The sequence below is a fragment of the Archocentrus centrarchus genome, chromosome 21 (genome assembly GCF_007364275.1).
Source record: "Archocentrus centrarchus isolate MPI-CPG fArcCen1 chromosome 21, fArcCen1, whole genome shotgun sequence".
Lineage (NCBI taxonomy): Eukaryota > Metazoa > Chordata > Actinopteri > Cichliformes > Cichlidae > Archocentrus > Archocentrus centrarchus.
In genome coordinates this window covers 30,261,973-30,332,879 of record NC_044366.1, presented here as the reverse complement: position 1 = coordinate 30,332,879, position 70,907 = coordinate 30,261,973, and the positions used below count along the sequence as shown (strand labels likewise).

The window sequence follows — 70,907 nt, the reverse complement described above, 5'->3', positions numbered from 1 at the left end:
CCACCCAGAGAGTAATACAGAGAAAACTGAAAGAGACAAGCAGAATATGACATGATCGGTCTTTCAGATAAAAAGTCGATCAAAAGCTTTGGGTAAATAACAGTGCTCAACATAACAGAGTTTAATAATAAAGCTGCAATGAAAATATACATAGGCTCATGAAAGCTTTTCTTAACCACGATGAGGAATACAATGGTGGAATTACAGCAGAGAATTAGAATATATACAGTAAACATGATCACAAAATAAAGATATCTGTATTTGTACACTTGCACAAAACCATCAAGAGTTATATAAGTTACATTTAATTCAAGCTCCATTAAGACTGTCAAAATGTTAGCAACATATTAAAGAATAAAAAGGGATATGACATAACAAGGAAATGAGAGAAAACAGAAGGTGAACACCAACCTTATCCTGACCTGCACATAAATGGAATTCAGAGAGTGAATGATTTGACTTCTTGGACTCTGTACATAAAACTGCTTCACCCTCTGTGGACTTCATCTCTAACTTCACCCTAACTCTCCACCAAGAGCAATACGTAAGCTAAAACTCTAGAGTACAGTCCTGTGCTGAACTGTTTCCTTAATACCACCCACACTGTTTCTTTTCTGATTATTAGAATGTTATTTATTCTATTTGCACTCACACAATGACCTTCTATTTATTTAGTGAGAATTTTCTCATTCACCTGATAAACCACTTCATTTTCCTTTGTAGTAGTAAATGTTGACACATCATTGTCACTTCCAAAGGAATAATGAGAGTAAGCAGGCAGCTGCTACAACTTGATTAGTTGATCATCAGCAAGTGTGACCATCTGTATAAAAGCAGACGTTCTGGCAGTTTGCTGGTCAGAAGCCTTCATTGTGCTAACACAATGTTATAATCGTCCCAGGAGTGGATATCCTCGCAAATGCACCCCAACATCAGACTCTGTAATTTTCAGAGAAACTGCAAAAAAACCTAAGTGCTCAGAGTCTACAGGCATTGGTTATCATGTTAAATGTTAAAGTTCATGACATTACAATTAAAAAAAGACTGAACATCTATAAGTTGTTTGGAAAGGTTACCAGGATTCAGCTTCTTCTCTTTTAAAAGAACATGGCTTAGGTTTAGAAAGTTTCATTTAAACAGACCGCAAGACTTGTGGAACAATGTCCTTTGGACAGACAGGTGTGGAGATGTTTGCCAATAATGTACAGTGCCATGTTTGGCAAAAAAACAAAGATAGAATATCAGCACAAGCGCGTCATATCAACTATCAATCACAGTGGTAGAGAGGTGATGATGTGGGGATGTTTTGCATCCACAGGACCTTTGCACTGATGGAGTTGACCATGAACTCCTCTGTATACCAGAGGATTTTAGAGTCAAATGTGATGGCATCTGTTCAGCAGCTAAAGCTTGGCAAAACTGGGTAATGTAACAGAACTGATCCCAAGCCATACATTCATTTTCTTCTGCTTATTCCAGCCGGATCGTGGGGGCAGCAGCCTTAGCAGAGAAGCCCAGACCTCCTTCTCCCCAGCCACCTCCTCAAGCTCATCTGGGGGGACCCCAAGGTGTTCCCAGGCCAACAGAGAGACATAATGTCTCCAGCGTGTCCTGGGTCTGCCCCGGGGCCTCCTCCTGGTAGGACATGCCGAGAAGACCTCGCCTAAGAGGTATCCTAGTCAGCTACCCGAACCACCTCAACTGGCTCCTTTCGATGTGGAGAAGCAATGGGTCTACTTTGAGCCCCTCCCAAATGGCTGCATTTCTCACCCTATCTCTAAGGGAGAGGCCAGCCGCCCTTCAGCGGAAGCTCATTTCTGCCACTTGTATTCATGATCTTATTCTTTCGGTCACTACCCAAAGCTTGCAACCATAGATGAGGGTAGGAACGTAGATTGACCGGTAAATTGACAGCTTGGCCTCAGACTTAGAGGTGCTGATTCTCATGCCAGCTCCTTCACACTTGGCTGTGAAGTAGAAATTCTGTCCATAAAAATTATGAATAGAATCAGTGACAAAAGTCAGCTCTGGCAAAGTCCAACACCCACAGGAAATGAGTGCGACCTATTTCTGGTAATTTGGACCAAGCTCTTGCTGCAGTTGTACAGGGACTGAATGGTCCGCAACAACAGGCCAGCTACCCCATACTTCCACAGAATACCACGAGGTTGACATGGTCAAATGCTTTCCCCAACTCCACCAAACACATGAAAACTGGATGAGCAAACTCGCCACACAGTTGAATATTCTTGAGAGGATGAAGAGCTGGTCAAGCGTTCTGTGACCAGGACAAAAACTGCCTTGTTCCTCTTGAATCTGAGGTTTGACTAGTGGACGGACCCTCCTTTCCAGCAACCTGGTATAGACCTTCCCAGGGAGGTTGATGAGTGTGATCCCCCAATAGTTGGAACACACCCTCTGGTCCCCTTTCTTAAACATGGGAACCACATGCCCAGTCTGCCAATCCAGGGGAACCACCCCAGATCTTGGCGCTGGTAATGGCAACAGGCAGCAGTAGTTGAGCGTGTTGTGTGCTTTTTGTGTATGTGTATTTTATACTATTTGTTATTTTATTTATTTTTGTTATAGGGCAAATGTTAGAAAAGCAACAATCATGATGACTTACGCTTGCTTAGTGCACTTTATCGTTTTGACACTTTTGTGTCACTTTTTGGGCAGACTCTGTGTGAACCAAGAACGTCAGCAGTATAGCCGGGATTTCCTCCTCTTCCTGTGGGACTCAGGTGTGGGCTTTGTGGAACCCTCTGCAGTTTTTCCCACGGATATTCTCTGGATTGGAAACTCCACGGAGGATCGACGTTGGGAGCACAGGTTGTCTGGGGTCAGAAAACGGGGGAGACGCGGTGGTGTGCGTCAGAGGCTGAAGTGGCAGGGCCACCGTTGGATGCCACTTTCCACTATCATGTTGGCAAATGTCCAGTCACTCCGTGGGAAAATTGAGGAGCTTCAGGCAAATGTCAGGTATCTGGCAGAACACAAAAGTGCTTGTGTCTTGGCACTGACAGAAACATGGCTAAAGGACCATGACTTGCAGTCGGACTTAGAGATTGAGGGGTTCGGAGAGCCCATTCGGTTGGACAGAGACTCCACGGCGACAGGTAAATCACTCGGTGGAGGCTTGTGCCTTTATGTGAATAAAAAATGGTGCAACACAATTGTCATCAGGGAGACGCACTGTACTCCCGATATTGAACTTCTTGCTGTGTCATTGCGCCCTTTTTATCTGCCCAGGGAATTTCCACAGCTTTTTATTACTCTTGTTTACATTCATCCTAAGGCCAATGTCGATTTAGCTTCCCAGGCTATTGGGAAGACCGTGCATCGCCTTGAGGGTATTTCCCCAGACGCTCCGAACTTTATTATGGGGGATTTTAATTATTGCAGGCTCAGGAAGTCACTCTGCAACTTTTATCAGTATGTGACGTGCCCCACTCGACTTACGAAGTCCTTGGATTTGTGTTATGGGATGGTGAAAGACGCTTATAAATCCTTAAGCAGAGCCCTGCTCAGCTCATCGGACCACAGTGTTGTTTATTTGGTTCCGTCCTACAAACCTGCCCTGAACAAACACAAGCCGGAGCGACGTTTGGTTCCGGTGTGGTCGGAGGAGTCTATCCGCTGTCTTCAGGACTGTTTCAGCTGCACTGACTGGGAAATGTTTAAAAGTGCATGCACTGATCTTGATGAGCTCACAGACACTGTCTCATCTTATGTCTCCTTCTGCGAAGAATCAGTCATCCCCAGGAAATCCATCACTATATTTCCTAATAATAAACCATGGATTTCCAAATCAGTAAAAATTTTAATTAACTTGCGAAATATAAGTTTTAATAATGGGGATGTGGCTCGATATCAGTTACTCAAAAAACAAGTGAGGAAGGAACTGAAAATAGCCAGGGTGAATTATAAGGAGAGGGTGGAGAATATGTTTAGGTCCAATAATTCTCGATTGGCTCGCGCGGGCCCATCGCGTATAGGTGTAACGCAGTAACAGCCAATCAAATCGCAGCTTTTTTGTCCAATGAAAAAATCGCTTGATTATTTACGTTATTGTCTGAGCGCAGGTTCGAGTCCTGCTGTGGGCAAAGCTTGTGTTACATTATCAATGAATAAACACCAGTTTTTCTATAGGAAATGTGGATAATGTTCATTTTGAACATTGCTTTTTTTCTTCTTATACACTGTTACAGACCGAGAGCTATTTTTCTGCAGTGTGTACCTATAGTTTCACTAAGTACATAATGAAGAATAAAAGGTATCATAACATTTTTGAGATACACATACCAGAGATATTAAAGTCCTCTTTTTTCCCATCAGTTTATTTTTGTCATCTAGATAACCCAGTTTAAATACAAAGACTGAAGCTGTAACAGATTTATTGTTCTGTAATCACTAATCTGCCTGCTTATCTATTCTTTATATCACCTGCATTTTCCAGTGCTGTTAAACTCAATACTGACATAATTACTGTTGTTCAATCATTTTCTTGCCTGCCTTCTCTAAGCCAATTAACCTCATTCTGAATGCTTTAAATCTCATTGCTTTTCTTCCATTCTGTCTTTCAGACTCATTTTTACAACCCATCTCCTCCTTATTGTGATCACTCAGGGCCCCATCCAAGCTTCCATCTTCAGCTTCACCACTATCAGCTTCTAAACTCTGGAGGGGTCCTGTCCTAACTCCTGCCACCTCTGGGATTCTTTTTGCTATGATGGATTATTGGAGTCTAATTGCAGAATCACTTAAATTATTTCTGTAACTTCTGATTTCAATAAATCATCAAAATTTTCCATGTGATCTCCCCTTATTGAACTGTTTTTGTAGACAGAGCCAGAAAGCAATAACCAAACCAAAGATAGAACACATCAGACTTGGATTATCTCCTACGCAGTCATATTTATTATAACATAAATAGAACAGAAAGGTTAGAAAGATAAAAGCTGTAACTCCTATACAAAAAGCATGGACTGTATTCATTATGTGAAGTGTTTTAGGAATAACAAGATTCAAGGCCAGCAGCTTATGGTAAGCATTCACAAATAAAGATACAGCTGAGCTCAAAGTGAACACCGTGTTGATGTTCTTGTAAAAAATAACTTATTTACATTTATATATTTACATTTGTAGAAAAAAAAAAACAACATTCACAGCAATTAACCCTCTGAATTATGTACAATGTCAACTATTTATTCCTCATTTTTTTCGTTCTTCTACCCATCTATGTCTCTCTGCCTCATAGAAAGGAGACTCCTGAAACTGCTTCCAGGTCATCTCCTTGGCCATGCCCTTATCTCTGTATCGAGAGTACACTTTAGAAGGGCAGTAAATGTATTTCCCTGCCACTCCTGGGAACCCTGTATGTATGTGTGGGCTGTTTGGTCCCTGTTTCAGGTCCATGTGGCAAAACCTGCAGAGGCGGCCTGCTTGTTGGGACTCTGGCCGTTTCCTCTTTTTTGCCATCCTCTCCTCCGCCCGCTTCTTCGTAGCTTGCAGTTCCCGCTGGAAGAATTCTGTTTGGGCAAATTCTTCAAAGGGCATTTTGGGGTTACAAATGCCCTCAGCAGCATAACTCTGATGGACCTTCCTTGAACAATAGAAATAGCGCACAGGCCCTTGCTGATAAAAAAAGTGGACAGAAGATCCGTCAGTCTCAAACTGGGACTTGGGCTGTCCACAGGCAAGACAGGTCTTTGTCTGCCTTTTTTTTTGCTCAGGCTGCTGCTGTTGTTGTTTTTGTTGTTGTTGCTGCTGCTGCTTCTCTAAAATGCCTTCCACAATTTTTTCTATTGAGTCTTGTGTGAGAGGTGTAGACAAGGGAGGAGGTGGTGGGTTGAAGACAGCTGGCTTGATGGTGACCACAGGAACACTAACTGTCTCACTCCCTTCTGGTAAAGCATGCCAGAGCTGCTGCGTCTGAACAAGCTTTTCAGGGCTTGTGTTCAACGAAGAACTTGTGTTCAGTAGTTTGCCCAAGTGCTTCACGTAGCGGGATATGTGCAACTTGGATGTGGGGTGCAGCAAGCTGTTGGGGTCCATAGCAGAACGGTGGACCATGCTTGCATAATCTTGATCTACAAGCTTCAGGAGGTCCTTCTTCCCATGGTGCTTTTGCAACAAGTCATCAATTGCCTTTTTTATGGGTGATGTCCAGCGTGTGTGGTCCAGCACAAAAACCCGTCCGCCTGTTTTTATAGGTCCAGTGCGTGCACTCCTTGGTGAGGCCCGCACGGGCAGAGGAAGGGCATCAGAGATTTCTGAGAAACAATAAGACAATAATAGTTCACCATGATCATTTATAATGTAATGCATTAATAATGATAATAATATGGATTATCCAGAATTGTTTGACATAACCATTAAGTTAACTTACCCATAACTGCTGTAGGTTCCTGGATGTCTTCTGATGGTGTCTCCTGCTTTAAAAGTACACCAGCAGAGAGTGGGTCAGTGACAGGTGGTGCTGATCCAGGGGGTGCCATGCCTGACACTGCCGAGCTGGAGGAGGAACTTGAAGGAGGACAAACTTGAAGTCGGGCAGACACAGCTTTTTGTAGAGAGGATGGAGGCGGACGGGCGGCTGGTTCATCTGTCTTCAGGGTTTTGTGTTTGTCCCAGTTCAGAGGGATTGGGCGGCAGCCTGGCTCTCTGTATTCAAGCCCAAATCTCTCTCCAGTGTCTCTGTCAGAGAGGTGAAGTGCAGGGTACTTCTCTTGCCCGGTCACTCTCCTGGAGACTGCGTTCAACTCCGCCACTAGAGCTGGATCAAAAACAGCAGGGAGAATGACACCTGGCTGCTTAAGGTCCACCAGCCGTTGGTAGTTCCATCGTGCCACCCCTGTCATGCCCTGGGCCTGGAACAGTTCAGTGGATACGTGAGTCCCAGTGATCCACTGCGCCTGGTGGAAATGGTAACCCTCCTGCTGCGAAGTGCCTCGGACAGGAATCCAGATGGGGACTTTAGCGCCTTCACCGGGGACGTGGTTTAGCTGAAGAGTCCCACCATACCGAAACATTACGCCCTCTGAAAGTTCAGGGTCACTGAGGCAGCCACGCAGTATGTGCACTCTCTGTACGCGCCACACTTTCAGCATGGATGGCTTGAAGAGTGGGATATTGTTGGGGTCTGTTGTCTGGTGGAAATGTTTCAGGACTTTTTCCACTCTGTTCAGCAGCTCTGTGGGTTGTGGTATTTTAATCCTGCAGTGCTCTCTTATGTGCTGCTTAGTGGGATTAGCTGGATTGATACCACAGAATTCATAGGCATCCTGAAGCCTCTTCAGGTCCTCCTGATCAACCACAGAGAAAGCAGCAGAGAGAAGCTGGCAGAACGTGCTGAACAGAGGGTGATGCTCAGAGGTGCATTCTCGTGAAAATCGCCTCAGGCAGTGGAACAAGTCCAGTTTAACAACAATGTTTGGATTATAATTTGTTCGAGAGGCACAAGAGTTTGCCAGTGGTCCAGATGTGGCTGCAGCAATAATAGCAGGAGTGGTTTTCCAGGCATCCCAGTCTAGATTTTCACCAGGGATGCAGTCCGGGATCTTAAACGGTGCACAGCAATCCCTAAATGCAAGAAACACAAATATATTTAAACGTGTATATTATTAGTTGTTTATTAAATTGATCTTGAAAAAAACAACTCTATTTGTTCAGACAATTAATAGTTTGAATGACAATGAACAAAAAAAAAGATGACTGTTCTGACCTGTCCACCCAGTGGTATCCTGCCTTTTCCACTCCATCTTCATTGCTGTCTTCAAAAGTGAGAACTTTGCGCACAGATGTGCAAGCAACACTTGTGCTGGGCCCTGTGCGCCGCCTGCAGGTAGTCCAGAATGCGGCAGCTCGTCTTTTAACCGGTTTAAAAAAGCATGAACACATTACCCCAGTCCTGTCATCCCTTCACTGGCTCCCTGTCTGTTTTAGAATCGATTTTAAGATTTTATTGCTTACTTTTAAAGCCTTAAACGGACTGGCACCTTTGTATCTGTCTGAGCTGCTTCACTGTCACACCCCTGTAAGAGCTCTGAGGTCATCGAACCAGCTGCTCTTACAGAGGCCTAAAACTAGACTAAAACAGAGAGGTGATCGAGCTTTTGCAGCAGCAGCACCAAAGCTATGGAACGATCTACCTCTCCATATCCGCACAGCTCAGACGATACACACATTTAAATCTCTATTAAAAACACATTTCTTTTCCTTGGCATTTGGCTGCAGTGCTACCTCCTTTTAGATGATTGTTTTATGGTATTTTTATGGTACTTGTTTTAAACGTTTTAATTTTTAATTTTCTTATGTTATTTATTGTTCTTAATGTTTTTATTTATTTATTTTTATTTTATTATTTTATTTATTTATTTATATATTTTTATTTTTATTTAGTATAGTCCTTGGGGTTACAGATCTTGTACAGCACTTTGGTCAACGTCGTTGTTTTAAATGTGCTTTATAAATAAACTTGACTTGACTTGACTTGAAAAGGAAAGTAGGCTTTCTGTCATTCAGTTGTGCAGGTTTTGCACAAGATGACATTATGACAAAGTGTAAAGTGGTTGTGAATATTATACTGGCATCAGTGATCTATGCATTAAGCCGAAGTTTAATTGAAAACCAATCCTAAATTAAAATGGAGACGTACCTGGATTTGACTCAGGCCCTTGTGTTTGATCTGTGGTCTCCTTCAGTAGAAACGACAGCTCCTTTGGTACAGGCACAGGAACCTTGCTCTTCTCATCTTTTGAGGCTGCACCTACAAGGTACAGGAAAAAAAAACAAAAAAAACAACCTTTTTTATCTAGACACAATAAACAAAACCTTTAATCAGATGAAAAACACTATAGTTGTTTGTTACCATCAGCTGATGATGCTTGAAGTTCAGTAGTTGTGTCGGAAGGGGGTATGGACAGTGCCGCAGAGGGAGCTACAACGGAAAAACGTGTTAGTCACTTCATAATTTACAATGTATGTGAGTGTTGGTGTTAGTAGGAACTCAAACATTCATACTCTTACTTCTCCTGTTTCTCATTGTTAAACAAATGTAAAATATCTAATTGCAACAGAAACTAAACAAATTTATTCTTCTAACCTCTACTTGTTGAAGCAGGAGGAGCAATATGAGTCAATGAACAACCATTCATTCAGGTGTTAGTGCCTAGTGCTACTTGATCGCTTTTAATACAACACCCATAAAGGACAAAAGTGCATACTCACCCCTTGTGGTTGGTATCAATTCATGAAGGCAGGTATCAATTCATAGTCCTTACAGCAGTTAATATCATGCCAGCACACAACTGAACTATCGGAGGAATGTGGCCGGAACACGGCCAGAACACAAACACAAGAACAACATGATATAACAGTTTAAGTTAAGGTTCAGTTTTGGAGGGCAATTCGTCGTGTAAAACAATTGTACTCCAGTTCTGAAACCTTTCATTAAAAACCTGTCTTTGCTCCTGAAGGCACTCTGGGTGTGGGTACTTCTGCTGCTGCTGCTGCTGCTGCTGGCACAGTAACTACTTATGCAGAGACAGAGGAGAGGGGAGATATCAGACAGAAAATAGCCACGGTCAGTTCTGACCTTTAGTCAAGGTGATGATGGTTTACTTACAGCTGTTGGCTTCAAGTTTTTCAGGTGAGACACTCAGCATTGCCTCCTCCAACTCTTTGTCATCATCCATTCCTGTGATTCAGGCAAGAATTAAATAAATAATTAACTTAGTTTCACATCAAAATGTTATTAAAATATTAATAAAATTATCTACCAATGGGTTTGGTGGAGGTCCTTGTGCTAGCTGAGGCAGACTGATGCTTCTTGCGCAAGTACTGCTGCAGCTTATACATCCGTGTTCCTTGAATGCAGCTCTTTTCCATGATAAAGGCCACGTAGCCATCACCTCTGCCATCCCAAATCTCCTTCCGTGTGCTCTTAGATGGTAAGCCAAAGCCAACAAGCTGATCATCTTCACAGGAGACTTCTGCTGCAGCACTCACTCTGCTGGCCTCATAATCCTGAAGAGACTTTATCTCCGTAAAACTGAGGGCATACTGTACAAATGACTGCAGGCTATCCTTACTATGCCTTTCAGCCATGGCGATCCCTGCAGCCTCTTCCTTCTGGAGACTTTTGATCAGATACATGGTGTACCCAACATCATTTTCCAGAAGCCACCGGAAAGATTTTCCTTTATATTTTCCAAACTGCAGGATGTACTCTCCTTGCACCTCACGCCTGTCGGAGGCATCCCCTCCTCTGTGACGGACCACAGTCAGAGCATTCTGATGTACCAGGTCCTCCCTCATTGCTACAGACTTGTTCTGAAGTTTGGTGTTGTCTTTTATCCGCCGAGCTTCATCTGACGGGTCTTGGAGGAGGTATCCGAGTGGCCCCTTGCGGAACACCACACAGGTTTTACCTGGGTACAATACAACTTTCTTGTGCATCTTGACATAGAAAAAAAGTAATAAATAAACATAATTTGATTTTAAAAATATCATTTTGACACAAATACAGAGCTTTCAGGTCATAATCACATGACCTTTGACCCCACAAAAAAAGGACAAATTTATCAAAAGAAATAAATTAAAAATAATGCTGCACATTGTGGTAGGGTTTAGACAGCAAGCTCCAGGAGAAAGGTGAGGAGACAGAACAAGTGTTTTAAAGAGCACTGACAGGAGAATACATTTATTAAACTGTGGCCAGGGTTCAGCTGACTTAGTGAAAGCTTACTCTAGCTTACAATAGTTGTGATAAAAATGTATTTTATCCAGGCATTGCAAACTATTCTGTCTGTAAATAAAAATCATTCATGGTTGAGTGATTATTTGTTTATTCACAATTATTTATGTCAGTTGCAGTAGTCAAGCTTAACCTAAAACTGGTAGCTATAGTGTCATAGCACCTAAGTATTGCTGGCAGATTTTCAGCATATGCCTATCATGTTTATTCATTAGCGAGCATCGCTCACGTTAGTGAGATATCGCCCACTGATTCCTTGCTATTACAACACAATCACTGTACACATGAATGAAAAATAGCAGCAGGTTCATTCATAATTTAGCGTGTCATCTCACTACGAGCCATTAATACGCTGTTTAATTACACTACACTAGTAACCTTTGTGTCACAGCGGCCTCTTAGTGTTGGCAAAATATGTACATAACTTTGTCAGAAACCCACCGAGCTTTTTTAACAGTACAATCTGTTAATAACACACACGAAAAAATAAAACATCATGTTCATTCATATTTAGCATGTCATTTCACCACAGCTAATGAACTCTGATCATGGTAGCCAAGCGACGGAAGGACGCTAGTTTACGTGACTGCACCAGTAAATGAATTCACAACGAACACTTGTGATCCTGGACCTGCATATTCATTGTGTAGATTTACTCTTATTTCGAGCATCCTTTCTTACCTTTAATAAATGAATACGGGCCACTGATTGCTGTAGCGAGCAGTGGGTTAACTGTCCTGTCTCGGCTAAAGTTTCAAAGTGGAAATTTTTAGAAGTACCGCATCGCAAACGCACAACAGCGCCACAAGGGTCATAGTGGCCAAAAATATATTACATCCGTAGTGGTTTAGCACTACCATAGAGAATGAATGGGAAACGGTTTAGGCCGTTTAGCTAAACAATTCTCGGCTTCCGCGCGGGTTAAATCTATGATGGGGATGCCAACCAAAAGGACTTGGATTAATTTTAATTCTTTGCCTGCTTTTAAGTTGTCTAATGATTTTAATAGTTTTTACAATCGTTTTAATATTTATGATTTTACCGAGGAGCTTTCTGGTTTTAAGAGTGTGCCCTCAGATGTCACAAACACAGTACACATTGATAGTGGAACTGTTTTTAATCTCTTTCGGAAGACTAAGGAGAGAAAAAGCTCAGGTCCTGATGGCATTGGAGGCCGTATTCTTAAAAACTGTGCCCTGCAGCTGGCAGATATCTTTAGTTTTCTTTTTAACATGTCTCTTAATACTCACAGGGTCCCTCAGCTTTGGAAAGCCTCAACCATTGTTCCTGTTCCCAAAAGTAAGGACACTCGGTCCTTGAGTGATTTTAGGCCTGTTGCCCTCACCTCATTAGCAATGAAGACATCTGAAAAGATTATTAAGGGAATTCTTTTATCTAGAGTTAGAGAACATCTGGACCCACTTCAGTTTGCTTACAGGTCAGGCAGGGGAGTGGAGGATGCAACGGGAACCCTTTTAAACATGATTTTAAGACATCTGGAGGGCACAAAAACCCTTGCAAGGTTGCTTTTTGTTGATTTCTCATCTGCTTTTAACTGTATCCAACCACACATTTTGGCTAAGAAATTACAGTGTTTTTATGGTATTGATTCTGTCCTCATATGTTGGTTGATTGACTTTTTAACTGTATGTTCTCAGAGGGTGAGGGTCAACGGCGTTCTTTCCGATGTCCTCTTTTCTTCTACTGGGTCTCCTCAAGGCTGTGTTCTTTCACCCCTTTTATTTATTTTATATACTAATGATTGTCACAGCCAGTATCCACAGCGCCACATTTTAAAATTTGCTGATGAGTCTGTGATCCTGTCCCTCCTCAGCAGTGATGACCCAGATCACGGACCAGTGGTCAGGGACTTCACTGACTGGTGTGAGTCTTCCTTTTTAAAGATAAATGTCTCTAAAACAAAGGAGATGGTCATTGATTTTAGAAAACACAGTGCAGTCATTGTGCCTGTGGCTATTTCTGGGGAAAATGTTGAGGTCGTGAACCAGTATAAATATCTGGGAACGATCCTTGACAACAGGCTGACTTTTGAAGCCCACGTAGACTCACTTTGTAAAAAGGCCCATCAGAGGATGTATTTTTATCGGAAGCTCCGTGGTTTTAATGGGGATTCAACTTTTATGAAAATGTTTTATTCTTGTTTTATTGAGTCAGTTATCACTTGTAATCTCATCTGCTGGTTTGTTTTTTTTTAAATATTAAGAATAGAAATAAACTGCTAGGAGTTGTAAAGGTGTGCGGAAAAATTGCTGGCACAGCCCTAAGCAACCTCATTGACCTACAAAAGGTGAGGTCAGTGAAAAAGGCATGACTTAGCCTAGCAGATTTAGACCATCCACTGCACCAGGAGTTCAAGTTGCTTTGTTGGGGAATTAATCTTACACCGTCTTTTCCCCCTCCCGGGTTCGTGATGAAAGAGCAGAGATCGGACTTTCAGTTTCATTTTTAACAATTTATTAATCACACACATAATACATGAGGCCAAAAATAATGCAGATTTTAAAACAAGCATGCTTGGAGATTGCAAAATAATATCCCTTACCGCATTCCTGCTGTTATCTCCCCCTAAGCACCCTGCAATCTGACTGTCTGTGCGCGCCCCCGTTCTTTATGGTTTGGGGCCATAAAACCCATATAAGGATATATGTTTCCCTCTCAGGCCAGCTCTCCTCTCTCAGTTATGCGACCCCCCCACTCCTACTCTCCTGTCTGCACCTCTCCAACTTCTTAAGATAAACACAGTGTGCTCCCCAATAAGCCTTACATTCCTTAAATCTGCAATAATTAATTCCCTCAATTCCCCCTTTTGAGCTCTTCAAGAGCTCACAATCAGTTGTAGTTGCTTCTGGGAGCTCCCACTCCAGTCCTCTGAATCCACTCTCAGCAACGGCATCTAATATGCCTGTGGTGGACCCTTACCCCTCCTTTAATAGTTCTGGTAATACACCGAATACAGAGGAACTGAATGCAGGGCACCCAACAGCATCCACAAGTGACCAAAATCCTGCAAAAGTCAAACAATTCCTATGCTAAGTGCCCCAAGCATAGTTATCAATTTCCAGTTATCACACCTTTTGCCAAAGATAATGAGTTATGTGTGGTGAAATTCATCTGTTATTCTGGTATTATTTGCAATTATCTTTACGTTGATCTTCTATCTTCTGTCTTCAGATCCCTCCTGTCGGAGGAGATCACGTTGCTGACTGAGGGTGGACTACCTCAGCCAGAGGCTCTCCCTGGGGATTATTCTGCCCCGTGATTGAAAGAGCCTTGTTGGGGTCGCCAGCAGATGACCCTTTCAATGCGCTCTGAATTTACTGAACCTTTTTTCTGGTTTTTCTGCTGGAGCCCACTGGCTCCAGTGGTACCAGGTGTCTCCTTTCCCTTATAGGCGCACGCATGCGACGTTCTCTCGACCACCTGGTGGGGTCCTGTCCACCTGGGCTCTGACCATCTCCTCTTAATGACCTTCAGAAGGACCAACCCTGCTGTGTGTGGGTCCCCCTTTTGGCCTCCCGTCACTCCATCGTGCACCTGTGAGACAAAAACTGACAACAAAGCTTTGAGTCCATCAAAATCTGATTTATACTGAAAATTGGTTATATGTTGCCCTTTCCCAGGGATAGCTGCTGTGGGCCCTGGGAACTGTCTACCTGTCAATAGTTCAAATAGTGTAAACCCCGTCATCTTATTTAGTGAGCTCCTTACCTGCAACAATGCCACTGGAAGAGCTGTAACCCAATAAATTTTGGTCTGTGCACAGATTTTAGCCAATTTGATTTTTAGATTCCAGTTCATGCACTCACCTTTACCCTGAGATTCTGGATGATACACCGTACCAAATTTGTGCTTTAAGCCTAAGGCCAATTCCACAGCCTGTAGGTCTCTGTTTTTGAAATGCCTTTGTTGTCAGATCTCACCCTTCTCAGAAACCCCTCTTGGAGTATGTAATGATTTATCAGACATTTAATCACTGTTTTACTGTCTTGATTTTTCTTTTGTGGGGTACGCTTCGGGCCATCCTGCGATCGATTCGACCATCACCAGGAGGTAGCGATACCCTCGAACTCTGTCAATCATGTCAGTGTAATCAATCACAATCTGTTCCCCTGGTCTTACCTGCAATGGAAACGCTCCCATGTGGGGTTTCACCGTTGGCTTTGGGTTATACTGCCCACAAATCTTACAGTCTCTTACCCATCTCTTTGCCATGTCAGCCAGGTAGGGGTGCCACCAGTGGCTCAAATCTCTCATAATTTGTTGTGCCCCCACATGTCCCGGCCCGTGGGCTTCTTCTATTAGACTTGGTGTCAATTCTGGGGGAAGAATGGGTCGACCATCTGGTCCTCTCCACACACCTTCAGTTTCAGTGCCTCCTCGTTGTTTCCAAACTGTCTTCTCCTGAGGTGATGCTCTCTTTTGACACTCTTTGATCATATCCATGTCAATCCTCGGGAGTAGATCACTTACCTGTGGGTGGCTCCACATCATTTAATATCTAGGGGTGTATCCTGCTGCTTCTTTGGCTCGCTGATCAGCCTCCTCATTTCCTTTTGCCACCCTACTCCCTTCTCTGTCATGTCCTTTACATTTTATGACTGCCACTCTGGTTGGTCCCTGAATGGCATGAGCCAAGATCACCATTTCTTCTGCATGTTTTACAGGGGTCATGTTGGCCGTTCGATATCCTGCTCTTTCCCATTGCTTGAGTTCCACATGCACGGCTCCTGCCACATAGGCTGAGTCAGTGTAGATGTTCACTTCTTTGTCCTTTGCATGTTGCAGTGCTGTGATCATTGCAAGAAGCTCTGCTCTCTGAGCTGATGGTCTTTCTGTTAACTTCTCTGCTCTCACAACCTGGTAACCTGCCTCTGTCTCCCTAACTACTGCATACCCTGCTTGGAGGTCTCCCTGTTTGTCTTTGTAACAACATCCATCTGTGAACCAGTTTTCAGCGCCCTCTATCGGTTTGCTGACTAAGTCTGGTCTGATTTTTAGGTCTTCCAAGACCTTCTCTTGGCAGTCATGTGGTTCCCCACCTGAGATCTGGTCAGCCACATTGATCCCTTGGTGTGTAAACACCAGGTTCGGGGCCTCCAAGATCTTACTCAATCTCCCTTGTCTCAGCATAGCCAGTGTGAAAATCTGTGAGTTCACAAATGCTACTACGCTGTGTGTTATCAGGACCACCAACTGGTGTCCCATCACTATGTGTGCTGTTTTTTTTTGAATGAGTTTTGCTATTCCTGCTGCGTGTTGTGTACAGACCGGGTGCCTTCTTTCTAATGGGTCCAGCATCACGCTTAGATACATTAGAATACACCTTCTCCCCCTTTGTTTCTGATACAGGACACCGTTGACCACGTTGTCCTGTACAGAAACACCCAAGAAAAAAGGGAAGTGCGTAATCTGGGCAAGCCAGATCCGCTGCTCCTGCTAAAGATTGTTTCAGTTTTGTGAATGCCTCTTCTGCTGGAACTGTCCACTGTAGTGGGGTTATGAGATTTCTCATGCCCTTTTCTCTCACCATTTCTCGGAGGTGATTAGTCAATCCCACAAACTCTGGTACATAGCTTCTACTGAACCCTGCAAGACCCAAAAATGATAACATTTGTTTCACTGTGGCGGGATTTGGATGTTGCAAAATGGTTTGCCTGTGATTTGGAGACATGCCGGCTCCCTGTCTGTTAATGAGGTGCCCCAAAAATTTGACAGTGGGACGGGCTATCTGTAGTTTGTCTTTGCTAGCCTTAAAGCCGCGGGCATGTAACCACCAGAGCACATCACATGTGGCCTGGAGACAATCTGCCGCTGTTGTGGCTGCGATAAGAATGTCATCCACGTACTGAATCAGTGTACAGTCAGGTGGAAATTTGCAGCCCGATAAGGCTTCTTTCAGGGCCTGATTGAAGTGTCCCGGTGACAAAATGAATCCCTGTGGGACCCATGTGTACCGGAGTTGTCGCCCCTGGAAAGTAAAGGAGAACATGTCTCTACAACTGTCTGCCAGAGGAAGGCAGAAGAATGCATTTGCCAGGTCTATACAAGAAAACCATTTTTGTGTAGGAAGAAGCGATGAAAGAGTGGTGTAGGGATTTAGCACCGGTAGGGTGGGAGTTAACACAATTTTATTTCTGGCCCGCAAATCATGAGCCATTCGGTACTTACTGGTCCCCGCCTTCTCCACAGGGAGAATTGGGGTGTTCCAATTGAACTGTGAAAGTTCAAAGACTCCCATCTTCAAGAGTCCATGTGAATGGTATCCGTGATACCAGCTTCAACCACAGGTTTGTGAGGGTACTGGGGAATCCAAATGGGATGGACCTTCTGAACTTGGAATGTAATATGAAGTAACCACTGACAATGTCCCGCATCCGCTGGTCCGATTGACCACAGAGTATGAGGTAGCCGGGCAATTATAACTTCTGCCTGCTCGTGATCGGAGTGTTCTCGGCCGTGTTCTCGGCCGTGTTCTCGGCCGTGTTCTCGGTCGAGCGTGACGTGTTCCAAATTATCCTGATTGTTTGCCCGCGCATAAATTTGATACATTTTGGTACTTGGAGAGTACATGAGTCCGGGGATCTGTGTTGGGACCCAATCTGTCAGGCCCCCTGCGCGTTTGATCATGGGCCCTAATTCTTTGGCCACGTGCCCTGAATGTAATGCTAGCGAGACATGTGGAACAGATGTCTCCGCCATCATATTCCAATTTTGCTGATCAGAGGTGAGAATAATCGCCGTTGCGACTCCCTCCGGAGCCACATACAAATCAGAAACTGCTACCTCCCATTGTTGACCCTCCAGCTCGGCAAAAACATCTTTATACCAATCTGTGTCATCTCGGTCATAAAACAACGTGACATGGGGAGAATCAGGCGGAGAGACATATGGTCCCAATCCAGCAATCCAAGGTTCCCACCTACAAAACAAAGTCAATATGCCTGTCTATGTTGGCATTTCTGGTTTCAGTGTGTATCTGTGTGGCCAGGGGTTGCATCAATAGTTGGTGCTTCCAACTGGAGGGCTGATAATCACACGTCCTTGTTTGCCCATCAGTTAGGGTAATTGTCAGTCCATATAATTGTCTTATTGTGGAATGGGTTGCTCCTGCGTCAACCAAAAATGGCATCATCTTGTCTGCCACCATCACTGGGAGAAGTGGTTCTGCCGTTCCCTCTTCTCAGTGGCCTCCCTGTGGGGTGTGTCAATACTGTCCTGGATCCAAACCCCAGGTGTCCTCCCACAGGGGGTACTGGCCCCCTGAAGCCTGGTACTGCACTCCTGGTGCAAACTGATGATCGGGTGCGGCCTGTGTATTAGGCGCTGTTCACCCTCCTGGGCGTTGTAATGCTGCCCATGTGTTTGGGCGAGGGTTGCCACACGCGCTCCCACGGCTTGCTGGTCCTTGTCTGTTCCTAGGGCAGTTCTTGGCCCAGTGATCCATCTGACCACACAGAAAACAGGCTAATGTACGAGGTGGTCCCCCTGGTCCGCCAAACGGTCTCAGCCGTCTCCCCCTCTGAGACCCCCACCCACGCTGTGGGTTCCTCTGTGGAAATGGTAACCGATGACCGGCAGGATCCGAATCCGGACCCAAATCCGGCCAATTAGGTTCCTCTGGGTTTGTGATGCAAACCACCATTTATTTTGTGGTTTGTTTACTATTTTTCTTCACCTCAGTCGCTTCCTGTCTTGCTTTGCCGAGTTGGAGTTTCAACAATTGGGCCTGTAAATCCTTCACCTTACTGGATTCTTCATCTTTTGTATCTTTGTGTCGCTGCATATGATGTACTAAGTGTCTTTCCCATTTGGTGTCCTCACACCCTGGTATATCAGAATTGTTTTGCATCAGTGTCGTAATTTCCCCTGGCATTCCCTCCAGTACCGCCTTCCTGAACCACTCTTTGTTCGCTCCTTCTTTATAAGGATGAACACCTGTGTCTTGGAGGCAGGTGTCTTTAACCTTATCCAGATAAACTCTAGGGGGCTCAGATGAGTCCCACATGAGTTTAGGAATGGCTGGAGCTACATTCCTAGGGAAAACTTCCCTCCTAGGTGCACCCAAGGCAACTCCTCTGTGGTGCAGGGGAGTATCGTCTGGGTCAGTCTCCATTTGGGCCAATTCTTGGACCTCTTTAAGGTCCCTTCTTGACATCCGTTGTGCTGCCACAGCCCTGAAATCACCCACTGCGACTACGTAGCCTTGTGTAAGGCAATCTAGCGCATGTAGAAATTTAGCTCCTCCTTCAGGTGGGGGAGGTAGCTGATCTGCCAATGTTTGAATGTCACCTAAACCAAAGGGTTTGTACTGCAGGGGACCTCCTTTTATTCTAGCTAATAATGGCATTTGTGTGGGCAACGTTTTTCTTCAAGTCCCACTGGACGGTTGATTTGCCTTTTACCCCTTTCCCTCTCTGGGTCCTTTAGTTTCTCTGTTTCCTTTTTCTTACCTTTCTTTCTCCGTTTCCGCTCCATCGGAGACTCTCCCTCTGTTAAGTGGGCTCTTCCAAACAGGAACCGGTCATCTTCCATCTCCTTTTCCTTAGGAGAGCTGTCAAAATCCTCTGCTGGTGGTGCCGATGGTTCTGGAGTTCCATTCCCCATCTCTTTTGGATCTTTATTTTCAATTTCTCTCTCCATTCCTTTTTCCCAGAGAGTGAGCCCCTCTTTCTCTTCTGGGCTGCATGTTGTTTTTAATCTCTCACAGCGACGATTCAACTCGTCACTTATCACCTCCTTGAAGGGGGCGCCTCTCACTACCACTGACGCCTTCTGTTTTTGAGGGGTATACCTACCTGTTCCCTCACTCGTTTTTCAACCCTCATTTTGTCCCTTGTGGTCTCTTTCTATTTTTTCACCACCGTTACCAATTCCTCAATTTGCTCATGGACCATTTTCCACTCTTTCTCCATGTTATCCTGCTTTCCTTCTTGGTCCTTAATTTATTTTCAATTACTCTAATGTAAGTTTTATTTATTATTTTATTTATTTGTTTATTTTATATATTGTTTTTATTTTATTCTATTTTATTTTATTTATTTATTTTTATTTTTACTTTATTTTATTTGACTGCTTATTTTATATTCCTCTGCTTTTCTGAGTTCTCCACCAGTGCTTGTGTATGTGTGTGTGGATGAGTGTGTGTGTGTGTGTGTGTGTGTGTAAGTCCCCTTCGTGACTCCTCCTTCAGCACCCACCCTCAGAGACTTCCGCCTCTGAGAATCACTTTACTTTGTCTGTTGAGGAGTTCACTTCCTGTTTTGAGCGGCTGACCGCGCCCAAGTCCGCTGGTTCTCCTTTGTTCTTCGCACAGTTAAAAATTTTACTCTCGACGTCTTCTCCTACGTTTTTCCTTTTTTTTCTCTTTTCTCTTTTTAACGCATCTGGCTCCCGAGACGTCTTTCAACAGGCAAAGATCGCCCTTTCGCTGCGATCTTGCTGTTGATTCCACGCTCGTGCACCAGCATTCACACACGATTGCGCGCATTCACTCTTTCCAATATCTTTTATAACAAACAATTTTCCCTCAAATATTTTACTTCTATGATACTTGAGGTGCTTTTATCAATTAAACCTCGGGGCTTCCACCCTTCTTTTACTGTTAAGAATTTTTTATTAATAATCATTCCGAAATGCACTATTATTTTAATATGCTGAGAATGATTATCGATAATTTTCTAGGACTTTCACCCTTATTTTTACTATTCGGAGCCGCTTCAATCTCTCCAGGAATTAAACACCTAGTGCTAACCGGTTTTCAAATCGCGTTAGACCGAACGTTATTTAGCTCGGTTGGCGAACACCACTCGCTAAGCAAAAACTATTTCTTATTTTAATCTTCGGGAATGCCTCAATTTTCCCAGGAATTTCACCTAGTCATCCCACCGGTCCAACCGCGTGGACCGAATCCACGTCTGGAAATCGGTTGGCCTGACCAATCGCTAGGCAAAACTATTTCTTCTTATTATTTCACTTTTTCCTTTATACTATAACCATTCGTTAAATAACACAATATTTCCCCCGAACTTTCTGCATTATTAATGTCCTATTTAATTTAGAAACACGGGAGTTAAACGTAATCTGACCACTTTTTTACAATACTCAATCAGCAGAAATTCGATCAATCAGGTTTTATGCCTACCTTTAATTTTTTCCGCGCGGGGTCAGATCAGCTGTTTTCCCGGTTCGTCTGAATCAAACAGACCTATCCAATTCTGTCATATCTCTCCCTCTTTCATCCCGGACCAGCACCCCAAATTTGTTGGGGAATTAATCTTACACCGTCTTTTCCCCCTCCCGGGTTCGTGATGAAAGAGCAGAGATCGGACTTTCAGTTTCATTTTTAACAATTTATTAATCACACACATAATACAAGAGGCCAAAAATAACGCAGATTTTAAAACAAGCATGCTTGGAGATTGCAAAATAATATCCCTTACCGCATTCCTGCTGTTATCTCCCCCTAAGCGCCCTGCAATCTGACTGTCTGTGCGCACCCCCGTTCTTTATGGTTTGGGGCCATAAAACCCATATAAGGATATATGTTTCCCTCTCAGGCCAGCTCTCCTCTCTCAGTTATGCGACCCCCCACTCCTACTCTCCTGTCTGCACCTCTCCAACTTCTTAAGATAAACACAGTGTGCTCCCCAATAAGCCTTACATTCCTTAAATCTGCAATAATTAATTCCCTCAGCTTCCTTCTGGACGCAGATACTGGGTACCAGGTTGTAGGACAAATAGATTCTTTTGTCCCAACAACAATTAGGTTTTTAAATGATTTGTTGTGATTCAATGTTTGTTTTATGTATGTTTTTATGGTATAACTGTTTTTTAGATTACTGTACTACTGCTGTGGGAACAATTGCCCTAAGGGGATAATAAAGATCTTTGTATTGTATATTGTATTGTATAACACAATTTGTGACATATGGGACATGTGGGACTTTATTACAGACCAAAGAGATCATACACACACCATTTCTTACTAAATCACAAATCCAGCTAAAAATTGAAGGAAATACCATATATTTCAATTCATCAGCTGAAAGTCAGCCAATGCATATTCAATATAAATATGCATTTCATGTGGTCTTATTGCTGATATTGTGTGAATTACAGACTAACTGCTGTTTAGGCTTTTTCAGGTCTGTGGAAAATAAAACATTTTGCATAATTTGTAAAAATTCTGAAAATCTCTCATGTGATCTGGGGTAGATTCAAGCCATAAACTTGTTGACGAATGAGGAATGAGTGAAAGCAATGACAAAGGGATTGACATCATCAGCCTTAAAACAGCTCAATGAAAGTTCACAGAATACAGAGAAAAGAGTTCAGAAATGTGACTCTGGGCCAGTTTGCAAAGCTTTCCCTCTGAATTCAGCTTCCTGCAGACAGGAACAATATGGCAGTAGATTAGACACAAAAACAGCGATAAAGATGGTCATTTTAGTAAGAACTTGACCTGCTATGTTGTTCAGAGTTGTGTCCACACGAGAGCTGACGCAGAGGCCAGTTGGAACAGAAAAGCCTGTGCGGTTTATTCCCTCACAAAGCCAAACAGCTGGTGGCTGAAGTAAATGTACACTGGTTGATGCAAAGACTTCCACAGAATGCAAACAGTGTTAGCAGAAAATAATAAGAATTCAGGCTACGCAGCTGCAAAGAAGTGAGAGTGATGGAGGAAGCAGGAGGCAGGAAGACTGATTTTAACAACATTCAAATTGAATTGTCTTCATTATTGCAGAGTAAGCTGCAATAATGATTAGTTGACAGTGTTGATAAATTAGTTCATTTTTACAGTGCAGAACAATCTCTTGAGGTGTTTAAAAATTTCTTTCATTTTTAGTCCATATATGATTGGATTAAAAAGGGGATTATATGTCACTATTTGTAAAGTCATTATTAAACGCACAGTTTTTGGAACATTAGACTCCAGGCCTGATATGACATCACACGCACACAAACACGAATAGCTGATCAGAACTATCAAGTGGGGTAAACAGGTCTGTGCAGCTTTTCTCCTGACTTCTTTACAACTTCGATAGGATATTACAAGTATCCTGGCGTATGTAAAAAATATGAAAGTCACAGGGAGAATTGCAACATTAAACATTATAACCATATCATGTACAATTATTGATTCCAATTGCTCACACAGAAGTTTGTAAATTGTGTTAGTGCAAAAAAGTCCATCAAAAGTAAAGCTACAGATTTCTTTTTGGGACATTAATGTAGCTATCACTGCAACCTGAGAAGAGGGCACAATCCAAGCTAATGCCAACAAAATACTAATAGTGGTTTGTCTCATGATAACTGGATACTGCAAAGGTTTGCATATAGACACATATCTATCATAGGCCATGGCTAACAACAGTAAAAATTCTGACCCACCCAGAGAGTAATACAGAGAAAACTGAAAGAGACAAGCAGAATATGACATGATCGGTCTTTCAGATAAAAAGTCGATCAAAAGCTTTGGGTAAATAACAGTGCTCAACATAACAGAGTTTAATAATAAAGCTGCAATGAAAATGTACATAGGCTCATGAAGGCTTTTCTTAACCACGATGAGGAATACAATGGTGGAATTACAGCAGAGAATTAGAATATATACAGTAAACATGATCACAAAATAAAGATATCTGTATTTGTACACTTGCACAAAACCATCAAGAGTTATATAAGTTACATTTAATTCAAGCTCCATTAAGATTGTCAAAATGTTAGCAACATATTAAAGAATAAAAAGGGATTTGTCATAACAAGGAAATGAGAGAAAACAGAAGGTGAACACCAACCTTATCCTGACCTGCACATAAATGGAATTCAGAGAGTGAATGATTTGACTTCTTGGACTCTGTACATAAAACTGCTTCACCCTCTGTGGACTTCATCTCTAACTTCACCCTAACTCTCCACCAAGAGCAATACGTAAGCTAAAACTCTAGAGTACAGTCCTGTGCTGAACTGTTTCCTTAATACCACCCACACTGTTTCTTTTCTAATCATTAGAACATTATTTATTCTATTTGCACTCACACAATGACCTTCTATTTATTTAGTGAGAATTTTCTCATTCACCTGATAAAAGATGTCAATCTTATGCAGGGAATGATTTGTGGTGGGTGCAGCTTTTTAATTGGGAAAGTTAAAGACAAAAAGTGAAAAGGGATTAACTATCCATGTAATTACTATTATTATTGTGATGGCGCATCCCTGTAACTGACTGTGGGTAGCGGACATGGATGCTCACCCATACACAGTTGAATTGAATTGAATTGAATTGAACTGAATTCATTTAATTTCAATTTTACATAGCACCAAATCACAACAGTCACCTGAAGGTGCTTTTATTGTAAGGTCTTTTATTGTAAGGTCAGGAACCCTCCAGCAGCCTAGGCCTATTGCAGCATAACTAAGGGATGGTTCAAATTCACCTGATCCAGCCCTAACTATGAGCTTTAACATAAAGGAAAGTTTTAAGCCTAATCTTAAAAATAGAGGGAGAAATATGCTCTCTCTTTCTAGTCCCTGTCAGTACTCTAGCTGCAGCATTTTGGATCACCTGAACGCTTTTCATGGAGTTTTTAGGACAGCCTGATAATAACGAATTACAATAGTCCACCCTAGAAGTAATAAATGCATGATTTAGCTTTTCAGCATCACTCTGAGAAAGAATGTTTCTAATTTTAGAAATATTGTGCAAATGCAAAAAAGCGGTCCTACATATTTGTTTAATATGTGCATTGAAGGACATATCCTGGTCAAAAATGACTCCAAGATTTCTCACAGTGTTATTGGAGGCCAAAGTAATGCCATCCAGAGTAAATATCTGGTTTGATACCATGTTTCTAAGATTTGTGGGGCCGAGTACAAGAATTTCAGTTTTATCTGAATTTAGAAGAAGGAAATTAGAGGTCATCCAGGCCTTAATGTCTTTAAGACATTCCTGCAGTTTAACTAATTAACTAATCCTGTGGCTTCATTGATAGGTAAAGCTGAGTATCATCTGCATAACAATGAAAATTGATGCAATGCTTTCTAATAATACTGCCTAAGGGAAGCATGTATAATGTAAATAAAATTGGTCCTAGCACAGAACCCTGTGGAACTCCATAATTAACCTTAGTGTGTGAAGAAGACTCCCCATTTACATGAACAAATTGGAGTCTATGAGATAAATATGATTCAAACCACTGCAGTGCAGTATCTTTAATACCTATGGCATGTTCTAATCTCTGTAATAAAATGTTATGGTCAGCAGTATCAAAAGCTGCACTGAGGTCCAACAGGACAAGAACAGAGATGAGTCCACTGTCAGAGGCTCTAAGAAGATCATTTGTAACCTTCACTAATGCTGTTTCTGTACTGTGATGAATTCTGAAACCTGACTGAAACTCTTCAAATAAACCGTTCCTCTGCAGATGATCAGTTAGCTGTTTTACAACTACTCTTTCAAGAATCTAAGACAGCTGGGTCAAGTGATGACTTTTTAAATAGTGGTTTAATTACAGCCACCTTGAAGGTCTGTGGTATATAGCCAACTAATAAAGACAGATTAATCATTTTTAAGATTGAAGCATCAATAATTGGAAAGACTTCTTTGAACAGTCTAGTAAGAATGGGATCTAATAAACATGTTGCTGGTTTGGAGGAAGTAACTATTGAAGTTAACTCTGAAAGATCAATTGGAGCAAAAGAGTGTAAACAAATACCAGCAGTGCTAATAGCAGCCGAACATGAAGAATAATCTTTGAGATGGTTATGAATAATTTTTTTCTAATGTCTAAAATTTTATTTGTAAAGAAATCCATGAAGTCACTACTAGTTAAAGTGAAAGGAATACTCGGCTCTACAGAGCTCTGAGTCTTTGATGATAGTAAGGAGCTGGCTGTGGACTGCAGCAATAAGCAGTAATGCTATCAGCCTTTTCAGATCATTGAAGCCCCAGTAGAAGTAGAATAGATAGCTTCAAGCACCTTGGAGAACACTGTGCAGGATCTGTTCTGGTTTTGCTGCATCAGCTTTACAGCAAAGAAAGCTAACCAGCATCTCTACCACTTCAGATGTCTAAGAGACTGTGTTTCTCAATTCTTGCATCCATTGAACTTGTGAGTTTTTGGAGAGTTTCTGCTTGAATTTCTTTGCAGGATGTCAGAATAGGCTCCCAGAGCTGCTGTTCTGATATAAATTGCATCCCACCCTCATAGATCTTTTGCTTGAGGATATTAAATAATGGAACTAAATAACCAAACAACCCTCCTACTCCCTACCTAGCACAACTCATAGGAATATGCAGTGTGCAATATGTGATGTCTTGCTGTTCTAATCATTTGTGCTTTTAATATAGATATGTGTAAATGTGTGAGTGCTTCAGTGTGGTTGCAGTGAATGTGTGGATGTGAGCAGTGATCTTTTAGTAGCTGCACAAGCTAATTTCACTGTGTGTACTGTATCAACCGCATAATGACAATAAATCTATCTACTTCAAAGGTTCTCAATAGGGTTGAGGTCAGGGGAGGATGGTGACCACACCATGAGTTTCTCTCCTTTTATGCCCATAGCAGCCAGTGACACAGAAGTATTCATTGCAGCATGAGATCAGGGGTGTGGTGGCCATCGGGAGGTTCGGGAGTTTTCCCAAAATGTCTTTAGGAATTAAATAAATAAATAAATTAGGAAAACATCCAATCAGAACTGATTTAATTTTGTGACAGGGCGGGACAAGTTAGGAAAACATCCAATCAAACGCACAGTTGCGCAAATTTGCTCTAAACCCTGGAAGACCAAACTAGCCTGTGATTTGTCTTTATTCCAACAGAACTAAGTTATGCCTTTCCTAATCTTAGTCCTGAACACTGCCCTGTACCTTTCAGAGCGTGTCCTGCTGTAAAACGCTCGTATTATCTCAGTAAGGTGGTGTTAATGTTCAGGTGCGTGGGAAGCAGGTGAAATGCTAATATTAATATTATTAATAATATTCCATAACTTTCAATAAATGTTTAATTTTGTCTAAGTGTGTAATGACTGATTCAAGGGAACTGAAGAAAAAGCATTTACAATTTAAAACCTTTATATTTTAGTCGACTAAATTGACTGTAGATTTAGTCGACTGTATTCTTAGGATAATTCGTCGACTAAAACTAGACTAAAACTAAAACTATTCAGATGACTAAATTATGACTAAAACTAAATTACATTTTTGTCAAAAGACTATGACTAAAACTAAATCAAAATTTGCTGTCAAAATTAATGCTGCAGCCCAGCCAGCACACCATTAGGAGAGGTGAAGGGCGAGACACCAGCTAAGGGGGGGTTGACGATCTTTTTTCCCCCTTTTGCTGCTTCATTGTACAATCGAATAAAAGACCTCGACAACACCAAGCTCCTGGGCTGAATTTCAACCCCAGCCCGCCCCTGCACAAGATGGTGCATTGTCATGCATGAAGACCATTTTGCTATGCAAGGCACAGTTCTTCTTTTTGTACCATGGAAGAAAGTGATCAGTCATAAAGTCTATATATTTTGCCAAGGTCATTTTCACACCTTTTGAAATCCTAAAGGGGCCTACCAGCTCCCCATGATTCCCACTCAAAACACGATTCAGCCCTGGATAAGCGGAAGAAAATGAATGGATGGACGCTTTCACAGGCTGTAGAGTGTTCTGTGTGTGTGTGTGTGTGTGTGTGTGTTTAATGGATGTAAATCTGTTATGTTAAATTCTCACAAAGCTACAATTAATTTCCATATAATTGTGATGCTTTCAATAACTGTGGGCCTCTGGGGAGTGTATACAGTTGATACCATCGGTTTGTCTAAAACAAGGATAACAAAAAACACACAATGACACCAACACAAGTCTGTAGAATTGCTAACAATCTAACAACAACCTTCTAATAGAGTGCAGGTACTAAAAGATAATTTTGATAATGTAAAAACCATAGAAGTGACAAAATTATGTTACATGATATATGAGCTCTGGTACATTAAGATGCGTGCCTTTATAATATAGCAGTATAGTTGTATTTACCTTAATTCAACGAGCTGTCAGATGCAGTAAAACCACCAGCACAAACTGGAGCAGCCAGGTTACATAAAAAGTAAATAAACACCTTGAGTTGCCTTGATGATGGTGACCAATCCATTTCTCAATATATTTTTTTACATTGAAAAAAATGAATGTCCAAACAGTACACAGACCGCTGAGCAAGGGGCATTTTAAAAATAAAAAGCTATACAGCCTTTCTGCCATTTGGCTTTTTTTTTCTTCTTTCTTTAAGTCAAACCCAGACAACACACATGAAACCTCTTTCTTTTAGCAATATCTAGAATAAAATAATCAATGTTGATATTTGTCTTAGAAAGCTTTTTCTTTAAATTAAAAGAAGTACTTGAGCATACACAGAGTGAAATTAACCTAATTAACTATTCAAATTCATTTTTCACCAATATGCAACAGCAAAGGGATTAATAACGGTGAAACATTTATTATGACAACATATTTTCAAGTCCACATAGACAGTTTTATTTGCAATTAGCACTACCATGTTAATAAAATGAAACAGTTTAATCTGAGCCCATACAAGCACTTCAATGTGAAGCATCAGAAACTGTAGCAAAAGAAAAAAACGAGTAAACCTGAAACACCTGTTTGTGTGTGTGTGTGTGTGTGTGTGTGTGTAGTAGTAGTAGTAGTAGTAGTAGTAGTATGGCATAGTAATATTCTCATGTCCATTTTTAACATTCTTTTAAATATAAAAATCTGTGATGATGTATCATTTCTTTTTTCTAAACAACATTTTGAGGTGTTTAGAAATTTCTTTCATTTTCAGTCCATATATGATTGGATTGCACAGAGGATTATATGTTATCATTTGCAGTGTCATTACAAAGCGTGCAGTTTTTGGAAAATCTGAGTCCAGCTTAACAATGACGACATCATAAGTAATTAAAACAGAATAGTTAATCAAAACTAGCAGGTGAGGTAAACAGGTCTGTGTGGCTTTTCTCCTGACAGCTCCACAACTCTGATAAGCAATTATTATTATCTTTGTGTAGGTAAAAAGTATGAAAAGCATAGGGAAAAGTCCAAGATTAAACAGATTAATTACACCATATATTGATATTCCTTGTGGTGTAACACAGAAAAGCTTCATGACTGAATTGTTACAAAAAATTCCTTTTAAATTAGAGCTACAGAGTTCAGTATTAATAATTAGTACAACTGGCACTGCAATGTGACAAGCAGGTACCAGCCAAGCAGAAACCAGCAACAAAATGACTTTTTTTCCCCCCATGATGGTTGGATATTGCAGAGGTTTACAAATAGACACATATCTGTCATAAGACATAGCTGACAACAGCAAGAATTCGGAGGCACTTAAAGAGTAAAACATAAAAACTTGAAAGAGACAAGCTTGATAAGATATGATCTGTTTCTCAGATAAAAAGTCAATCAAAAGCTTTGGGTAGATATTAGTGATGAAAAGAAGAGAGTTCAGTAACAAAGCTGCAATGAAAACATACATGGGCTCATGGAGGTTTTTGTGTATAACAATAAGGCATATGATAGAGACATTAAAGCAGATTATGAGAATAAATGCTGTAAACATGATCAAAAAATAAAGATATTTGTATCTGTGCACTTCCACATGCCCATTAAGTGTCAGACATGTCATATTTGAATCAGCATTCATTAAAATGGTCAAAAGTAGATACAACCACTCAAAAGATGAAATGCGCTGAAAAGACTATTTCACAAACTGCCTTGATACCGAGCTGCCAAAAATACCATCTACACTTAAATATAAATATAATAAATATAATACGTAAATATAATCATTGCATTTCTCTTTACAGGATGTTCTAATATGGAGCCTGTTATTTCTTTGGTTGCAGAAAGCATTCAGGAACTTATGTTGGTCTTCAGAATTCAGAAAATGGACTATTCAAAGGTATGCTTTTATCAGACATGGGCACCCTCTATGGAACTCATTAACCTCTTCATGAAACAATTACATCATCATTGTCAAACTCTGGAGACCTAAAGTCAGAGGCAGGTTTGCTTGCGTAAACCTCTATGAGTGTTACAGTGGGCCCAAAACTCTACTCAGGCTCTGAAAAATGGCAAGAAATATATTTGTGTACAACCCCAAAACAGCTACTTTTAGTAAATCAAACTCCTTTCATGTCATGTAACGGCTGTGTGGCAGGTAGGAAGGAGGACCCCAATGCAGGATACGCCAGGCAGAGATTAGACTTAAAATCCACTTTATTCATGGGACCAGAAAAAAAGGCCGGACTAGACAGGGCTAGTGGCAATAAACACTGGACAGAAATAAACTTCAATAGATTTCAGGGAAACAGAGTCAACAAACAGGGAGCACACAGCGAGAAGATGAAGACGACGATAACGACAGGCACTGGAAACACAGGAATTAAGTACACAGGAGGGCCAATGAGGGAGGTGGAAACAGGTGGTAACACAGGTGACGCTAATAACACTGAAAAAAAACAAAACCCGGGAGACCAAACAGAAAATCAAAAATAGTTCAGGGGGTCTGCTGGGGAAGTGACAAAGTCCAAAACAAAACAAAAATACAGGGTGAATCAAAAATCAGCGGCACAAAACCAGAAACAAAAGCCCAACAAACAGTTCAGGAGATGAGGACGAAGAGGGCCGAAGCTGTCCAGGGAGGGCCAAGGTCTGAACTGAAAACAAAAACACCAGGCCCAAACAAAAAAACGCACAAGGCCAGAAAAACTGTTCAGATCGTTCAGTGGTAGGGTTTAATATTTTTCCCGAAAATGACATGAATCAAATCCTGGGAAACAACGAGCCATTTCCCGGGAATCCCGGGAAAAAGTTTTTTTTTAAATTTTATTTTAATTAGGCCTTCTGTAGCCTGTGTTGGGCTTAACTTATTTTGATATTGTAGAGGTAGCTTTCCAGCTATGTCCTGTTATGCCCAGTAGGGGGCAACGTTGGCTTGATTGATACAATAAAACATCTCGGCATTTGAGTGCTCGAGCTATGCGGTGTTGTAACACTCCCTTAACAAATATAATTCGAATATTCCTACATTGTACATGGAATTATACCAAGATATTTTACAACTGCTGGTGCAAAACAATACTATTCATCTCCACACAGCATTGATAAAGGCTCAGCCACTTGCGCTGTCCACAATGCACACGTTCCACCAGTGGAACGCTGTAATAGTCATTGAAAAGTTAACTACCGTACTACACTATAAGTCTAAGGGTTAAAGTAGGTTCGTTGTGAATCGTCTTTTGAAAAACTGGCCAATCCTTATAGCCTAAAAAATATCCATTTTACCCAACTCCATTTTAAAAGCGAAATATGTTAAAGTAATCTATTTCATGATACTTTCTTCACACATTAGGCCCGTATCCTAATTCATGATTGTTAGTAAGCGGCTGCAAACGAGGAAAAGAAACACTCGAAGTTAAACAGATATTTCTTTATTGTTCAGGGCAGGCATATTTTATAGGCTATATAATGCAATATAACAATATATAATAATATAAAATTATATAATACAAAATACCTTAGGCTAAACACATTGCCTACGATTTCAACAAATTAAAGAGGAAAAAAGTGCAACTGTGTAATACCTCTATTAAAACGCTTGAGATGAAGGCTGAAGCCAGCCTTAAACGGAGGCTGAACGTGCCTGAAATGAAGAGTAATGCTTTTCGCATTAAACAAACCCTTCTCTCAATATTTCCTTAAATTTAACATTCTGAAGCTTTCTTTTCTTTTCTTTTCTTTCGGGAAAGAAACGAAAAAGTCGGGAAAAAGTCGGTTTTTTCCCGGTTTCCCGTCTTAACGTTTCCCGGGAAATGGGAAATGGTTCTGATCTCATATCCCGGGTCCCGGGATTAAACCCTATTCAGTGGGCCACCCAGGCCAAAGGGCAGGACTCATAGGCCAGGGACCACAAGGTTCATCAGGAGGCGGACAGCACTCCCAGCTGCGCTGGCAAGACGAGACAGGAGGCCCAGTGGTGGCGGTGGCGAGGGCCATCAGGCAACTTGGCCGGGAACCAAGTTGGTGGTGGCGGCGTCGTGGGCCATCAGGCAACTTGGCCGGGAACCAAGTTGGTGGTGGCGGCGTCGTGGGCCATCAGGTGACTTGGCAGAGACCCTCAGGCGGTGGTGGCGAAGCAGGTCAGGAGGCCCTCCGTGCTCCCAGCAGCAGCGGTAAAGCAGGTCAGGAGGCCGACTGCGCTCCCAGTGGAGGCGGAGACTCTCCAGAGCCTTGGCTGGCCTTGGAACACTTGGAAGACTCGGGATGCTCGGGCTCTGGTTTGGGACATTCTGGCTCAGGCTGAGCGGGACCCCCTGGCAGCTCGGGCTGAGCAGGCCAAGGCTGCTGCGAAGCTGCAGCTGGTGTGAATGGAGAATCTCTCTGTGGCCCAGGGTGTACAGTGGTGTCCTCAGATGGCTGGGGCAGCTCCGGGGATTGTTTTGGTGTATTTGGTGGTGAGGATGAGGGTGACTGGGGCTCTGACTGGGAAACTAAGGGGACCAAAACTACAGAGGGAGCAGGAGCTGAGGACACTGGGACCAAAACTGAGAGGACTGAGACAGGAACTGGAAGTGAGGGGACCGAAACTAAGGGGACCGAGACCGAAACTGAAGGGACTGAAACTGAACTGACCGGAGGGACCAAGGCGGTTAAGGAGCTAACTGAAGCGGACACTGGGGGAACTGAAGCTAAAGCAGAGGGAGCTGACTGAGAGGGAACTGAAACAGCTGACACTGTGGACGGAGGGAGAGCTGCTGGAGCTGACTGAGACTGAGGGAGAGGTGCTGGAGCTGGCTGAGGGTGTGACCGGGGCTCTAACTGAAGCTCTTTGAAGGCCAGGGCAGCTGAATGTGGAACTCACAGTGACTGAGGCTGGAGGGAGGCTGGAGCCACAGCTGACAGAGACTGAGACTGGAGGGAGGCTGGAGCCACAGCTGACAGAGACTGAGACTGGGGGAGAGCTGGAGCCACAGCTGACAGAGACAGGATAGAGGCTGATGAAGCTGCTGCAGTTGCGGAGGACGGGGACACAGTGGAGTGTGGCTGTGGCTTGGGGGCTGCAGCTGCAGGCGGCTTGGAGCGTGGCTGTGGCTTGGGGCCTGCTGCAGCTGCAGGCGGCTTGGAGCGTGGCTGAAGAGGTGCTGCAGGCGATGTTGAAAACTGTGATTGCTTGGAGACTGCTGTAGCGGGCTGCGGCAGCAGGGGCTTGGAGACTGCTGCAGTGGGCTGAGGCAGCAGGGGCTCTGCTGAAGCTGACAGAGACAGAGGCTGCTGGGTAACTGCTGCAGCAGGAGTGGACAGCTGAAGGTGAAGGGTGGTGATCAAAAAGTCTTTCACTAACCCATGTAAGGAATCCAGCAGCCATGGAAAGCTAGCAACCAGCCCTTGAAGCTTGGAAGCTAGCTTCCTGTTCTTCCTCACACGGGTCAGCCAACAGTTCAAAATACAGAGTGTCCACTCTCTGAATGATAGTTTTCTTTTTCTCCTCTTCTTCCTCTCTCTGTCCATTTTCTTTTTCTTATGCCTGCCATAATTATCAAAATAAATACATAAAAAATAGAGGCTAATGACATATCATAAGAATACCGGGTAACAGATCAACCTGTACCTGGCGGTACATATGATATCTCAACTTGCTACCTGGTCCACATGTAGGAGTGAGACACACCTGTCAATACATTCCTGAGGCACCCAAAGGTAAAAAAGGGACAAGAGTCAGGACCTGTTCCCTAGCCTTACAGTGCAGGTAAGCAATCCTCTTGTCTGATGTACAGGGAGCAAGCTGTAGGAACACCAGGCTATCCACCCAGTCCGCTGCCTCTCACTTAGGGCAACTCCAGTCCATCTCCAGTAGAGTGGTTCCAGACCCTGGGCAAAAGACGCATACCAACTTGCCTGGCTGTTCCTCCCTATGACACCTCTCCAGGTAACATTTTCATTGCTCATGTGAGTGTTGAAACTTCTCAGTAGGACAACTGAGTCCTTCTGGAAGGCAGGGAAACAACTATCTATCATGGGTGGAAGCCCCCAACCTACAGGGAGAGAACTGTGGGGCTAGAAGCATACACCCCTCATTGTCAAACTCTGGAGGCCTGAACTCACAGGCAGGAGCAATTATGAATGTTTCAATGGGTCCCAAACTCTACTGAGGCTCTTAAAAATGGCAAGAAATCTTTTTTTACACTCCCAAAACTCATTTTCGTAGATCAAAATTTTTCCAGGTGCCCATGCTGCTTAATTACTGGATTTTTTTTCTTTGGCTTTAAGATCTGTTGTGATGGACAAAAGTTACATTCTGTACTAAAATGGCAAAATAAATTGTGACAAAACTGACAAACATCCATTTGTTCTACTCTGCTCACCTGTCCTCTGTCCTTTATCCTAAACCAAAAGAAGCATCTTCCTTCCTTCCATTTCCTTCCTTCCTTGCTCTCTTATTTTAAAACATAACTTATCAGAATGTAACACTTTTTCAAGAAAAACACTTGTGGAGCACAATGAAATTTCTGATTTTATTAACTTTGGAGCTTACTCTCAGTGACATTAATGTAACACATGGCACTGTGTACTGCAGAGACTGATTCTTTAACACAGTTTTAGTTGTACTGCACAGAGGCGGAAGTCATTGAGGACATCATTTAATTCTGAGCTTGGCTATGGTTACATATGCATAGGTTTACTCTGGGTACTCTACCTTTTTCCCACAGTCCCAAAGTCTGAAATGACCTGGCCTGGATGCTTCTTTGTTATCCAATTTTAGACCGATTTCAAAGCTTCCTGTTGTGTCAAAAATCTTGGAAAATCATGGAAAAAGTAGTGGCCTCACAGTTGCAATCTTTCTTAAATACTCACACTATTTTTGAAACATTTCAGTCAGGATTTAAAGCATTTCATAGCACAGAATCTGCACTCTTGAGAGTTTTAAATAATATTTTAATAACTGCTGACTCAGGAGACTCAGTCACACTTGTGCTTCTAGATCTAACAGCGGCTTTTGACACAGTAGCTCATGATATTTTAATTTCTCGCCTAAAACATTACGTTGGCATTAGGGATACTGCCCTGGAGTGGTTCAAGTCTTATCTGTCCAGTCGCCTTTTTCAAGCTCCAGAGATTATCTGACGGACAGAAGTTTCTCAGTCGCTGTCGGTAAATTTTGTTCATCATCTGCTGCTCTGTCATGTGGTGTTCCCCAAGGTTCCATCCTTGGGCCCCTTCTTTTTAGCATTTATTTACTTCCCCTTGGCTCCATTATCAGAAAACATAAGGTGTCATTTCATTTTTATGCAGATGATTGTCAGATGTACTTACCACTCAAGCGTAAAGACCCTAACTCTTTTAGACCTTTGTTAGAATGTCTTAAAGATATCAAAGCGTGGCTGGCTCTGAACTTCTTGGATTGTAATGATAAGAAAACAGAGGTCATTATAATTGGGCCAAGTGGCCCAGGTGTTCCTCCATCTGACCTGGGTCTGCTTACATCCTGTGTAAAAACACTTGTGACCAGTCTTGGGGTAAAAATCGATATAGCTTTTAAAATGGACAAACAGATAAATGCAGTGGTGAGAAACAGCTTTTTTTCAGCTGAGACAGCTTTCCAAAATTAAGTCTCTTATATCTTTTCGAGACTTAGAGAGGGTTTTACATGCTTTTGTGACCACCCGTCTTGATTATTGTAATGCACTGGTATTGGTATTGACCAGGCTTCACTGTCGCGCTTACAAATGGTCCAAAATGCTGCTGCTCGTCTATTGACAGGGACACGTAAATGCGAGCACATCACCCCTGTTCTTGCTTCTCTACACTGGCTGCCTGTCTATTTTAGAATTCATTTTAAAATTTTATTGTTTGCTTTTAAAGTCTTAAGTGGCGTGGCCCCCACATACCTAACAGACCTCTTACACACATACACCCCACAAAGGTCCCTCAGGTCGGCTGACCAGCTACTTCTTACTGTCCCCAAGTCGAGACTGAAACACCGAGGTGACCGAGCTTTTTCTGTGGTGGTGCCTAAACTATGGAATGGGTTGCCTCTCTATGTTAGGCTGGCCCCAACACTAGAGGTCTTTAAATCTCGATTAAAAACACACCTTTTCTCTGAGGCATTTCAAAATAATAGTCTCTAGTTAGTTTTGAGTCATTTTGGGAACTGTTATTTTCTTTTTTTTAAGTACTCCTTTTATGGTTTATCCTTTTAAATTATTATTATTATTATTATTTTATGGTTTTTTTTTTGGTGCTGTATTGTATTGCTGTCTTTTATCTGGAAAGTGCTTTGTTCAACTTTGTTGTCTTTTAAAGCGCTCTATAAATAAAGTTGGATTGGATTGGATTGGATTGGAAAGTCCTCTATTTTAGGTTAGGTTTAACTGGTGATTCTAAAATAGACATGAATGTGAGGTAGATAAAGGGCTTTAAGTATATGTATAATAAGTGCTCTGATGACTTGTGGCTAAAAGTGCTTTGAATGGTCAGTATGACTCGTACTATATAAATGCACGTACATTACATTATAATGCGGATAAGAATGGAATGCAGCAGTCACACAAATAAACTGTTGGGCTAAAAAGTGCACTGCTAAAGCATGGTACAATGTACCATTAAGATGTCACTGGGTGAAGTGCACTCCACTGATGAGACCTGTTTTTAGAAAGGCAAAATCACGACACCCCTTTATGACACTTTTATTCTTTAATGATACTAGTAACAAACCCTGACAGCAAGGAGAGATTCACAATTTGCATAAAAGAAAAAAGTGAATAAAGCATAAAATCATTATGTTCACAAGGTTAAAGAGAGATGTGCCTGTTATAGAATTATCATCATAATACCTAAAATTTGTGAATCACTGAAACAGAACAAAATTTTAAAAAATGTGATCACAGTTGTCAAGTGTGTAATATTCATTATTTGAATTCTATTTGAGTATGATTAAGGAAATATGAAGAGCATAGTTGTACAGTATATAGGACACACAACATAGAAAAATGACATCACAGAGTAATTAAATACCACTATATTGTAAAATATTTAGAATATTTATATTTGTTATATTTGCAATATATTATGATACAATGATTAAAGCATAAATCCTAATAATATTAGTCAGAAATAAAAGTAAAATAAGGTTATAAAACACAATCATAGTATGGACAACTTTAATCTAAAATTATCTCACATTATCAAATTGGCTAATGACACTCAGCTGCACCAAGAAATTTCTACACTGGAAGGATGTCCGGCCTTTTAACTTGTATCACAACAGAAATGACGACTCTTTCAACATCTGTTCTGATGCACAAAATAAATTTGCCTTGACAAAACAACCTCCTGAGGTGTTGAGAAATTTCTTTCATTTTCAGTCCATATACAATTGGATTAAAGAGAGGATGATACAAAATCACTTGTAAAGTCAATATAAAACGTGCAGTTTGGGGTAAATTGATTTCCAATCGAACTATAATTATATCATATGAACACAAACATGTGAAGCTGATCAAAACGAGCAGGTGGGGTAAACAGGTCTGTGCAGCTTTTTTCCTGACTTCTCTACAGCTTCGATAGCATATTATAAATATCTTTGAGTATGTAAAAAGTATGAAAAGCAAAGGAAGAAATACAGTGTTAATTAGAATAAACAAACCATATATTAAATATGGTGATTTTGGGATTGCACAGTAAAGCCTGGAGATTGCATTATTACAGAAGATTCCATTCAAAGTAAAGCTACAAATTTGTGAAGTGTTACTGAATACAGCTGATGGCATAAGCTGACAAGCAGGCAGAAGCCAAGCTAAAACCAGCAAAATTTTAACATTTTTTCTTCTCATAATAGTATGATATTGCAGGGGTTTACATATAGACACATACCTGTCATAGGACATGGCTGCCAAGAGGAAAAACTCTGAACCAGTTAAAGTGTAATAAATAATCCCCTGAAAATTGCAAAATGAATGCGTTGTGATCTGTTTCTCAGACAAAAAGTCTATCAAAAGTTTGGGGTAGATATTTGTGCTGAACATAACAGAGTTGAACAATAATCCTGCAATGAAAATATACATAGGCTCATGGAGACTTTTTTTAATCCAGATGAGGCAAAAAATGGTTGAATTGCTGCAGAGTATTAGAATATAAGCAATAAACATGACAGCAAAATACAAAAATTTGTATTTTTCTAATTCTACATGCCCACCAAAAGTTATAAATGTCAGATTCAATTCATCATTCATTCGGTCCATGGAGCTGAATGTTAAATTAAGCAGACTGTTTAAAGAAACAGGCTGATAAAGAAGTCTAAGTGTGAGCTCTACACCAAAATACAATGAAAGGTCAATGAAAGGTTTTCATGTCAATTGTTTACCCACCATGGATCGTTTTGAACTTCCATTCAGTAATAGAATAAAAAACAAAAATCCCCCAAATCAAAACGGATGTTATTGAATACAACCAGACTGCATCACAGGCATAGAAAATAAAGATGAGATCAGGAATTCATACAAATACAAATAAAGACACTAGACTATGAGATCCACTATCATCTCAATGTGTGAGAAAATGAAGTTAGAATAAATGGAATGACCTTATGAATCTTTTTTTTCTCTCTGTGGATCTCACTAAGTTAATTGAGCAGCTATCTCAGCTGCATCTGTAATGATGTGGACAACGCGTCATGAGACGTTTGTGTGGCAATCAGGATTTGTACCCACAAGCAGGAGTCAGGAGGCAGGAATGAACTTAAAATTGGCTTTAATGCTGGTAAGTCACAAGGGGAAAAAAAACCCCAGAAAGTACAAAACACGCAGAGAAGGGAATCAGACCAGCAGAAATCTCTTGGGTAAACAAGCTGAGACAGAACCCAAAAACAAAAAAGCAGGGAGCAGAAAGTAGGGAAAACTCAAGTGGTTGACCCAGCCAAGTAGTAAAGTGATAACATGGGACCTACTGGCTCAGGTAACTGGGGCAGTGGGATAGAGTAAGAGGCTTGGAAGAGATGAAGTCCTTGAGGAAGGTTAAGTGCATCAACCTTGGTATTGTGTTTTGGCATTGATAACATGTGGATGTATTTCCATATTCTCCTTTCTTCAACTCCTCAGAAACTGAAATCAAGTCTGTGGAGTCCTTGTTTTGATCGCATCCTTCTGTCATGAAATGGCTGTGTGTCTGGCAGGATTGGCTCTACAGTAGATACAGGACCCAAAAGTAAGGGAATAACTCAGAATTAGGTTTAATATTGGTAATTCACAAGACAGCAAACAGAAAGTACAAAACAAAATCGAGGCAGGGAATCAGAACAGCAGGAATCTCTACATACATACACTCAAAAAACTTATCATAGCTTCTGTTTTTATAAGTTGATAATTTGTTTTCTATGTTATATTGTTGTCCCTTTTATCTTGATGGGGACACGCACACACACGCATACACACACACACACACACACACACATACGTGATCTAATCATGTGAAGTGAGTGATGTTGCAACCTGAGCCTTGTGTAAACATATGTGATTTAATCATGTGAGGGAGTGAAATAAAACAGCTGCAAAGGAGGCCGTTAATGCACATAACAGATGGAAACAAAGCTTTTAATGACTAAAAACTATATGACCTCTGTTTTATTGCAGGAGCATAACATGACTATCCTTATTTTGCAAAATTGAAACATAGAATAGAATAGAATAGAATGCCTTTATTGTCATTATACAGGATGTACAATGAGATTGGAGAAACATGGGAGGGACCATGTATCAGAAGGAGGGTTGGTAAAACAAATACAGCCAGATTGTTTTAAAAGGGATTCCAAAATTATTCTCAAAAATTTTGCAGTTCTTGTATGGTTTGTGTAACTAACAATTTGGGTGCAGTTATTAAAAGTCTGCCAGAAGCACATTCATCCTTAATTCATTGATCATCTATAACTGTATTTCTCTGAACTAATACTATGTGTAAGTAAACAACATGTTCTCAAAATGAGTAGAAGTATTCCCTTCTATCAAACAAAAGGCAGGTGCAGTGGCCAAAGCCTTACTGCAAGAAATTATCCCAAGGTGGGGAATTTCAGGTGAGTTCAGGAGTGATAATGGAGCAGCTTTTGTCAGCACACCTTTGAAACAGGTAAGTGAATACCTTGGGAGTGACATCAGACATCAGGTCAAATCTCCATGTGGTCTGCGCAAGAGAGCATCAGCATCAACACTGTGTTTTCCAGTTCGATATGCAATTTTAAATGAGAAAGTAGACAGAGCAGACAACTATCTATAAATTGTGGCATCCAGGTTACCTGAGGGTTGCAGGTATGTTCGTGGATTGCTGTCAGTGATCACGGTAAAAGGGATTCCATATCATGGAATTTGTTAGTGACTGCTCACTTAAGAGTCAGAAATTCCAGTTCATGTGCAGGATGCTAAGATTTACTCTTGGAAAGACCACGACTTGCATGTTAGCAAAGCTGACATCCATCATGGACAACCCCCATCACCCTCTGCATGAGACCGTGGGTGCGCTGAGCAGCTCCTTCAGTCAGAGGCTGAAACATTCTCGCTGCAGGAAGGAGCGCTTTCACAGGTCATTCATCCCAACAGCAGTTAGACTGTATAAGCATCATGATGTCATGAGTCACTTGGACACTTTACCTCCACTGCCATCACTTTATCCATACAGTACATATACATTTTATTTGTAACACTCTCACCCATATAATGCATACGTGTATGCTGTGTATCTTACCGGCTACAGATGTATATAGTGTTTTTGTATCTGTATATAGTGTTTTGATGTGTGTATATGTATATTGATATTGATATATATTTTATGTATATAGTGTTTTCTGTTCTATTTTATTTCATTTGTTTTATTCATCCTTTAATTTTTCTCCTTACTGAGCTGCTGTAATGCGCAAATTTCCCCTTTCTGGGATCATAAAATGTTTATCTTATCTTATCTTATCTTATCTTATCTTATCTTATCTTATCTTATCTTATCTTATCTTATCTTATCTTATCTTATCTGTGATAACTCTGCTTGCCCTTGTTGCTCTTGGTACAAGACAGCACCTAAACCAGTGGAACTTGCATCAGTGTGCAGAGTGTATGGCTTATGGGGGTCAGCAAAGGCAAGAACTGGGGTGGAGGTGAGTTTGTCTATTATAGATTCAAAAGCTTCTTGGCAAGCTTTAGACAAACGACTCGCAAATGGCTCCTTGGGATTGTGACAGTGTGCCCAATTAACAGCAGATCTGATCTTTTGCAACGGCTGGCGGTGAGGTCATGTAGAGGCTTAACAATGGAGGAATAGCCTTGTAGAAATCGATGGTAATATCCAGCAAAACTTAGGAACTCTTTCAGGTTCTTTAGGACACAACACGTGCGCGCACACACACATGCACATTCACAGCACAGGGCAGTGGGGGCGTAGAAAACTTGTCAGCGATCCACTCGTATTAAAGTGTCGTTTTTTTCCAAATCAAGCGTGTGCACAACCATAGCGACATCACGCGTGCATATTGTAAATAAAACTGCAAAATGATTGATGGTTTGCAACATATCTGTCATACACAAGATCAAGAGTGTTTGTACCAATGAATATGGATGGCTGTGATGCTCTTATGTCAGGTACCACTAGGGCAAGTGTGTCAGGGTCAATACAAGAAAAAGCCTGCCCAGAAAAGCAGGTGGGAAGGCAATGTTAACTTCCACATAACCCAGGTAAGGACCATTTGCCCCTTCTATTTCTAGAAGATTATTAAGGGGGTGTATTAATTGGTCTGACAGGTAATCATTATAAAAAGAGTGTGATATAGTAGTAACTTGAGAGCTGGTATCCAACAAACAGTTGAATTGAGTCCCTTTGATTATAACTTGGCCTGTACTTTTGGCACCAATAAGTCCTTTTGGCAATGAAATGGAATGTGGCTGGAAGGGTCTATGTGTGGGAAATGGTTCAACTGCAGCCTCTGTATGTCCCCCTGCAGACATTTCTTCTAGTTTGAGTTTTTTGAAATGTTCATGTCCCATGCTTGCTGTCTTTGCTGCAGCATTTTCTTCTTTTTCAGGACGAGAGCAGGATTAGGTGGGTTACTGCAGCCGGCCGACACGTGTCCATCCTCTCCACAATTAAAGCAGTAGCCTGGTCTGGGTCTTGTAGTGTTAGTATTGCTGCTGCTGGGTTGTGATTTGGGTTGTCGGGGTTGGGATGATGTGCCACTGTGAGGGCTGGGATTTCTGGGAGAACAGAGCTGACATTTGTTGCTGAAGTTTGTCCATTTTCTCTTAAAGTTCTTTTATGGGTTTAGGCTCGGAGTGACCACAAGCACACACAGGAGTGAACATCAGTGCGTTGCTTGCTTGAGGTTAAATGTTTTTTTCATGAGGCACTCCTTAGCTAGCTGCCGGTCCTCTTCACTGCGGAGCAGCAGAAGTAGTTCAGGGAATGCTGGAGGGTCATTCTTTTTTTTTCTAGCTGCAGTTTAGATATAGCAGCATAATCCCAGCAACCTCTGCAAAATTGTTTTAACAGATGTTTATCAATATCCTGGGCTGAGACAACACCTCTTTTAACGACACCATTTAACGTGAAGTGTAACCACTGTAGCAGATGTTTTTTCACACGGATTCTGCAGTGTGTTCAAAAACTGAGCAAACAGTTCATCTCCATGCTGGACTGTGGCAAAGGCTGAGTCCAAGACTCTTAAATAAACTAAAGGCAGAGTATCTGGGCCCAGTCATTTTTTACCGGTAAATACAGTTTCAACATCATGACATCATTTTGACATAAATCATTCCCATCCTTACATTCAATATGAAAAGCCAAAGCATTCTGAAATGCAGAATGAGCAGTTTACATGCCTACATTAACTGTTTTTAGAATTAATTACTGATTAAATAAAATATCCTCACATCTATTTTTAAAACTACTAAAAATTGATTAATCTGTGATGATGTATCATTTCATTTTTCTAAACAACATTTTGAGGTGTTTAGAAATTTCTTTCATTTTCAGTCCATATATGATTGGATTGCACAGAGGATTATATGTTATAATTTGCAGTGTCATTACAAAACGTGCAGTCTTTGGAAAATCTGAGTCCAGCTTAACAATGATGACATCATAAGTAATCAAAATAGAATAGTTAATCAAAACTAACAGGTGAGGTAAACAGGTCTGTGTGGCTTTTCTCCTGACAGCTCCACAACTCTGATAAGCAATTATTATGATCTTTGTGTAGGTAAAAATTATGAAAAGTAAAGGGAACAGTACAAGATTAAACAGAACAACTACACCATATATTGATATTTCTTTTGAAGTAACACAGAATAGAGTGGTGACTGAGTTATTGCAAAAAATTCCTTCTAAAATAGAGCTACAGAATATGGTATTATTACCTACTAAAACCGGCACTGCAACATGACAAGCAGGTACCAACCAAGCAGAAACCAGCAACAAAATGACTTTTTTTCCCCCCATGATGGTTGGATATTGCAGAGGTTTACAAATAGACACATATCTGTCATAGGACATAGCCGTCAACAGCAAGAATTCGGAGGCACTTAAAGAGTAAAACATAAAAACTTGAAAGAGACAAGCTTGATAAGATATGATCTGTTTCTCAGATAAAAAGTCAATCAAAAGCTTTGGGTAGATATTAGTGCTGAAAAGAAGAGAGTTCAGTAACAAAGCTGCAATGAAAACATACATGGGCTCATGGAGGTTTTTGTGTATAACAATAAGGCATATGATAGAGACATTAAAGCAGATTATGAGAATAAATGCTGTAAATATGATCAAAAAATAAAGACATCTGTATCTGTGCACTTCCACATGCCCATTAAGTGTTATGTATGTCATATTTAAATTAGCATTCATTAAAAGGGTCAAAAATAGATACAACCACTCAAAAGGTTCCTATGCTGTGCACTGGAATGCACTTTGTGCTTATTGGTCTTCAGAAACTAAGAACTATTCAATGCTTGTTGCATGGTTTTATTAGACATAAGCACCCTCTATGGAGCTCATTACCATCTTCATGAAACGATTTCCTCACCACTGTCAAACTCTAGAGACCCTTACTCAGAGGCAGTTTGGACTTTGTAAACCTATATGATTGGATCAGTGAACCCAAAACTCTATTCAGGCTCTGAAAAGTGGAAGAAATATTTTGTGTACCCATAGGGCCTGTTTTCTTCCACTTACATGAGGTCGGTTCACAGGGTCAGCAGCCTAAACAGCCTACTGCTTGTATCTGTGATCTTGTTCTTTTTTTCACTACCCAAAGCTCATGACCATAGGTGAGAGTAAGGACATACAGTGGCTTGCAAAAGTATTCATACCCCTTGAACTTTTCCATATTTTGTCACATTACAACCACAAACATAAATATATTTCACTGGAATTTAATGTGGAAGACCAACACAAAGTGGTATACAATTGTGAAGTGGAAAGAAAATTATACATGATCCAAAACATTTTTTACAAATAAAAAACTGAAAAGTGTGGTGTGCAAATTCAGCCCCCTTTTCTCTGAGTGCAACCAATTGCATTCAGAAGTTGCCTGATGACTGCTTATGAGTAAAAAGAGTCCACCTGTGTGTAATCTAATCTCAGTACAAATACAGCTGCTCTGTGACGGCCTCAGAGGTTGGTTAAGAGAATATTGGGGAGTAAACAGCATCATGAAGTCCAAAGAACACAGCAGACAGGTCAGGAATAAGGTTGTGGAGAAGTGTAAAGCAGGCTTAGGCTATAAAAAGATTTCCCAAGCTTTGAACATCTCACGGAGCACTGTTCAATCCATTATCTGGAAATGGAAAGAGTATGGCACAACTGTAAACCTACCAAGACAAGGCCGTCCACCTAAAATTACAGGCCAAACAAGGAGAGCACTGATCAGAGATGCAGCCAAGAGACCCATGGTGACTCTGGACCAAATGCAGAGATCCACAGCTCAGGTGGGGGAATCTGTCCACAGGACAACTATTAGTTGAAAGCCATTGTTAAAAGAAAACCATAAAAAGTCCAGTTTGCAGTTTGCCAGAAGCCATGTTGGAGACACAGCAAACATGTGGAACAAGGTGCTTTGGTCAGATGAGACCAAAATTGAACTTTTTGGCCAAAATGTGTGGCGGAGAATTAACACTGCACATCACTCTGAACACACCATCCCCACTGTCAAATATGGTGGTGGCAGCATCATGCTGTGGGGCTGCTTCTCTTCAGTAGGGACAGGGAAGTTGGTCAGAGTTGATGGGACGATGGATGGAGCCAAATACAGGGCAATCTTGGAGGAAAACCTGTTGGAGTCTGCAAAAGACTTGAGACTGGGGCGGAGGTTCACCTTCCAGCAGGACAACGACCCTAAACATAAAGCCAGGGCTACAATGGAATGGTTTCAAACCAAACATATTCATGTGTTAGAACGGCCCAGTCAAAGTCCAGACCTAAACCCAATTGAGAATTTGTGTCAAGATCTGAAAACTGCTCTCCATCTAATCTGACTGAGCTTGAGCTATTTTGCAAAGAAAAATGGGCAAAAATTTCAGTCACTAGATGTGCAAAGCTGGTGGAGACATACCCTAAAAGACTTGCAGCTGTAATTGCAGCAAAAGGTGGTTCCACAAAGTATTGACTCAGGGGGGCTCAATACTTTTGCACACCGCACTTTTCAGTTTTTTATTTGTAAAAAATGTTTTGGATCATGTATAATTTTCTTTCCACCATTTAACGTGAAGTGTAACCACTGTAGCAGATGTTTTTCACACGGATTCTGCAGTGTGTTCAAAAACTGAGCAAACAGTTCATCTCCATGCTGGACTGTGGCAAAGGCTGAGTCCAAGACTCTTAAATAAACTAAAGGCAGAGTATCTGGGCCCAGTCATTTTTTACTGGTAAATACAGTTTCAACATCATGACATCATTTTGACATAAATCATTCCCATCCTTACATTCAATATGAAAAGCCATAGCCGGACAACGCATTCTGAAATGCGCTGCCTACATCATAAACAAAACAACAAACAGGCTACTTCCCGTACCACAATCCACTGAAAATACAGGAAAGGGTAGCCAACAGCATGTTTTGGATTCAGCTGAAATTTATTGCCCCTAAATGTTTTGAAGGCTAAAGCATTAAGAAATAGAACCCAGTTCTGAACTACCTATTCTTAGCGGAGACACTTCGTAGCATTAATTCCACTAAAGACAACCGTCTAACCGCTAAAAGGGGAAAGGAAAAAAAAAAGTAACTAACCGCTAAGTATTTACATAATAATCCTGTAGTTGAATTCCCGTGTTAGATAGCACACAGTGAGCCAGCCACAGAAGGAGCCAATCCACCCGAGTGTAGGCCTGCCTGCTAGATCTTAAAGGTGCCGCTCAGCAGTGGCAGCAAACCAGGAGAGGTAACCGTGTCAGCTGATGTGTGTTATGTGATGCACTCAAAGTAACAGGGGTTACATAAGCAAATGTGCAGAAATACGAAATGGAAACTAGCGTAAAAATTAAACATGGCCTCTGTCTTTTTGAAATTTTGTTTGGCTTTCTACCAAATATGGGGATACTGCTCCCAGAGCGCCCTCTTCTGACCACAGAACACAGTGGATGAAAGCTTACACTACTGTATAAATCTCTGATCTGCTCTGTCTTCTCTCCATAAACAGGTTAAAGCAGCCTTTCCACAACCAGCCCAAACAAACTCACACCCTTGTAGACCAGGAAAACTGATCGGAGCTCTCCAAAGAACCAAATGGAAGCAGAAACGGTGGCAGTGACATTCCAGGTACTACTGACCCCCCGACAAAGGTTAAGATCAAAGGTTGCACCACTTAGGTACATGCCAGCCACTGCACGAAGATTCCAGAACCACAATAATTACCCACAAATTTCTATGTTCACGTGGAAGATAACAAGGGTGTATGACATGGTCTGCCTTTTCAACCTACAGGTGAGCTGGAACAAAAGAGTAATCGGTGATTAAGCACCCTCCTCCAACGGACTCCAACTAAGTGACGTGCTGAGTGAGACTCACTCACTCACGAGAGATCAGCGATGGAACACAGACACCTGTTTAAACAGGCAGGCTGGTGTGGCCTGAAAGGTTTTATACATTTTTTAGTTATGGTAGCTACTGTGACCCTTCTGAGCATTTTTCACAATTAACATTTAACTCTACAACCATCACAAACACAGGATAAGTTTGCCTCACTCTCTCATGTTGCTCCCTAGAGAAGGGTCTTGACCCTTACTCTGTTATTAGCTGAAAAAGGAGGTGTGTGACATTTGGTGATACATGTACATTTATTCCTCACAATACTGTAGCAGATTAGTTTTACTAAATTGGAAACACTGGCTGATGTATTTAAAAAGAAAGTCTGATAATAATGTCTCACACCAAATGGCTTCATTAACCAAACAATAGCCACCCATTTAAATAATTTTTTTCTTTAAAGTTTTTGGTCATTAAGATGCCTTTGTCCTACTAAAAGAAGCATTCACTTAAACCCCAGGTGTTTTATACTATAAGAGTGGTAAATATATTCAAATTGTAGTGGAAAATTTGTGTTTCAACTAAAATAACCTCTATGTACCGCGGTGGAGTTGTGTGAAGATAGAAAAACAGCTAAAACGTAAGCCATGCCCAAGGTCATGGTGCAGGTCATTTTCATGCTGATGCCTAAATAATGATGGAAACTGGAACTCACCACAGCTAACAGGATAAGATTGTATCACACACAATGTGTATTAAGTTGCTGTTATTATTTTTGCTTTTGTCAATGCTGGTGCAAAGACTGTTTGTGCTGTATTGATCGCTTTGCAAAGGTTTATTTCAAAAAGTCTCAAAATGTCAGTTTGGTTTCCCACCTCAGTTTATTTTTTCCTCAACAGGACCACCAAATCCATAAAGAACCAGACTCCTTCAGCCACTTCTGCTGTTGGGCTCACAAGATGGTAGCCCATATAGTGCTTTAGGATTGGGCCTGGTCAGACCCCTTGAATGAGGCTCGATAAACCTATCTCAGGCAGTGTTGACATGTCCTTTGTTCAGGGGAAGGGAGGTGATTCGGTGATGTCCTACTGCCAGGAAGTCCCGGAGCTGACTCTGGATATGCTGGAAAGATTACATTTTTTTGGCTGGCTTGGAAATGCAGAACCTGTTGGTGTCCAGGTGGAGAAGGGAAGTCTGGGTATCTGGTATCTGTGACCTGGGCCTAGATAAGCAGATGGTTATCTGATATTACTATGAGACGAAACTTAAATGGTGGGAGAAAACTTGAGAAGGCTCCTGGAGCAAATTTAGTAGTACTTAGTCCCTGCTTTGTTGAATGCAGGGACTTAATAAAAAGAAATTCTTTTAAATTAGTTTGCACAGACTTAGTTCTTTAATTTCACTCACTCTTCAGTATGTATTTATGTTTCCTTGGTCAATTGTGGATTGGTGGAATTACATGCTTGTGATCAAATAGCATTCTGTTTTTTTTTTTAAAGAAAAAGTTTTTTTTAGTTTAGTTTTTTAGTTTCTTCACAACAACACACAACAATGCATTGGAAACTTTTTTTTCTTTCAGCTGTATTCTAAAGAGTCTGCCTGAGCATATGCAAAGTGAAAATCTATTTAACATAATGTTTCAACAGCGTCCAAAAGCAAAGTGATTTAGAACAATAAATAAGAAACTACAGCAAAAAAAAAAAAAAAAAAAAAAAAAAAAAGTAAAACCATGGGCAATTCTGGCAGTTTACATCCCTACATTAACTGTTTTTAGAATTAATTACTGATTAAATAAAATATCCTCATCTATTTTTAAAACTACTAAAAATTGATTAATCTGTGATGATGTATCATTTCATTTTTCTAAACAACATTTTGAGGTGTTTAGAAATTTCTTTCATTTTCAGTCCATATATGATTGGATTGCACAGAGGATTATATGTTATAATTTGCAGTGTCATTACAAAACGTGCAGTCTTTGGAAAATCTGAGTCCAGCTTAACAATGATGACATCATAAGTAATCAAAATAGAATAGTTAATCAAAACTAACAGGTGAGGTAAACAGGTCTGTGTGGCTTTTCTCCTGACAGCTCCACAACTCTGATAAGCAATTATTATGATCTTTGTGTAGGTAAAAATTATGAAAAGTAAAGGGAACAGTACAAGATTAAACAGAACAACTACACCATATATTGATATTTCTTTTGAAGTAACACAGAATAGAGTGGTGACTGAGTTGTTGCAAAAAATTCCTTCTAAAATAGAGCTACAGAACATGGTATTATTACATATTAAAACTGGCACTGCAACATGACAAGCAGGAACCAACCAAGCAGAAACCAGCAACAAAATGACTTTTTTTCCCCCCATGATGGTTGGATATTGCAGAGGTTTACAAATAGACACATATCTGTCATAAGACATAGCTGACAACAGCAAGAATTCGGAGGCACTTAAAGAGTAAAACATAAAAACTTGAAAGAGACAAGCTTGATAAGATATGATCTGTTTCTCAGATAAAAAGTCAATCAAAAGCTTTGGGTAGATATTAGTGCTGAAAAGAAGAGAGTTCAGTAACAAAGCTGCAATGAAAACATACATGGGCTCATGGAGGTTTTTGTGTATAACAATAAGGCATATGATAGAGACATTAAAGCAGATTATGAGAATAAATGCTGTAAACATGATCAAAAAATAAAGATATTTGTATCTGTGCACTTCCACATGCCCATTAAGTGTTATGTATGTCATATTTAAATTAGCATTCATTAAAAGGGTCAAAAATAGATACAACCACTCAAAAGGTTCCTATGCTGTGCACTGGAATGCACTTTGTGCTTATTGGTCTTCAGAAACTAAGAACTATTCAATGCTTGTTGCATGGTTTTATTAGACATAAGCACCCTCTATGGAGCTCATTACCATCTTCATGAAACGATTTCCTCACCACTGTCAAACTCTAGAGACCCTTACTCAGAGGCAGTTTGGACTTTGTAAACCTATATGATTGGATCAGTGAACCCAAAACTCTATTCAGGCTCTGAAAAGTGGAAGAAATATTTTGTGTACCCATAGGGCCTGTTTTCTTCCACTTACTGTACATGAGGTCGGTTCACAGGGTCAGCAGCCTAAACAGCCTACTGCTTGTATCTGTGATCTTGTTCTTTTTTTCACTACCCAAAGCTCATGACCATAGGTGAGAGTAAGGACATACAGTGGCTTGCAAAAGTATTCATACCCCTTGAACTTTTCCATATTTTGTCACATTACAACCACAAACATAAATATATTTCACTGGAATTTAATGTGAAAGACCAACACAAAGTGGTATACAATTGTGAAGTGGAAAGAAAATTATACATGATCCAAAACATTTTTTACAAATAAAAAACTGAAAAGTGTGGTGTGCAAATTCAGCCCCCTTTTCTCTGAGTGCAACCAATTGCATTCAGAAGTTGCCTGATGACTGCTTATGAGTAAAAAGAGTCCACCTGTGTGTAATCTAATCTCAGTACAAATACAGCTGCTCTGTGACAGCCTCAGAGGTTGGTTAAGAGAATATTGGGGAGTAAACAGCATCATGAAGTCCAAAGAACACACCAGACAGGTCAGGAATAAGGTTGTGGAGAAGTTTAAAGCAGGCTTAGGCTATAAAAAGATTTCCCAAGCTTTGAACATCTCACGGAGCACTGTTCAATCCATTATCTGGAAATGGAAAGAGTATGGCACAACTGTAAACCTACCAAGACAAGGCCGTCCACCTAAAATTACAGGCCAAACAAGGAGAGCACTGATCAGAGATGCAGCCAAGAGACCCATGGTGACTCTGGACCAAATGCAGAGATCCACAGCTCAGGTGGGGGAATCTGTCCACAGGACAACTATTAGTTGAAAGCCATTGTTAAAAGAAAACCATAAAAAGTCCAGTTTGCAGTTTGCCAGAAGCCATGTTGGAGACACAGCAAACATGTGGAACAAGGTGCTTTGGTCAGATGAGACCAAAATTGAACTTTTTGGCCAAAATGCAAAGTGCTATGTGTGGCGGAGAATTAACACTGCACATCACTCTGAACACACCATCCCCACTGTCAAATATGGTGGTGGCAGCATCATGCTCTGGGGCTGCTTCTCTTCAGCAGGGACAGGGAAGTTGGTCAGAGTTGATGGGACGATGGATGGAGCCAAATACAGGACAATCCTGGAGGAAAACCTGTTGGAGTCTGCAAAAGACTTGAGACTGGGGCAGAGGTTCACCTTCCAGCAGGACAACGACCCTAAACATAAAGCCAGGGCTATAATGGAATGGTTTCAAACCAAACATATTCATGTGTTAGAACGGCCCAGTCAAAGTCCAGACCTAAACCCAATTGAGAATTTGTGTCAAGATCTGAAAACTGCTCTCCATCTAATCTGACTGAGCTTGAGCTATTTTGCAAAGAACAATGGGCAAAAATTTCAGTCACTAGATGTGCAAAGCTGGTGGAGACATACCCTAAAAGACTTGCAGCTGTAATTGCAGCAAAAGGTGGTTCCACAAAGTATTGACTCAGGGGGGCTGAATACTTTTGCACACCGCACTTTTCAGTTTTTTATTTGTAAAAAATGTTTTGGATCATGTATAATTTTCTTTCCACTTCACAATTGTATACCACTTTGTGTTGGTCTTCCACATTAAATTCCAGTGAAATATATTTATGTTTGTGGTTGTAATGTGACAAAATATGGAAAAGTTCAAGGGGTATGAATACTTTTGTAAGCCACTGTAGATCAGTCTGTAAACTGACAGCTTCACCTTTATGTTCAGCTCTCTCTTTGCATTGATGCCACGTCTGTATCAATGCAGGCTAGTCCCTTGCTTGTTTCTCCATTTCTTAAATCAAAATCTTAAATCTGACCCTTGACTCTGGACCAGTTTGTTTTAGGGGACCCTTCTAGAGTAATAAACTGAAACTAGTGTTCTTCAGCATGGATTGCATTTATAGTACCAGTCAAAAGTTTGGATGAACAAGTGTGTCCAAACCTTTGACACAGGAGTCAGGAGCCAGCAGTTGTAAACCCCTACTTCCAGTCTGCGAAGTGCTTTGAATGGTCAGTAGGACTAGCACTACATAAATGCAAGTACATTACATTATAATGTAGGTAAGTATGGAATGCACTAGTCAAAAATGAACTAAACTGTTGGGGTAAAAAGTGCTCTGTTAGGGAATGGTGCAAATTACCTTGTGTGAATATACCATACTACTCCCTGATGTGAAATAACTGGGTGGAGTGCACTCCAATTACGAGGCATGTATTTAGAAAGGCAAAACCATTACACCCCATTATGATGCTTTTAATCTGTAATGATGTGGTATAGTGGCAAACATGAAAAGTTATGAATGCCATTACTGGCAACAAACCCTGACAGCAAGGAGAGCTTCACAAATTGTATAAAAGAATAAAAGTGGCTAAAGCACAAAATGTTAAAAAGGATAAAGAGAGTTGTGCCTGTTATACTAAATTAACATCATGATACCTAAAATTTGTGAATCACCAAAACAGAGCAAAAATTTAAAAAAATGTGATGACAGCTACGAAGCAAATGCAATAATTGAAAGGTTCAAAGGCACTGCATTATATTAATAACTGCCAAGTGTATTCAGTATACATAATATGGGCAGACAATACATTTGAGTATGATTAATTATGAAGAACATAAAAATGTGAAAATATATTTGTACAATAAACAGTGTGTGTGTATATATATATATATATATATATATATATATATATATATATATATATATAAAACACAAATAGATACACTTATCTCAATTCTCTACAGTTTAAAAAAATTATTTAACCACTAATTAAAGTACTAGTATGGAGTAGTAATCATTAAACAAGGTTATAACTAAAAACATAATCTGTGATTATATCAGCTATAAAAACTAATAACTACACTGGATAGAAGTTGAATCTTTAAATTTAGATTACAAACATGAGTTCTGATAAATAACTTAAATTTGCCTTGACAAAACAACCTCCTGAGGTGTTGAGAAATTTCTTTCATTTTCAGTCCATATACAATTGGATTGAAGAGAGGATGATACAAAATCACTTGTAAAGTCAATATAAAACGTGCAGTTTGGGGTAAATTGATTTCCAATCGAGCTATAATTATATCATATGAACACAAACATGTGAAGCTGATCAAAACGAGCAGGTGGGGTAAACAGGTCTGTGCAGCTTTTTTCCTGACTTCTCTGCAGCTTCGATAGCATATTATAAATATCTTTGAGTATGTAAAAAGTATGAAAAGCAAAGGAAGAAATACAGTGTTAATTAGTATAAACATGCCATATATTATATATGATGTTCTTGGGGTTGCACAATAAAGCTTGGAGATTGCATTATTACAAAAGATTCCATTCAAAGTGAAGTTGCAGATTTGAGAAGTATTAATGATTACAGCTGATGGCATAAGTTGACAAGCAGGCAGAAGCCAAGTTAAAACCAGCAAAATTTTGACAGTTGTTTTTCTCATAATAGTATGATATTGAAGGGGTTTACATATAGACACATACCTGTCATAGGACATGGCAGCCAAGAGGAAAAACTCAGAACCAGTTAAAGAGTAATAAATAAATCCCTGAAAACTGCAAAATGAATGTGTTGTGATCTGCTTCTCAGACAAAAAGTCTATCAAAAGTTTGGGGTAGATATTTGTGCTGAACATAACAGAGTTGAACAATAATCCTGCAATGAAAATATACATAGGCTCATGGAGACTTTTTTCGGTCCAGATGAGGCAAAAAATGGTTGAGTTACTGCAGAGTATTAGAATATAAGCTGTAAGCATGACAGCAAAATACAACAATTTGTATTTTTCTAATTGTACATGCCCAGCTAGGGTAATATATGTCAGATTAAACTCATCATGCATTTGCTCCATGAATCCAAATGAGTAATGAAGTACAAAAGTCAGCTTGATACTAAAATACACCTAATGAAATGTTATATGTTACATTTAATTCATCATGCAGTAATAGAATAAAAAAGATATAACATTGAATAAAGACTGTATAGCAAGGAAAAAAACAAAGAAGAGATCGGAATTACAGACAAATGCAATATACTAGACCATGAGATCAGCTACAATCACAATATTTAGGAAAGTGAATTGTAAGAACTGATGGGATCACCTTATGAATCTTTTTTCTCTCTATGGATCTCATTAAGACAAATTACTGCCATGTGACCACATTCTCTGCCTTGTTTGTGCAAATGTTCCATTTTCTTCCAAACATTAAAGTTTAAAATCCAATATACTTTACATTTAAATAACTATGCATTTGACTTGTAAGGTTGAAGAAATAATTTTATGTGAATGTAAGCTTCACCACAGTTCCCAGATTACTACATATTAATACCTGGCCATTACGAAGAAGCTTTCTTCTGACTACCATTCCAAATAACCACCTCCCAACAGGGTGTAATTTTTCAGTCATTTTCCAGTTGTGCTTTTGTGAACTTTTTTTTAACACAATGAGGCCTGTAAAGAGATGTAGTTCTTGGGCTTTTTCTTTTTGTCACAATTTCTCTTTAAAATTGGTCTGACCTCCAGGTGAGCTTGCTATAATGTCTTCTCCTGCAAAGATTGTGTCATTGTCCTAATACATACGTGAATGCTGCAGACAGGCCAGCAATCTTGTGTTCTTGCTGGGGTTCCCATGACCAAAGGGCAAGAGCCCCAGAGAACCAGCAACGATGGGCAGCTGACCCCCGCCAGATGCCAGTCATCCCTGGATGAGCCAAGGAATGGCATACAGTATTGCAGCCTCGAACACGCTCTCGCTCAAAGCCACTTTGAGAGGGGCAGCTCAGTGCTTCGGCCTTGGTTTAATATTACATTTATTTATACTTCAAAAAAAAAATTCACAATTGTAGTCAGAATTGTCATGGTGGGCTGTTTGGCAGGCAAGGTTGGATCCAGAATGCAGGACTCTCAAGGCAGGACTGAACTTAATGCAATTTATTGAAATAATGACAAGGAAATAATAGTAAAACTGTGGCTGGACAGGTGCCGGGGAAGCCCTGACAATGACACAGCAAGGGACCGGAGGAAAACACAGACAATATATATACACAGAGACTAACAAGGGAGTAGGCAACAGGTGGGAAGTGCAGGGAATCAAAAAAGCCAAGGACAGGAAGTAAAACTAAACACAGCATATGTGATGAAGACTGACAAAGTAAAACAGGAAACAAATAAGCACAGGGACAGAGACGCAGACTCGTCACAACACTGAATACAAAAATACATGAAACAAGGACCATGACAGAGGGACAAAACAGACACTAGAACATAGAGATGCAGGAGAGGCAGGAACAAAGGGAACCAGGAAGTTAACGACCAGATAAATAATCACCAGACTTAGAAAACCCATAAAAACCAAAAATCCAAACAATGAACAAACTTAGAAACATAATGAAAAACACTATATACATAAAATACAATAGCAGATATAAAAACACTATATACATTTGTAGCATGTAAATCTGTATACAGCATACGCAATATGCATTATGGGTAGAGGAATGTAAATAAATAAAAATGTATATGTAATATATGCATGGGTGCACTGTATGGATAAAATGATGGCAGTGGAGGTCCAAGTGTCCAAGTGACTCATGACATCATGATATGTTATATTATCTACCTGGAAATATTCTCTGCTCCACTGAAAGGCCTCTGCCAGTGACCTCAGCCTCTGAGTCTTGGTTTGGGTCTATCGGGACTGGGGGCATTTCTTTCCTTTCTTCGTATCTGTAACTCTGTGTTTTCTTTCAGATTATTTTTCATATGCTTGTATAAATTTGTCGTATTACCACCGAATCTCACAGCATTGAACAATAGCCACACAGTGCTCCTCTTCCTCACTGTCATTGCTCTGACCCGTCTCTGCGCTGCCTGTGATTGTGCATGCTGCTGCCGGCGGGCTGGGCCTGATCGCTTTCTCGCTTGTCTGGGGCCGTCGAGTCACCCGACGTATGACATCGAAACACTGTGCGGACCAGGTCCGTGTACTTTTTGGTCATTCATTTTTCCATTTTGAAAACAGATATTGAAAAACAAGAAACTGATTGAGTTTTCGTTTTCAAAACACATAAAAAAAGAAAAATGGATCGTTGTTTATTTAATTTTAATTTTATACTCCAAATTCATACAATGTAAACCAAATTATCTTTCATTTTTTCCATTTGAAAACAAAACATACATTTGCAAACAAAAGAAAATGTCAAAACGGCTTTCTTTTTATTTTTCTCAAACTTTTCTCAAACCATCGTCAAGGCAACTCATTACAATACAAAGCACTCTCTCTTATTTTGTGCTTGCTTTTGTCAGTGTATGGTTTTCAGAGCTGTTAGGATGGCTTTAGAACCACACTCTAAAGAAATTGTAGACATGACAAAAAGGGGACTGGCTTCTGCGGTAATTCCTGCAGTTATCTCACATTGCTGTGGTGAAGAAGGGCGGCTCTCCCTGAGGAGCATCAGGAGATTTTGCATGGAAAATGGCTAAAGTGGACTCTCAGAAATATAATTCATTTTACATTGTATGAAAAGGAAAATTTAAACAAACAATCCGTTTTATGTTTTTCAATATTGCTTTTCAAAACAGAAAAACAAATGAACACAAAGTACACGGACCAACAAGGAGCAAAGTGTGCCTGCTCTGCACTGTGACAGGAGCAGCACTTACAGTCAGCTCACATCTTTGATTAAACCACAGCAGTGCATACAGGAGAGAAACTGACGCTAAAGTATCGATCTCATTACAGTGGTAATGATCAATATAGATACCAACATTGGTACCCCCCCGGCCCTGAATACAAGCAGAAGCGAATGGATGGAATAATTTATTTGAGTCATCTGTTCAGTCACTAATAGCCAACATAAACTAATGTAAGCCTAGAGGCAACCAACCCACCGACTTTATGTGACTTTGTCAAACTTAAAAATGTATTTCTTAAAGCTTCACTGAAAAGTTAGGCTTAATTCCAGCATTATATATATATATATATTTAATATATGGCCATAGGTTTGACTCCACCTTTCTGTGTGGAGTTTGCATGTTGAACTGAATATGTGGTAAATTACATTTGAGCATACTTAAGTAAAAAGAAAGAACATATTTTTAAAGTAGTACACTATAGTTTACACAATAAGCACAGAGTCCATGTACATATATCACTATACTGATTGAAGTAAATTTCTAATATTAGTCAATATTAAGAGTAAAGTAAGGTACATTATACACTATCACAGTATGGACAACTTAACTCTAAAATTTGCTAATGATACTCTTTGATATATAGAAGATCAGCTGTGCAATGAAATTTCTACACTGGAGGGACGTCCGGCCTTTGAACTTGTATCACAACAGAAATGACGACTCTTCCAACATCAGTTCTGATACACAATTTGCCTTGACAAAACAACCTCCTGAGGTGTCGAGAAACTTCTTTCATTTTCAGTCCATATACAATTGGATTAAAGAGAGGATGATACAAAATCACTTGTAAAGTCAATATAAAACGTGCAGTTTGAGGTAAATTAATTTCTAGTCGAGCTATAATTATATCATATGAACACAAACATGTGAAGCTGATCAAAATAATCAGGTGGGGTAAACAGGTCTGTGCAGCTTTTTTCCTGACTTCTCTGCAGCTTCGATAGCATATTATAAATATCTTTGTGTATGTAAAAAGTATGAAAAGCAAAGGAAGAAATACAGTGTTAATTAGAATAAACACACCATATATTAAATATGATGATTTTGGGGTTGCACAGTAAAGCCTGGAGATTGCATTATTACAAAAGATTCCATTCAAAGTGAAGTTGCAAATTTTTAAGGTGTTACTGAATACAGCTGATGGCATAAGCTGACAAGCAGGCAGAAGCCAAGCTAAAGCCAGCAAAATTTTGACAGTTGTTCTTCTCATAATAGTATGATATTGCAGGGGTTTACATATAGACACATACCTGTCATAGGACATGGAAGCTAAGAGAAAGAACTCAGAACCAGTTAAAGAGTAATAAATAAATCCCTGAAAGCTACAGAATGAAAGAGTTGTGATCTGCTTCTCAGATAGCAAGTCTATCAAAAGTTTGGGGTAGATATTTGTGCTGAACATAACAGAATTAAACAACAACCCTGCAATGAAAATATACATTGGCTCATGGAGACTTTTTTCAATCCAGATGAGGCAAAATATGGTTGAGTTACTGCAGAGTATTAGAATATAAGCTGTAAGCATGACAGCAAAATACAAAAATTTGTATTTTTCTAATTCTACATGCCCACCTAAAGTAATATATGTCAGATTAAACTCATCAGTCATTTGGGCCATGGTGCTGAATGTTAAATTAAGAAGACCAAATAAAGAAGTTTAAACGTCAGCTCCACACCAAAATACAGCAAATGAAAAATTTTCTTATGTAAATTTTTTACCCACCATGGATCTTTTTGAACTTCCATTAAGGATTATTTATATTACATTTAATGGATCATTGACTAATAAAATAAAGAAATCAGACATTATTGAATACAACAGCCAGATTTTATAACAGGTGGGAAAAAATGAAGATGAAATGAGAATTTCATACAAATGTAAGATATTAGATTATGAGATCCACTATCATCTCAACATGGAGAAAGTGAATTGTTAGGATCAGTGAATAACCTTATGAATCTTTTTTTTTTCTCTCTGTGGATCTCATTAAGTTAACTGAGCAGCTGTCATGTGACCACTTTCATCCAACTCTAGAGGCTATAATGTGTACGTCTTGTCATTGTTTTTGCAAATGTTCTTTCAATATTTTTTCCTCACATTAAAGAGATAATGAAGATAACTCACAAAGTTAAATAAATACTTCCTGCACAAATACAATTAAAGAGAAAACCAAATAATTTACAACAAATTTCCCCATCAATATTTAATTGCAATATGTTTTGTTATCACATTGGGCTACCTTTAATCTGATTAATCCGCAGAAGCATGGACAAGAGTTAAAGTGGCACAGATTCACAACCAAACTGTAGGAATACTTACAGTGGGTACGGAAAGTATTCAGACCATTTTAAATTTTACACTCTTTGTTTCATTGCAGCCATTTGATAAAATCAAAAAAGTTCATTTTATTTGTCATTAATGTACAATCAGCACCCCATCTTGACAGAAAAAAACAGAAATGTGGAAATTTTTGCAAATTTATTAAAAACGAAAAACTGAAATAGCACATGGTCATAAGTATTCAGACCCTTTGCTCAGTATTGAGTAGAAACACCCGTTTGAGCTCGTACAGCCAAGAGTCTTCTTGGGAATGACGCAACAAGTTTTTCACACCTGGATTTGGGGATCCTCTGCCATCCTTCCTTGCAGAGTTGTTCCGAAGCCACACTTTTGTTATTTTAGATGTGTGCTTAGGGTCACTGTCTTGTTGGAAGGTGAACTTTTGGCCCAGTCTGAGGTCCTGAGCAGTCTGGAAGAGGTTTTCTTCCAGGATATCTCTGTACTTGGCTGCATTCATCTTTCTTTCAGTTGCAACCAGTCGTCCTGTTCCTGCAGCTGAAAAACATCCCCACAGCATGATGCTGCCACCACCATGTTTCATATTGGGATTGTATTGGGTAGGTGATGAGCAGTGCCTGGTGTTCTCCACACATACCACTTAGAACTAATGCCAAAAAGTTCAATCTTCGTCTCATCAGACCAGAGAATCTTATTTCTCATAGTCTGGGAGTACTTCATGTGTTTTTTTGGCAAACTCTATGCAGGCTTTCATATATCTTGCACTGAGGAGAGGCCTCCATTGGGCCACTCTGCCATAAAGCCCCGACTGGTGGAGGACTGCAGTGATGGTTGACTTTGTGGAACTTTCTCCCATCTCTCTACTGCATCTCTGGAGCTCAGCCACAGTGATCTTTGGGTTCTTCTTTACCTCTCTCACCAAGGCTCTTCTCCCACGATTGCTCAGTTTGGCTGGATGGCCAGGTCTAGGAAGAGTTCTGGTCGTCCCAAACTTCTTCCATTTAAGGATTATGGAGGCCACTGTGCGCTTAGGAACCTTGAGTGCTGCAGAAACTCTTTTTTAACCTTGGCCAGATCTGTGCCTTGCCACAATTCTGTCTCTGAGCTTCTTGGGCAGTTCCTTCAACCTCATGATTCTCACTTGCTCTGACATGCACTGTGAGCTGTGAGGTCTTATATAGACAGGTGTGTGCCTTTCCTAATCAAGTCCAATCAGTTTAATTAAACACAGCTGGACTCCAATGAAGGAGTAGAACCATCTCAAGGAGGACCAGAAGAAATGGACAGCATGTGAGTTAAATATGAGTGTCACAGCAAAGGGTCTGAATACTTATGACCATGTGATATTTCAGTTTTTCTTTTTTGATAAGGTTGCAAAAATTTCTACATTTCTGTTTTTTTCTGTCAAGATGGGGTGCTGAGTGTACATTAATGAGAAATAAAATGAACTTTTTTGATTTTAGCAAATGGCCGCAATGAAACAAAGAGTGAACAATTTGAAGAGGTCTGAATACTTTCCCACTAACATACCCACTGTATGTTAAGAAGTGGATGATGGTACTGATGCTTGTGTTTAGGTGGAATCACACTCATTCTTTATACATGAGATGATGCAGGGTCATTCACTATTAGTCACAAAGGTTCTCTCTCCTGATTGCTTATACAAGTGTTAGCTTAAAATTATAGCTGTGCAATCTAAAAGCTTGATCACTGGTGAAAACACAACCAAGACAACAGCTAGCTGACCAAACTCACTGTTATAGCTAGGCCACCAATCCCGGCAGCACATGCGCTGGCCACAACAATACCTTGGTAGGTCATAACATCAGCCAACCCCAATTTGTTCAAACATTAGCTGTCACACCAGCATATTCGTACAGTTGCAAATTTCAAGTGTAGACATCCATGAGCCCTGTCTGATGTACTGTGGGCTGCAACAGTGCTTGTTGTGAGCACACTGTGCCTCCTTTGAACTATTGTCAAGACACCGGTAAAGAATATTGAGTCATCTACACAATACACCAATTTTAGAAAAGAGAAAAATGGCATTCTTCTGGTCACAGATATACCATGGTCACCTGGGAAACTGTTGTGTCGGGCACCCTAAACACCTGATATTGGAGGAGGATGGCAAAATGTATGGAGCTGCTTGACAGTGCACATCTCACCATAAAATGAACAAGGAACCTGATTTTATAAGTATATTTCAGTTGAGAAATTACATTGGATACAGATGCTGCATGCAAATGCTAGTATTAATGGCATCTTCACGTAGTAATTCTACTAGGTGTCATGGTCCTGTGTCATTTGCCCAGCATTTTTGAAGTCCATCCATCCATCCATCCATTTTCTTCCCCCTGTCTGGGGGCAGTAGCTGCAACAGATATGGGAGAAGATGCAGAGGGAGACCTGCACAGGTGAGCTGACAGTGCAGGAAATTCTGCGCAGGAAAGACCTGAAGTCAAAACATGCCATAAGCACTGTAACACAGAGTGTGAACTTTATCAGAGGCCAAGTTTTAAATCACCGGCAGTTTTGGAGGAAATGGCTTCTGAATTTGGTGACATGCCTTATCACACAGGTGCCATTAGCAACTGTCATGTTCAAATCTGTCAAGTTCATGGAAAGTAAAGGAAAATACTCAGCAGGTCTCTGGGATAAAAGGTGGCTGTGTGAGTTGCCTTTCCTCTGCGACATAATTAAGCATCTTTTTTCCATCCATCCTCTTCCGCTTATCCGGGGCCGGGAGCCTAAGCAGAGAAGCCCAGGCTTCCCTCTCCCCAGCTACCTCCTCAAGCTCATGCGGAGGGACCCCAAGGCGTTCCCAGGCCAGCCGAGAGATATAATCTCTCCAGCATGTCCTGGGTCTACCACGGGGCCTCTTCCCGGTAGGACATGCCGAGAAGATCTCGCCCAAGAGGCACCCAAGAGGGATCCTAGTCAGATACCCGAACCACCTCAACTGGCTCCTTTCGATGTGGAGGAGCAGCGGCTCTACTCTGAGCCCCTGAGCCCCTCCCGGATGGCTGCACTCCTCACCTTATCTCTAACGGAGAGGCCAGCCACCCTTCGAAGGAAACTCATGTCTGCCACTTGTATTCATTTTTGGCCACAGTGGCTTTTATGGGCAGTGGAGGGAGACAGGAAATGGGGGAAAGATGCGCGGGCAAATTGGCGACAGGCCAGGACTCGAACCCGCACCGGCCACACCGCAATGCGGCATATGTATGTGGTCGCAGGCTTCACCACTAAGCCACCCGGGCACCATAATTATGCATCTTAATATGTCCTTGGAGGGACCATGTGATTACCTGTATGATTGTCCAAAAAAATAAAAATAAGAATCAGACCAGGTCTCCACGGCTGTGTCTGCAGCTGCGCTTTTTGCTGAGTAACTGGACACACTGTGCAGGTTACACAGTGTTTTTCTGACTGTGAAGCGCAGAAATTCACATCACAATTTTTACCTGAAAACTTAGCAAATTTTCATTAGCTTGAAATATTTTCATTTTTCCTGATGTTAATTTTGAAGAAAAATATAATTTTATATTTTATTTAATGTGTTGAGGAAAACGTTGCTATATTCTGGGCATTCAAATTCATATTGCTGATTAACATTTTTATTTTTGATCCTGTTTGGCCCACGGCTCAGACTGTGTCTGCAAAATTATGATCTCCTCCGACTTTTAAACTCTCTGGCTAAAAACCTGAAAAAGTTTCCAATCTCACCCACAGGCACAAAAAGCTGCTCTTGGAAATTGTAGCCAGACCTAAGCAGGGCGAGATCCATCTGCCAAGTTTCAGTCAGAAACAGGAAATCCAGGTCCATCCATCCATTTTCTTCTGCTTCTCCAGGGCTAGGTCACGGGGACAGCAGCCTAAGCAGAGAAGCCCAGACCTTATTCTCCCCAGCCATCTCCACCAGCTCATCCAGGGTAACCCCAAGCCAGGCGTTCCCAGGCTAGTCCAGACATATAATATCTCGGTCTGCCCTGGGGCCCAGGAGAAATCTTCCATGAATTGCCACCTTATGGTGGTGGAGGGGTTTGTTTGTCCCAGTGATCCCAGGAGTTATGTTGTCTGGGTGTCATGGACTGCTGTGTGCCAGACAGGAAAAGGACCCAACTGCAGGACCCAGGACTTGGGAGTAAACTAAAAAATAAAAATAAAAACAGCTTTATAGCTGGAAAATGCAGGGAATTAGAACTGGACGGGGCTAGCAGCATAAACTAGTAAAAATAGTCACGGACAGAAAAGCCCACAGCAGTGGAACACTGTGAAGGAGGACGCAGCACTGAATTAACCCTCTGGAGTCCACGGATGCACCGGCACGTCAAAATAACATCGTCGATTTGAGATGACATAGCATCGGGCCGCTGCTGTGCTAAGTCTCCATTTCAACATGAATCGAAAGTGCAGTTTACGTACCAGTTTTTAAATTAGGTTGATAGGCCAAGTAAAACCAGAGTTATGCCCATTAATTTATGCCATGCTTTTTCCTGTATATTATTTTGATGCGCTTTTTGTGCAGAAATAAATGGCAAAAATGGGAGTTTCGCTAACAGGAAGTGCTTGCTAATAAAAACAAAACAAAATAAATCCCGACAACCCCTTTCCTATTGGTGGAAAAATGCACCATATCAACCAATCAGAAAATTATGCGGTAACATTTTGCATTTGGGTGCATTTGGCTGCTGAGGAACAGGTGAAAAAGTGGTAAAAGAGACATCATTACTGGCAAGTTTTGCCTGTGATGGGCCTCTCAGTCATGTGGAGGACAGAAACTATTTTTTGAGGCGGCATAAATAACTTGTCTAGCATCTTAATGTTAGTCCTGATTGCTCTGCAAGTAGTTGTACAGAAAAATGCCTGAGGCCTTTCCTCCATTTTAATGTGAATAGTTGTATTTAACTTTATTGTTTACTATATTTTTACACAAGTTTTGAAAATTTACAACTTATATTTGCATTTTAAGTTGTAAAAATAATTCAGTAAGCATGTTTGTGATTTTTGCAGTAAAAAATCTAACTTTTTTCTACTTAGATTTTATGTGATTTTAAGTCCACTGTGTTAATTCAGTATGTCAAAATTAAAGAATAACTATACAGTCACACACATGAAGTGGTGCTGAAAAGAGTGATACCAAACAAGGCAAGGTCAACAGTTTCTAAGATCAACTACAAAGCTAAAAACAAAAGTAGTAAAAAATGGCCAAATATACCCTGGACCCCAGTTAACAGAATACTTTATTTAAACAATGCAGGTAAAAGAAATAAAATCATAAACATAAAATAGCTTGGCTGTACTAGTAGTGGCGCACCAACTGGGAAACTCAAAATAAAAGCTGAGCTGGGGGGCCTTAACAGAAAGGGAAGAAAAGCGTGACACTCCATGATTTCATCCAAAGTGCTGCACAGCAACAAACGTGAACAGAAGAGGAAAGAATCCCACCACCAGGGAATGGACCACCCTGCCACTGGCTCGTCCCTCTTGGCTCACTCAGCTCTAAAAAGAAGACAAAACAGAATTAAAATACACACAATTGGGTGCTACAGTGATAAAAAAAAAATACTCTGTAAGTATAGCCAGAAAAATAAAAATACTTAGAGACAAAAAAGGGAAAAAGAAACACGTATGCATCCCAGGCACACACGCACACAATAAAATACAACAAAGATACATAAAACACTTAAAACACAGGATAAAATGATCCGGGAAGAATCTGCCGCTCCGGAAACAATGCCGCACTACAACAGTTGAGTAGTTGGTTGAGCAATGGGAAAAGCCCTCAACCCTTTATGTGTGGTTACACTTCTTCTGGCAACAACAAAATCCCTTTCCGAGAGAAAGAAAGAGAGCGAGAGAGTGATCACAAAATGCCCAGCCACAGGAGCAAGCAGGCTTCAGGTGATAGAGCAATTGTTGTGTGAGAGACTGTTGACTTATGTAAAATGCATCCAGGCATTTAAAAACAATTGTTTTTAAAAGAAGATCGGATTTGTATCAGTATGAGCAGATATCCAATTGTAAAATATCAATATCAGTATCAGACATAAAAAAATGGTATCATACCATCCCTAGTGAAGACTGAATCTGTGTCCTACAGTGCTGTGCTTTTTTATTTTTATTTATTTTTTGTCTACATTCAGCACTGTCATGTCACTCCGACTATGGCAGTGTTTCACTCTATCCACTTGAAATAAACATTTTCTGTTGACTACATATCCTGGATGCTGTGTCTTAAATTGTTTGATGTAGTGTGTAACAGATGGTCTTTATGAATAGATTTACTACTTACTGTGTGTGTGTGAGATCTGCGCAGTGTTTGGTTTTGCACAAAGGTAACAGCTTTTTGCAGTGATTATTATTATTTTTAACCAAGCTAGCTCTCTGAGCAGCTCTGACAGAGAACCACCATCATGTGGTGGATAACATCAGGATGCAGCTGGATTTGAGTTTTGATTCCTTCAAAGAATTCAGCTGGTTTTTGTCAAACATTTGCTGCATTCTAATGCTGTACACCACATGTAAGTGTTGGTCATCTACTGCACTGACGCTGAAGTTTATTGGGTTGATGTCTCATGATCTTCACACGTGTCCTTAATATTACACACAGTTAGCATGTAATGCTGCTGTCTTGTAAACAGTTGGTTGTTGAATACAATTTTTTAAACTGTATCTTGTGTTGAGTTTTAATACACAATAGATACTTCTGCACCTCGAATCTCAAACCAAAGTATAAAAAAGCTAAAACTAATTTTAAAACTAAGGAACACTAAACTAAAACAAAGCATTAAACAAAAAATAAAAACAAATCAAAAACAATAAACTATAATGTAATATCCAAAATTATTATAACCTTGGTCCAGAAGAGCCTGTTTACAAACCTCTACAACCCTCCGCGCTCGAGATGTGCAAAGGAGGAAGATTTCCTGCTGAGGTCAACAAGGCAGTAAGTCTACTACTGTCTGCAGTTCTGGAGCTCCTGGAGCTGACATTAAAATCAGTTCTTAACATGATCAATTAAAAACATTGCCCAGTGATTTGCAAAAGTTGTGAAGTTTCTCATCCTTCACATCCTTATCGTATTTGTTTTAATTTTTATCTCTTCATTGTGTATCTTTGTGCTTTTAAAAAAAAATTTTTCTATGGTGTTTATTAAAATATTTTTATGCAATCTTTAAATGTGTAATTTGTGTGAAATAAAACTGTGTTAAAACTTGATTTTCATTTACTGAATAAATTACACCACCATCTCAAAAATATTTTCATAGTTTGACATAACAATAACAAGCACAGATGGGGGAGACTTTTAATAAGACATTTACATTTTAGCACGTCTTGGAGATCCTGTATTAAATTTTGTTACATCTCATTTATCTTCATTCCTGTAAGATACCACAATCTTGCAATCTAGAGCCGTTTCAAATTTATGAATATTATTAAAGCTCACAGGTGGAAGAGGGTCAGATAACTTTCACAAACTCCCAGAGAAAAAGATCTGCTCATGGGTTTGGTGAGCTCCTCTTGGTAAAATTCTACATTCAGCCTCAGATAAATGCAACAATATGCTATACCTGAGTTTAGAACTTTGAATTAATCAACTCCAAAGTTAACTTTTTTTTTCTGTCACAGGGTAAGAGGCAAGGTACACCCTGGAGAGGTTGCCCTTTCACAATTCTGTTTTCTGATTTCCATAAATGGTACTATGTTTAAGTTATCATACATTAAGAGATTTTACAAGCATTGAAGGGAAAATGTCTTTGTATGCAAAGAATAAATTCACATGCAAATACAGTGCTAAAAAGTCCAAAAGCATTTATTGATTTAAGGAAGAAGTAAGTAAGTAAAAAAGTAAGTTATTTGTATAGCACATTTCAGCGGCAAGGCAGTTCAAAGTGCTTTACATCAGAAGAACATCAAACAAATGTCCAGTAAAATCATTAAAAGCATTCAAAACATTAATCAATCAATTACACAATAAATCATCAAAACATCAGAATCATCACACAAAACATTAGAAAGAAACAGAAAAAAGAAAACATTTTCATTCAGTGGTATCAAAATTTCCATGTTTTTGAATCCACAGATTTATCAATTGTTACTAATTATTTATTAATTATGGGGGGGGGGGGGGGGTCATGTTGCTGTAAATTTCAAAATTGTGACACCCCTTCATAATATTTTTAATATTTACTGATATGGTATATATCAATTGTCATTCCTGGTAAAACTTGATTAGAAGGAGGATTCATAAAAGAATAAAAGTGAATTAAACATAAAATCATTAAGAATGCTGTAGAGGTTGACCTATTACAGTACATTATAATCATAACAGTTAAAATCTGAAACATGCTGAAACAGGTAAAATAATGTTATATCAGACTATCATAATATGGATAACTCAACTCTAAAAATTTGAATGATAATCTGTAATATATACACTGTAAGCTGTTCAAAGAAATTTCTACACTGGAAGGATGTCCGGCCTTTTAACTTGTATCACAACAGAAATGACGGCTCTTTCAACATCTGTTCTGATGCACAATATAAATTTGCCTTGATAAAACAACCTCCTGAGGTGTTGAGAAATTTCTTTCATTTTCAGTCCATATACAATTGGATTAAAGAGAGGATGATACAAAATCACTTGTAAAGTCATTATAAAACGTGCAGTTTGGGGTAAATTGATTTCCAATCGAGCTATAATTACATCATATGAACACAAACATGTGAAGCTGATCAAAACAAGCAGGTGGGGTAAACAGGTCTGTGCAGCTTTTTTCCTGACTTCTCTGCAGCTTTGATAGCATATTATAAATATCTTTGAGTATGTAAAAAGTATGAAAAGCAAAGGAAGAAATACAGTGTTAATTAGAATAAATACACCATATATTAAATATGGTGATTTTGGGATTGCACAGTAAAGCCTGGAGATTGCATTATTACAAAAAATTCCATTCAGAGTAAAGTTGCATATTTTTGAAGTGTTACTGAATACAGCTGATGGCATAAGCTGACAAGCAGGCAGAAGCCAAGCTAAAACCAGCAAAATTTTGATATTTTTTCTTCTCATAATAGTATGATATTGCAGGGGTTTGCATATAGACACATACCTGTCATAGGACATGGCTGCCAAGAGGAAAAACTCTGAACCAGTTAAAGAGTAAAAAATAATTACCTGAAAACTGCAAAATGAATGAGTTGTGATCTGCTTCTCAGACAAAAAGTCCATCAAAAGTTTGGGGTAGATATTTGTGCTGAACATAACAGAGTTGAACAATAATCCTGCAATGAAAATATACATTGGCTCATGGAGACTTTTTTTAATCCAGATGAGGCAAAAAATGGTTGAATTACTGCAGAGTATTAGAATATAAGCAATAAACATGACAGCAAAATACAAAAATTTGTATTTTTCTAATTCTACATGCCCACCAAAAGTTATAAATGTCAGATTCAATTCATCATCCATTTGGTCCATGGAGCTGAATGTTAAATTAAGAAGACTGTTTAAAGAAGTCCAAATCTGAGGTCTAGACCAAAATACAGTCAGTGAAAAGTTTTATGATAATTGTTAATTCTCCATGGATCCGAGCTTCTGCGTAACCATCAAGAGTTTTTTAAATATGACAAACATTTTATATGATCTTATATTATTCTATTCAGTAATAGAATCAAAAATCCAGCATTATTGAATACAACACCCAGACTGTTTAAGAGGGAGAAAAACTGGATTTCATACAAATGTAGGAAACCACACTACGAGATCTGCTATCATCTCAGCATTTGAGAAAATGAATATCTTTAGTCACTGTAATGACCTTATGAATCGTTTTTCTCTCTGTTGATCTCTTTAAGTCAACTGAGCAGCTGTCATGTGACCGCTTTCATCCAACTGTAGAGGCCATAATCTGTAAGGCTTGTTAGGTTTTTTTTTTTTGTACATTTTCTCTCAATATCTGTCTTCCTCACATTAAAGTTTTGATATGGTACAATATGCATTATGTTTTATTTTCACATCCCTCTGGGATTGCCTCAGGAGTAGGGTTAGGGTTAGAGTTAGGTTAATGGGTTATGGTTAGGGTTGCTGTACTTTTCCAACACCATGCTTGATCTAGCAAATCAAACAGGTGGAGCTGTGGTGACCCTTTGTGAATCTGTCTCTCTGGGTTGAATTTGCAAACCAAGATTAGGAATGATGTTTTCCACATCTACTACTCTAGAGATGATCCTTCTCCATGCTCTCTAAAGCTACCTTCCTGTGACAGGCAAATTTTGCTGAGTGTAGCAATGTCATTGTCAAGTCTCTAACTCATGCGTGATGATGGCAGAACGACATGCTGGGTGATTGCAGTCTTCTGACTCGAGCATGGTTCTCACATTCCAGCAAGCAAATTTTAGACTATTCCCAATTTCATAGAATATGAAGCGCCCTTTTCTCATTGTTTTTGTTTGACCCTATTGAATATACGCTTGTTGACCACAGCAAGCCAACTGGGTTTATGTAAGATAAGCTGTGGTTAGACCACCTTTTCTAGGCCCTGCACCATCAGGGGAAAGCAGTACGCTGCTTGGTCACTCAGAATGCTGCTGGGTGACACTGTCATCTCCACGTTGGCACCAGATGACCCATGGTCCTGCAAGCAGGATTGAAAATGTGGCTTCCAGAGACATCTTTCACCTGCTGTAGCTAAATGTAATTTTGGCTTTTGTAGAAACTGTGACTGCAAAGTCACATTATTAGTAGAACTGTGACTTTATTAAATGCTTTTTTTGCTCATTTAACAGGTAAGCTGTTATACTCAGATTGCAGGTTTACAGTGATCCCTCACTTGTCGCGGGGGTAACGTTCCAGAGACCCCTGCGATAGGTGAAAATCCGCAAAGTAGCGGTGTTGTATTTATTGTACACTGTAAACCCGGATAAGTTGAATCCACTTAAAAAAAACCAAGGTAACTCGTTGCCTCAAATGTTTTAAGTAATGAGCATCAGTTGAATAAGTGCAGTGGGCTATGTCCAATGTACTTGAGGCCCTCTTGGAATGGAATGAAAGATTTAAGTTGAATGTACTAATAACAGAGTTTCAGTAACTAAAAACACTTATTTATTTATTTAAGTAAGCACTACTCCATCATCAGTTGAACTAACTTCTATGTCCTAATTGACCAAACTTAACATTTATAGTTCTCACAAATCAAAATATGTCTTTAAATCAATAGAGCTGGGTAAATTAAATATATCCTCTTCTTCCGCTTATCCTGTTTGGGGTCACAGGGGGCTGGAGCCTATCCCAGGTGGCATAGGGCAAGAGGCAGGGTACACCGTGTTGGAGGGCTAATACAGAGAGACAGACAGTTATTCACACCTATGGGCAACTTAGAGTGACCAATTAACCTAACCCCAGTAACTACAGACACACTGGCCAAGGTGGAATTGAACCCAGACCCTGTAGATGTCATTCTACCTGTGAGGCAGCAGTGCTAACCACCACACCACCCTGCTGCCCTAGATTAAACGTTTTTTTTCAATTGAACATATCTTTTTTCACCAACAAAAGTAACAATATATTTTACAGTGTTAAACTGTGTCTGTTTAAATTTGGTTTTGGTTTAAATTGAGATAATTATTTCATGAGATATTTGTTGTAATTTGGCACTCTTCACTCTCCATGTGTGAGTTGTTACAACCATCTAGGGGCCCAGAGCGCAACATGTATAAGAACACTTTTCACCCTCAAGACCCAAGCAGCCACGCGACAATCGTCTTGTTTCATTTATTCACATCAGGGTGAGTCAACAATAAACAAAACAGGAACTAAAATCTACCGGGATCCGGCGTCTGACCTAGACCAAAAAGAACAAAATAAATAACACAGTCTTATCTAGCATACTACAACACACACACCCTTGCAGACGTAACAGAGTGAACAGGTAAGAAATACAACTAGAGGCACACTCTCCCTTCCCCTCCCTATACCTTACCCCCACACTACCCCCCACGTTTTCTCTTATCATTT

At 40.3% G+C, this 70,907-nt stretch overlaps 10 protein-coding genes across 10 annotated transcripts in view; all 10 read right to left on the bottom strand.

The window, feature by feature from the left end:
• Positions 1–320, bottom strand: part of LOC115801309 (olfactory receptor 6N2-like) — a 924-nt gene extending 604 nt beyond the window's left edge. Inside the window, exon 1 of the mRNA XM_030759089.1 lies at positions 1–320. This exon is cut by the window's left edge and continues 604 nt beyond it. Within this exon, the coding sequence (XP_030614949.1) occupies positions 1–320 (320 nt within the window).
• A 4,894-nt stretch (positions 321–5,214) lies between these two features.
• Positions 5,215–11,511, bottom strand: LOC115800199 (uncharacterized). Its single transcript, XM_030757448.1, has 10 exons — positions 11,441–11,511; positions 9,783–10,461; positions 9,629–9,700; positions 9,462–9,533; positions 8,873–8,941; positions 8,660–8,770; positions 7,727–7,829; positions 6,392–7,584; positions 5,893–6,275; positions 5,215–5,637 (listed from the first exon to the last, which is right to left on the bottom strand). The coding sequence occupies exons 2-10, from the start codon at positions 10,459–10,461 to the stop codon at positions 5,215–5,217; spliced, it is 3,105 nt and encodes a 1,034-aa protein (XP_030613308.1). The 5' UTR covers positions 11,441–11,511.
• An 11,051-nt stretch (positions 11,512–22,562) lies between these two features.
• On the bottom strand, positions 22,563–23,486 carry LOC115801132 (olfactory receptor 6N2-like). Its single transcript, XM_030758852.1, has one exon. It carries the CDS (start codon positions 23,484–23,486, stop codon positions 22,563–22,565), a length of 924 nt encoding a protein of 307 aa, XP_030614712.1.
• A 5,068-nt stretch (positions 23,487–28,554) lies between these two features.
• On the bottom strand, positions 28,555–29,475 carry LOC115800198 (olfactory receptor 13C5-like). The gene has a single exon (XM_030757447.1). The coding sequence runs from the start codon at positions 29,473–29,475 to the stop codon at positions 28,555–28,557; it is 921 nt and encodes a 306-aa protein (XP_030613307.1).
• A 2,353-nt stretch (positions 29,476–31,828) lies between these two features.
• On the bottom strand, positions 31,829–38,071 carry LOC115800196 (olfactory receptor 2T27-like). Its single transcript, XM_030757446.1, has 3 exons — positions 37,147–38,071; positions 32,812–33,134; positions 31,829–32,323 (listed from the first exon to the last, which is right to left on the bottom strand). Exons 1-3 carry the CDS (start codon positions 38,069–38,071, stop codon positions 31,829–31,831), a joined length of 1,743 nt encoding a protein of 580 aa, XP_030613306.1.
• Positions 38,072–42,773: 4,702 nt separating this feature from the next.
• On the bottom strand, positions 42,774–43,694 carry LOC115800195 (olfactory receptor 6N2-like). Its single transcript, XM_030757445.1, has one exon. The coding sequence runs from the start codon at positions 43,692–43,694 to the stop codon at positions 42,774–42,776; it is 921 nt and encodes a 306-aa protein (XP_030613305.1).
• Positions 43,695–48,659: 4,965 nt separating this feature from the next.
• On the bottom strand, positions 48,660–49,580 carry LOC115800194 (olfactory receptor 13C2-like). The gene has a single exon (XM_030757444.1). The coding sequence runs from the start codon at positions 49,578–49,580 to the stop codon at positions 48,660–48,662; it is 921 nt and encodes a 306-aa protein (XP_030613304.1).
• Positions 49,581–52,317: 2,737 nt separating this feature from the next.
• On the bottom strand, positions 52,318–53,745 carry LOC115800193 (olfactory receptor 51E1-like). The gene is made up of 2 exons (XM_030757443.1): positions 52,792–53,745; positions 52,318–52,326 (listed from the first exon to the last, which is right to left on the bottom strand). The coding sequence occupies exons 1-2, from the start codon at positions 53,743–53,745 to the stop codon at positions 52,318–52,320; spliced, it is 963 nt and encodes a 320-aa protein (XP_030613303.1).
• Positions 53,746–57,196: 3,451 nt separating this feature from the next.
• Positions 57,197–58,207, bottom strand: LOC115800192 (olfactory receptor 2T27-like). Its single transcript, XM_030757442.1, has one exon. The coding sequence runs from the start codon at positions 58,205–58,207 to the stop codon at positions 57,197–57,199; it is 1,011 nt and encodes a 336-aa protein (XP_030613302.1).
• Positions 58,208–67,355: 9,148 nt separating this feature from the next.
• Positions 67,356–68,372, bottom strand: LOC115800191 (olfactory receptor 8K3-like). The gene has a single exon (XM_030757441.1). It carries the CDS (start codon positions 68,370–68,372, stop codon positions 67,356–67,358), a length of 1,017 nt encoding a protein of 338 aa, XP_030613301.1.
• Between the last annotated feature and the right edge of the window lie 2,535 nt (positions 68,373–70,907).

Excerpts from the sequence above, each read along its gene's own strand:
- LOC115800199 (XM_030757448.1), bottom strand. The coding sequence starts at position 10,461 with ATGCACAAGAAAGTTGTATTGTACCCAGGTAAAACCTGTGTGGTGTTC. Across the intron at positions 8,942-9,461 it reads GCCTTCAGGAGCAAAGACAG|CTCCCTCTGCGGCACTGTCC; the intron begins GTTTTTAATGAA and ends TTTCCGTTGTAG. Across the intron at positions 6,276-6,391 it reads GGAACCTACAGCAGTTATGG|AAATCTCTGATGCCCTTCCT; the intron begins GTAAGTTAACTT and ends ATTGTTTCTCAG.
- LOC115801132 (XM_030758852.1), bottom strand. The coding sequence starts at position 23,486 with ATGGAGCTTGAATTAAATGTAACTTATATAACTCTTGATGGTTTTGTG.
- LOC115800198 (XM_030757447.1), bottom strand. The coding sequence starts at position 29,475 with ATGAATGCTGATTCAAATATGACATGTCTGACACTTAATGGGCATGTG.
- LOC115800196 (XM_030757446.1), bottom strand. The coding sequence starts at position 38,071 with ATGGACCGAATGAATGATGAATTGAATCTGACATTTATAACTTTTGGT. Across the intron at positions 33,135-37,146 it reads CAGGAGGTTGTTTTGTCAAG|CTGTCCACTCCTGCTGCAGC; the intron begins GCAAATTTATTT and ends CTTCACCTTCAG. Across the intron at positions 32,324-32,811 it reads TCAGCCTCTATCCTGTCTCT|TTTCCCAGTCAGAGCCCCAG; the intron begins GTCAGCTGTGGC and ends TGGTCCCCTTAG.
- LOC115800195 (XM_030757445.1), bottom strand. The coding sequence starts at position 43,694 with ATGAATGCTAATTTAAATATGACATACATAACACTTAATGGGCATGTG.
- LOC115800194 (XM_030757444.1), bottom strand. The coding sequence starts at position 49,580 with ATGAATGCTAATTTAAATATGACATACATAACACTTAATGGGCATGTG.
- LOC115800193 (XM_030757443.1), bottom strand. The coding sequence starts at position 53,745 with ATGGAGCAAATGCATGATGAGTTTAATCTGACATATATTACCCTAGCT.
- LOC115800192 (XM_030757442.1), bottom strand. The coding sequence starts at position 58,207 with ATGGCCCAAATGACTGATGAGTTTAATCTGACATATATTACTTTAGGT.
- LOC115800191 (XM_030757441.1), bottom strand. The coding sequence starts at position 68,372 with ATGGACCAAATGGATGATGAATTGAATCTGACATTTATAACTTTTGGT.